The 72,089-nt window shown below is 32.3% G+C and overlaps 3 protein-coding genes and 1 pseudogene across 10 annotated transcripts; 2 read left to right on the top strand and 2 right to left on the bottom strand.

Annotated features, from left to right (window-relative positions):
• Window positions 1-22,425: 22,425 nt before the first annotated feature.
• LOC115969717 lies at window positions 22,426-22,556 on the bottom strand (annotated as a pseudogene).
• A 2,760-nt stretch (window positions 22,557-25,316) lies between these two features.
• On the top strand, window positions 25,317-36,089 carry LOC115967808 (potassium transporter 11-like). 5 transcript variants are annotated; one of them, XM_031086961.1, is made up of 9 exons: window positions 25,317-25,422; window positions 26,224-26,534; window positions 27,340-27,568; window positions 28,593-28,838; window positions 30,020-30,070; window positions 30,185-30,445; window positions 30,564-30,731; window positions 32,959-33,213; window positions 34,876-36,089. In XM_031086961.1, exons 2-9 carry the CDS (start codon window positions 26,406-26,408, stop codon window positions 35,916-35,918), a joined length of 2,382 nt encoding a protein of 793 aa, XP_030942821.1. In that variant the 5' UTR covers window positions 25,317-25,422; window positions 26,224-26,405; the 3' UTR covers window positions 35,919-36,089. The 5 variants fall into 5 exon arrangements, with proteins under 5 accessions (XP_030942821.1, XP_030942823.1, XP_030942820.1 ...); XM_031086963.1 differs by having other exon boundaries at window positions 25,328-25,777; window positions 30,657-30,731; XM_031086960.1 differs by having other exon boundaries at window positions 25,330-25,716.
• Window positions 36,090-36,735: 646 nt separating this feature from the next.
• On the bottom strand, window positions 36,736-44,412 carry LOC115968268 (potassium transporter 10-like). 3 transcript variants are annotated; one of them, XM_031087607.1, is made up of 9 exons: window positions 44,272-44,412; window positions 42,397-42,616; window positions 41,908-42,133; window positions 40,630-40,875; window positions 39,609-39,659; window positions 39,235-39,495; window positions 38,955-39,122; window positions 38,157-38,411; window positions 36,736-37,887 (listed from the first exon to the last, which is right to left on the bottom strand). In XM_031087607.1, the coding sequence occupies exons 2-9, from the start codon at window positions 42,520-42,522 to the stop codon at window positions 36,845-36,847; spliced, it is 2,376 nt and encodes a 791-aa protein (XP_030943467.1). In that variant the 5' UTR covers window positions 42,523-42,616; window positions 44,272-44,412; the 3' UTR covers window positions 36,736-36,844. The 3 variants fall into 3 exon arrangements, with proteins under 3 accessions (XP_030943467.1, XP_030943466.1, XP_030943468.1); XM_031087606.1 differs by having other exon boundaries at window positions 42,397-44,412; XM_031087608.1 differs by lacking the exons at window positions 41,908-42,133; window positions 44,272-44,412 and having other exon boundaries at window positions 42,397-42,482.
• Window positions 44,413-66,126: 21,714 nt separating this feature from the next.
• On the top strand, window positions 66,127-71,269 carry LOC115969205 (50S ribosomal protein L7/L12). 2 transcript variants are annotated; one of them, XM_031088804.1, is made up of 3 exons: window positions 66,127-66,259; window positions 67,609-67,883; window positions 70,222-71,269. In XM_031088804.1, the coding sequence occupies exon 3, from the start codon at window positions 70,295-70,297 to the stop codon at window positions 70,922-70,924; it is 630 nt and encodes a 209-aa protein (XP_030944664.1). In that variant the 5' UTR covers window positions 66,127-66,259; window positions 67,609-67,883; window positions 70,222-70,294; the 3' UTR covers window positions 70,925-71,269. The 2 variants fall into 2 exon arrangements, with proteins under 2 accessions (XP_030944664.1, XP_030944663.1); XM_031088803.1 differs by lacking the exon at window positions 67,609-67,883.
• Window positions 71,270-72,089: the final 820 nt, after the last annotated feature.

The following is a 72,089-nucleotide window of genomic DNA, read 5'->3' as shown; positions in this document are numbered from 1 at the left end:
TATGATTTCATCAATTTAATTTTGATAAACTTATTTCTATTCAAACAATTGTAAGAAGTATTATCAAATAAAATTTTGTAAGCAATACACGTATTTAGAAAATAATTTAGGCGACGTTTTATATAGTTTAGTACATTAGTTAAAGTATTTTCTTCTACAAGTAAAAATTCTTTAAAAACTTATAGTTTTGAAAGTAAATGTTTAAACCATGAGGTTTTCCACTTAGAGACCATTGGAATTTTTTTTTTTTTTTGCCCAACAATATGCTGCCAAGGTCCAATATAAATAAGATCTCACACTAAGATTAAGGAAACAGATTGAATACTCTCAAATTTATCAATTTATTTCCAAAAACGAGATTTTCTAAGTATGAGTTGGAGACACTTAGGCCAGCAACACATCAGTTTCTTTTCATCTACGTTTGCTTATTACATATGTTCATTTGCTCAAGTTACATGTATATAATCGACTTCAATTTCTCTGAAATCTTTTCAAGATGTTGATATCAAATTTTGGCTCTTTGGAAACATTTCGAAGAACGCACTTCAATGCCTTAAATCTAGCCTAAAATTTCTCGTCATGCTTGATCCACCTTGTACCACAAGAATTTTTCCACTTCAAAGAGGTGATGAAATAAGGACGGGTTTTGCTCACTCCATCCTGCCCTACTCAATCATTTGTGTGTGTATATATATATATAAATATATATATATATATATATATATTTGTGTGCACTTTTATTTCATATATATTTTAAATTATAATTTTTCACATAATTTATTATCATTCCTTAAACCATTCGATTTTTCTCTCTTTTGGCACTCTCATGATTGTCTCTCCACTCTTTCTTTCATTTCCACACATTATTAATATGAGAGCCAACTCATTAAGAATGTAAAAATTTCTACAGCCTAACATTGGCCTGAAACTATTTCACTCATGTCCCATGCTGATTTACCCATCTTGAAAAGCAGATGAGACGCACCCCGAATTTGAAACCGTAACATCCACCCCATTGTCATCTCTAATTATATTCCTACTTTGTAAGATGCCAAAGTGCATTATTTTTAACTTATATCGGTGGTCAAATCAACACTTATCAAAAATAAATCAATTACATTTCCTCAATCTGTCCCCTTTCAGTTCAAATTTCATTCAGATATTGAAAGATTTTTTTTTCTTTAAATACGTGGGTCACAGGAATGGGAGACACGTCCAAAGCCGCTGCCATGTCTTACAATAAGGATTTGGATGCTTACAAAATGACATGGTTGTTTGTGTGTGGTCAGCATGGGACATAATTTCTAAAGAAAATATAATGAATTTAATAATACATATAACATTTTCCGAACTTATTAAAAAAGAATGAAAAGACAAAATTTTTCCTGATATTGTTGACCAAATGTTTTAATTAGCAAGCAAGTTGGAATTTATCTAACATCTTTAAGTGTAGTTTAAAAAGAAGCACATATAATTTTATTAAACAAACCTATAAAATATCTCTCTAATCTCATGAACTATTTAGTTCGATTACAGTATCCATTATAAAACATCTACATGTTTTCAACTTTTCTATCTCTCCTGCAAGGCTTTTTTTTAATATATTTTATTAATGTAAGTTACATTATTTAAAGTCGATCATACTTGAGATAATATATAATAAATGAATTAGGAAAGTCCAAACTAAAGAGGTCTATTAATATTATAACTTTATTTAACCATCTATATCCATTCTTCTCAACAAAAAAAAAAAAAAATTTTGACTTACCTCCAATACTTTTTTAACTGAAATCTCTTTTTATTTTAATGAGAAATTGTCACATCATCTACTAACTAAATAAAAGATGGAGATTAAAACTCATTACTACTTAAATTTTTGTTATTTAAAACAAAATGAGGTGTCTAATTAAAAAAAAAAAAAAAAAGTACTGTAAGTAAGTCAAACAAAAAAAAACCATCTATATCCATACAACATCGATGTGGTATGAATATAGATGGTTTCAAATTGGAAACTCAATAAAAATAAATAAATAAATAAATAAATAAATAAAAAAACCAAGTATGATTGTCCATTTTAATTTTTTTTTTTTTTTTAAATCTATATCCATACTTCATCAAATTGGAAACTCAATAAAAACTCAAGTATGATTGTCCATTTTTTTTTTTTTTTATATCCATACTACATCAAATTGGAAACTCAACAAAAACTCAGGTATGTTGTCCATTTTAAGATTTTATTTTTTCAAAAAAAAAATACTAAATAAAGAATTGTATTACTACATGGTTAAGAATTATGGAAAAACATTAATAATATGGATAAGAACATTTAAAAATTAAGAATTATGCTTATCTTGTGGAAACTTATTAATAATTCAGATATAAACTTTATAACCTATTACATTTTAATGACTTATTTAAAAAATTAATTGTATCACAACAATAAAAGAATAATGTTAGAGATACAAATTATTTTACAAAATATTTTACAAACTACTGATGTGGTGAGTAATTATTGGCAAATAAAAAAAAATGATATTAATAGTGGGCCTAAATGAAAACCAATAAGAGGTTGACCACATCAACATTTTGTAAAAATGTTGTAAATAGTTTATTGTTATAGCATTACTCACAACAAAAACACTAGCGTATAACTCTTGCATACACAACAAGAAATTTAAGAATAAAATATTTAGATACATATTAAATGCTTATACTATATTTAATTTTAAAACTATCTAATATCAATGCTCTTCTTGAAAATTTGTCAACTCTTAAAAAAACTTAGTAAAGATATCATTTGATAGAGTGTGTAGATTTTTTTATATTTAATTACTCTATTGTAATTTTTTAAAAATGTTTTTGATTAGATGATTATTTTTCACTTCTTAAAATAATTTTTATTATTGTAAGAAATGAATTTAATTATTGTTTTCCTTTTTCAAATAAAAGATGAAAATTGAGTTATTAAGAAAAAAAGAAAATGAATACCCAATTCTTTAGAATAAATTTTTCATTAAAGCTTAGGCCTATATCAATAATAAGTTTTGGTATGAAATATTTTATAATTTAAAATGGGTTGGAAGTGATTTAAATGGGTTTGAAGTAAAATGAACTTAGAAGTAGTTTGAAATGGTGTAAAATTTGATTTAAATTGGATGGACACTTGTCAAATTAAAATTAGAGAATGTATAATTAGAAGGATAAGACTTAGGTACAATACTTAGGTGCTGTTCTTTAGGTTCTTTTTTTAAGATTCTGTCATGTGGATTTTTTCTCATGAAATGAAAGTGTATTTTTTAATTAAGTACCCACATGTCTGAATCTTAAGAGAGAAACCTAATGAACAGCACATAAGATATTGTACTTAAGTTTTGTCCTAATTAGAATAACACTTTAACATCAAATTAGAATGTAATTAAAATCTAATTTAAATTCTTTATTGAGCTTCAACTTTAATCTATTATAATATATTTCGTTAACTAAGTACATATATAGGTCAAAAACCTATCTTTTTTTTTTCCTTACTAAAATGGAGCAATCAAGGATAAGTATTTTGTTCATTCTCAAAGATAAAAAAAGTATTTTGCATACTCTAGTAAATGATATCCATAAATGGTTTTTTCAAGTGTTAGCAATTCAAAAATAAACATTGAAAGTATTAAACTTAAATAAGAACATTTTTTATGTATTTAATTGTAGTTTTTTTCAAATATCTCCATACATGTGCATAAAAATTTCAAACTAGCATAAACCAAAAAGAGACATGTGACTAATCAGAATTACATCGAAAAATATTATGGTTGAAAAAAAAAATCAAGAATGAGTATGAATTTGCAAGTGTCTATTGCCATCTTGAAAGTTACAATACTCATTTTGAGGTTGACTTAAAATTACACTCATCATAAACTTCATCGTCACCTCAATTTAACTGGAGATTCACCATTTCGTTTAATAATTAATAGACGTTTGTTTAAAATTCTAAAACCACTAAGCTAGATGTTGATGGTGAAAACTCTTTGATTTGAAATTATTAGTGTTTAGTAATACCTAATTATGCCCCACTTAATTGCTAATTAATTATCCTGGGACCAACTCTGTACAGTGTCAAATTTCAAGAGACAACACACAAGACCATTGATAGCCGTGCATCAGTGAATGTATATAGTTTGAGCCTATTTTTTCTTTCGCAAAATAATTATTTTGGATCTAATCAGTTAGACATTTATTACTTTAGGTACCAATTTGCTCTAATTGAAAAGGAATTGGATAATTCACTTTCAATAAATCATGATTTGACATTAGGACGACCAATCATTTTACCGGACAGATAGCTGATTATAAAATTTTAATAGAACAAAAGTAAAAGTTATAAATCTTATGGATATCAGCTTTTTTCTTTCTTTTTCTTTTTTTGAGAAGAGGATATCAGCAATTTAGCATAAATAGTTATATGTTTCAACAACAAAAGGCAAGGAAAAACTCAGCATTTAAAACGGAAAACAGAAATAAAAACATGAAGAGTATGATATGTATATATATGGATAAATTACAAATTCAAGTAGAATTTTGGGTACTAAGAAAAAAATTATTTATAAAAATCATTTTCTTGTATATATCTACATAATATTATATCATAAAAAGTTTTAAATAGTCTAGTTAACGAATTATGCAAAGAGAGGTTTTTTTTTTTTTTTTTGGTTAAATCAATTCTATATTAACATCTATTTCTCTTTTGATAATAATTTAGATTGAGATGTGAACATAAGACTTAGAGAAAAATAAAAATGATTTATAATTTTTGTACAATAAAATCCTCTATTTCACTTTTTATGTTCCATGCCATACTAGTTTTGGTTTATATATAAAAGATAAATGTTGGCAAAGAGGCAATACAGAATATTTTGTGCAAATGTAAGTTTTATATGGATGTTAAAATTTTAAGTTTTAAATATGAATTTTTTTCCTTACATTTGATTTCCTTATGAAGATGAAACTTTTACAACAACAAAAAAGTGTTCGGGTGAAAATAGAAAGGGAAGAACTTTTACAAGAACAAAAAGTATTTAGGTGAAATAGAAAAGGAAAATAAAAACATCAATTCATGTAGCTTATAATATCTAACGTATTAAAATATTATCTTATGAAGTATGCCAACACTATGATTTGTTTGTAAAATTAGCAACAACAATAACTAATTTTTTCACTGTGTGTGTTCAAATAATATTCTTCTTTTTAAAATAAATATATAATTTTTAAAATTTTAATGATAAGTAGTTATAGTTTAAGTATAACACATGCATCCTAGTTTAATGAAATTAAAATTTTAAATATTTTTTATTCAATCTTTTATATTTTAATATGTCTTATCAATGTTACCATTAATAAAAAAAATTATAAAAAAAAAAAAGTTACTTTCAAATGGCTAACAAAAAACTAATAATATCACATGATACCCCAATGATGATAATAAAATAATATGAATAAAAATATGAATAACCGATTCAAATAAAGAAGGTTAAAACTTAAAAGTAAGAATCATTTTTAAGGTAATTTTTCTTTTCTGCCATCACCTAAGACTTTATTAAAGTTATTACTTAATAATAAAAAGCTATTACTTTTTCTTAAGTAATTATGAAACTTTTCCCCTCAAAAAAAAAAAAAAAAGTAATTATGAAACTTATAATTGTTCCAAATTCCTAAGTTTACCTCTGCTCAATATTAAGGTTCCACTAGGCACAGGTTGTATACCACCACGATTGTGTTGATCGAGAGATAGGAAACAAAGAAATTTTCTTTTAAGAAAATTATTAAGATTGAAATTTTACGGATAAAAAAGCATAGGTATTACTTATTAAATCCAAACTAATTAAAACTTGACTTGTATAAGATTTGCATAATTGGTTAATACACTCATGTACTTGAATTCAATTGGAAAACTTAATATACATTTCTAAAACAATTGTAGCAAATTTTGTCTTAAAAAATAAATTTTCACCATGAAACAAATGATAAATTATTTAGTACACCATTATCAAACTAAGACACCAATCCGTTATTGGCATAAATGAGAATTGAATCTCATATCTCTTATTAAGATCATTAGAAAATTTGTCAGTTAATCTAACTAAAATCCACTAGTTCTTCAATTAAATGTAAACATATGATTGCATTAACTAACTAAGAATAAATAGTGTTATCTTTTTAAAGAAAAATTACAACCAATGCACTTGTGTTTGGATTTAATTGAAAACATAATGTATTGCTTTTAAATAACAATGCCTAGTGTGCTTTACCTAAATATGGATATAGTATATGGAACCCACATGTAGGATTTGTAGGTTGGAATTTTGTGGGTATTGGGGTTAGTGGTAAATTAATGGACGGTGGATGTAAGCTCTCTCACTAGATGTTGGTACTTTTGGTTCCAGCACACGAAGAGCACGGCATTATTGTGGAGCAATGGTGAGCACTGAGCACTTTAAAGATTAAGTCAATAGAGTTGTATAAAAATGAACGAGAGAAGAGTTTTTATCTAGGATTCCATACCTTCAGAGGTGTGGTAAGCAGGGGGCGGCTCCAGGATTTTTGTCTAGGGGGTCAATAAGAAACTTGAGTAGAAGATAAATCTTGAGTAAAAGATGAATCTTGCAGTCTACGGAGTTTATTTATTACAAATTTGTCCATAATTTTAGCAAAAGAATAAAAAATAAACTATAAGATCATTTGACATATTTTTTTTCGAATGTAATAAACATATTAATTATTGTTGTTAATTGATTTTTTTGCAATTTTTTAATTTATAAGTTTAGAATTCTTTAAATATTTTATATTTTTATTGTCCTTTAGTGTTAATGTATTAACCCACTTACCCACCCACATAGCTAACAACTACTCACAAGTCACAAATTCAATCAAAGTGCAAAAGACAAACTCAATTATGACTACACATAGATTCATAGAAACTATAGTAATAGTGACTACACAATTAGACATGTATATGGCTCAAAACTCAATTAAAAAATACAAAACACTATAACCCATATACACCATATGGCAAGACATCAAACATGTGAGTAAGAGGTGGAGCTTTGAAGAAGACACATGAATAGAGATAAAGACAAAGCAAAAACACACTCAGAGAGAGAGAGAGATATGGAGGTGGCGATTAAGAACATAGATTGTCAAAACCAGATTCAGGCGGCATATCAAGCAGCAATTAAGTGGCAGTGGCGGCAGATCGTGGGGCTAAGCAATGGCAAATTTTGTGTGTGAAGCATAGGCAGCCTTTTTCCTTTGAGTTTGGAGAGTGAAGAAGGATAGTAAGAATTTTTGAGGCTACGCAGCGGCAACTACTAGGTTTTATTTGGCCATATTTTTATGATTTTTCAAAATTTTATTTATGGGCTTTGTATTTCTGAAATTAAAGACCGAATTTTTTTTTTTTCAGAGTTTAAGCTGGGCTTTAAATGAAAAAGGGCCAGGTTTGAAGGTGAGGGGGGGTGCAAATTTGTATTGTTGGGGGTTCAAAACAATTTTTAATAAAAATATTATATATATATATATATATATATATATATTTTTTTTTTTAAAAAAAAAAATTGGGTCCGGGGGTTCATTTGAACCCTCTGACTACAACGTAGAGCCGCCCCTAGTGATAAGGGAGTATTTATACCCTTCATCGGCATGTGCTAGACTGGAAGAAGCCATCATGACCTCTCTCTATCGCTTTTAGTTGACATAACAAGCTCATGCTTATCTCATTGTTCTAAGGTCCGTTTGGGTAGTGTGGCTGCATCTGCTTTTTGGACGTTTTGGGCGTTTTTTTTTTTTTTTTTAAGTCCAACGCGTTATGCACGGTTCATTAGCCATGAACAGTGATTTTAGGCCAATGAACAGTGCTGAACAGTAACCAAAAAAAATTATTTTTTTATTGTTTTCAAGTTTCAACAAAATAAGCTGTATCTAAATGCACACTTAGTGTCCTTCCCAAAGGGTTGAGACTCCTACTAAAAAGACATGTACATTGTATTAAATGTTGAATGGATAGTTGAGAGTAATACATGTCATACTAACATTTTTGATCTTATGATTCACTTTTTAGGGTTACTCTAAACCAGTTGTGTAGAAGTAGAACGGCATACCAACCTAAGCCCATATTCGATCATTAGTGTCGGTCTCCTAGAGTAAAATTACCATCTTAGGGTTATACGGAATCCACTTTTATATGAAAGTAATGTGTGTAATACACTAATACATCAGATGTATAAAAATATTTTTACCAAAATATATATATATATATATATATTTATATAAATAATAAAAATTAGCTGGAATGTTACAACAACTTATCAAGTTTGGTGGGCTCCATGACCCTCGGAATTTAAAAAAATCTCACGCGCCATCAATGACAGTATGATCTAATACATGGTAATGCACCTGAGCGTGAATAAACGCGCTGTTTATGCATCTGGAATATCATTGTAGAAACATGCTTATATGCAGTCCCTGATGATGAATGTCGTAGAACGGTAGAATTGAAAAAAGAAAAAAGAAAAAAAAAAAAAAATTTCATTTGACACGGCGCCGCTGCAGGTTCTAAAGATTCGTAGAACATTCGTTTGAGAAGTCTCCAAGACATTTAAATTTTGGGAGATAATAATAAAATAAAATAAAATAAAGTGTGAAACACCAATGGATTAGTTCGATATGATTTTGACGGATTATGTCTAAAATAATTGTCATGTGTTTTCAAAATATTCTGTCATTTTCATGAGTACCAGGTTCTGGAAAATTGTATAGAGTCGGTTTAATTTAATATTATTTCACTCTCTTTTCTTTTCTTTTTTACTTTTTTAAATAAGAAAAAACTTAGTTTTAATTTGATTTGGAGTTATCTTTCTTCAACATATTATGTAACAGATGAAAAAATTATTTATGTGTAATTTTAATTATATAACTTTTTTTTTAATAAAAAAATAATTTTATAATGAGATGACTTGTTTTAATAATACATAATAGAGATGAAGCCAGAACTTAGAGTTAGGGGGGCGGCTCTGCTACTAGCGGTGTGCAACGACTCCAGTCTTTGAGTCTACTACTTTACTACTAAGGATTTTTTAAAAAAAAATTTTAAATGGCCAAATTGTTTGTTCGGGGTAACATAGATTGATTGGGCTTAATTTTTTTAGTTTTATTATTGGTAATTTTTGTTGTTGGGCTAATTTTTTTGTTCTTATATATTTTGTTTTAGATTTAATCTATTAATTTTTTATGTCCTTTAAAAGGTGAAAAATGCTAAAACTACAAAAAAATTTACAAATTGGTAATATGGTGAGTAGTTATTGATAAGTAAAAAGTTATGTAAGTATACAAACCAATACAAATTTGCTACCTCAATAGTTTGTATAAACGTTGTAAAAACGTTTGTCGCTATAACATTACTCTCAAAAAAATTGATGGCATTATTAAGGAGGTAAAGTGTAATTTTATTGAACAAAATTGCAAAAATTAGTACCAATTAATATAATAATATTTAAAAAAAAAAATTAGGGGGGGCCATTGTCCCCTAGTCCAATAATAGTTCCGTCCCTGATACATAGTCTAATAAATTACAACATTATAGATTTGAGGAGACTTTTTTAAACTAGATTGTAACTTAACTTTGTCAGAGTCTTTTTTGTGAAATCCAATTTTAAACGGTAGTAATGAAAGTGTGGGTAGTATTATAGTATATATAATATTATTAATTCTACATATTTTTGGTTTTAAGCTTTTAGATTAAGTAGTACGTCAACATCATGTGTGTCCTTGAATAATGTTATGATCTAATATTTGCTGTTGGGATGAAATTAATATGGATGGAATACGAAAGGAGGTTTAAATCTATGGAGTATGGTAATATTAGAAGTTTAACAAACTAAAATTGGATTGTAACTCTGTGCAACATGTTAAACTTCATGCGGGATAGAATTCAATTTAACTCCAATATGGATGGTTCATTTTTTCTATTTTAACTCCAATATGATAAAGTCTCTAATAGTTGAACAAGAGATTCAAGGTTCAATCTTCGTCTACACCAAAAACTGATTGGTGTTTTGGTCTGATGATAAAGAGCTATTATCATGAGCGGACACCATAGGATGAAACTCTTTCAAAAAAAGAAAAAGGTTCAAGCTTCAATTTTTAAACAAAGGTTCCATTTGGATTGAGCTTATTTTTGCTGAAACTGAAAACTGAAACTGAAAACACTATAGCAAAATAATTTTTAAATGTGTGAATAGTGCCGTGGGACCCATTTTTAATGAAAAAGTTGTTGAAAAGTGGAATTTGTGGGTCCGTAAACAGTGCACGGATGCACTGTTCACTGTGCAAAAGTCAACAAATGCAGGCTGAACCAAAAAAAAAAAAAAAGAGAAAACCGCAGAACAAAAACGCAAACGCCACAATAATTTGAATCCAAACGGGCACAAAGTTTAGGTTGAGAACATAAAATAAACAAAAACTTGGGTCGAAAAATATATTAATCTCACCCCACCTATGTTAAGAGCTTTGTTGTTCAATTATAGTGTTTCTAATAGAGATATCTAATATTCAAATCCCCTATTTAATTGTAGCTATCGGATTATAAAAAGATAAATAATAAAATCTCACCCACCTATTTTCAAAAATTGCAAGAGAAGTCAAACCTAATGTCCAAGGAAAGTTCCTTCTTACAAAGTACTTTTCCTTTTGTATCTTATGTTTTGTATCTTATGCATTATTACCTCCCTGTTAGTTTATACATGTGTGAGGAAAGTCCAAGGATCATACGTATGGAAATACGTTAGAGATGACATAGAATAGAGTCACTAGACTTGGAATTTAACCGAAGTCTAGCTCATGACTATAACGTTCATAAAAAAAATTTGTATAAACTTAGATTGGTGCTGTGGGTTTTAGTTATCTCATCTAATTAATTAAGTTTTTTTGTAGTCGAATAAAAAATTTGGAGTTCGAATATAGAGTAGACGTTATACGTTAAAATTCTATCATATTTAGATTGGAGATGTCTAGTAAATTCATGTCAATCTATTTCTAACCATGTAGATATTAGTGTAAACATTTCTTCAATGGCACTGAAAGGCTTTTATGGTGAAGGTTGGACATGATGAATGTTGGCCAAAGATGATTCTATAGATGATGTTATCATTGTCAATGCTAGTTTTAGAACTAGAAGTTAACGGTTCAGAAGAAATGGAGCAGGAGGAAATGACACATTCTTACCAATTAAATCATAATGAGACCTTTCTCCCAAAAAAAAAAAAAAAATCATAATGAGACAAAATTCATTATAAAAACTTTAGGCAATCTCTCAACCTAAATGTCCTTATCTGTTCATTTGATGCTTTCAATTTTCTAGATTTAGAACTCATTTGTGTCCTATCTAAGATATGATTATTGAAATAAATAAGGAGTGTTAGAAACTTAGCATGTGTATCAGAAAGGAAACTTAGTATGTCCACAAAAAAGGAGAATACAGCTGAAGTCATGTCAAAATCTATCTTGGGGCTTTTCTTTAGGGCATTGGTTTATGAACTATTTTTAGAAATATTTTATTGAGAGAATGATAAAACAAGAGTGATGCTACAAGCACAAACATTTTTACAAAATGTTGATATGACCAACCTCTTATTGATTTTTATCTAGACCCACCATTAATATCACATTTTCATTTACTAATAATCACTCATCACATTAGCACTTTGTAAATTTTTTTATAAAATAGTTTGTAGATGTTGGGTTAAGATAGCTTGACCCCGTTTAATTAATTCAATTATTCAAGTTGATTAATTAGGCCAAATTACATACAAATCATGGAAACACCAACAAATCACCAAATAAACTAAATGCAGGGAAAATTAAATTGACACAGTAATTTGTTGACAAATGGAGAAAACCTCTCACAAAACAAAAACCTCACCGGATGAATTTAAGATCACTACTCCCAAGAATCCACTAATCAATAATCAAGCAGTTACAAGTATAAGAAATCTAATTACTACCATGGCCTCTACCAAAATACCAACCTATAGTTGAACTTTTGCTCCAATACCCAATTGGACTTGATCTTATAGTAGCCTTCTTTCTTTTGTTGCACAAATCTCCAATCTGTGGTTAACTCATTTGTACGGATCCTAGTACGTAACTAACTCCAACAATTTGAATGATTGTTATTGGTTGCAAAGTTCTTCACTTCATAAATGATAAAGATCAAGAAGCACTTGGTTACAAAATCCTATGGAGTACAAACGCAGTGGCTTCACACAAAGTATATGAATTCTAAGTTTCTGTATCCATGTATGACAGCTTCTAAAATATGTCTTATAAATGACTAGAGTTATGAGAAAAGAAACTCTAATCAAATAATATAGCATTGGCCGAATTGCAAATCTAGAAATTCTAAAATCGTAATTCTTAATAGATTGAGCTTGTGTCGAGTTTCTTCATTTAACCTCGACAGCAGTATCTGTCGAGACTTAATGAAACAGTTTTTCTTCACTTGTGTTTAGGATCAATCTTCATGACTTTAAAGATACCATTTGATATGTTTGAGCAACATACTTCTTAATACATTAAGCTCAACTTAGATCTACCCAATTACAAGTAAAGTGTGTTTTGTCAAAAGATTAGCCAATTATATAGAAAATATGATCCTAACAGTAGCTCTAGCATTATTCATAAAACAATAAATTTTATTAACAACTTTTAATATTTCCCATGAAAGTGGTGTCAAAATTTTCCTATTATGATTTATTAACAATTGGCTTAAGATATCACCGCGCTCCTTTGGTGCACAAGTATAAGTGTTTTTGGGGTGTGGAGGGCGAGGGTCAAAGTTCAAGATTTCAGAAAGAAGTTTCACACATATATACACTTAGATTAGGCTAAAGTAGAATTTCTATTTTGTATAAAAAAATAATAATAATAATAATAAAAATTGGCCTAAGATTTTCAAATTTTAATATAAAAAATTAAACATTAAAAGCAATGTTGAATATTCTATCTCATTGGACATTCAAACAGTCTTAGACATTTTAAATAGGTTTTCAAATTTGGGAGAAATTTTCTGTATATTTTTTATGTACTAAATTACAAATTGCAATCTGTTATATTTAAGAGCTTTCAAAAAATTTGCAAACTCATATCTCTAACTCAATATATTGCACAAATAGCGTGTTTACCTCACCACCATCCTTAATTAATAAGTATAACAAAAGTAAATAAATTAAGGTGAGAAAAAAAAAAATTGTGGAGAAATGAACACCACCGGAAAAAGTACAAAAGAGAAACCCATTTGAGTGTTTGACACCTTTTGACCAAAAGCTTAAATGTAAACGTTAGGGAAAATAAATGGCTCATTTGATAGAGGAGTTTGAATAATCTTGTTTGTATTTTTTTGAAATATGTATGGGTGAAAAGTGTGTGAAAATACATGTAATATTGTTTAAAAACTGAAAATATGTGTTTAAGATGTTCTACCAAATGAGGCCAAAACCTTTTGGGAAAACAAAAAAGACATTGGACTGGTGGTGAACCGAAGCCAAAGAAGAAGAAAAAAAGAAAAAAAGAAGAGGATTTCATCAATTCAAACGTCAGACCACTCTAGCACAAAAATTAACTTAGAAGAAAAAGAACGGGTCGAGCAAAAAACTGAAAAAAGCACAAACTATTCCACAATTTTTTGCCACGAATTATAAGTAATTGTCCATCATTTATACATAGACCTATAATTTTTTCTTCATCACTCGCATTATACCACATCACAGCTATGATAAAAAAAAAGTTATATAATAGTTTGTGGTACTAGATTTTTTTAACAAAAACTTTGTTAAAGTAATGCTACAACATAATAATTTTAATAATTAAAAAAAAATTTTGAGTTGGCTATTCTTTATTGGTTCTTCTCTAAGGCCAACATTAACATCACAATTTTATTTACCATTAACAACTTGATATTTCAATATTTGTGTTTTTTTTATCACTAAACTTATTGACTTTGTTCAGGTTGGAATTGATTTTTTTGGCTGAAAAAAAAAAATCCAATATTTAAATCAAAATAATTGAACCTTTGCAGATACGTACTTATTTTTGTTCCTCTTATTAAAGGAAAACACGTAGGTTAGATTCCTAATGTCATGTTCATTAGGTAATTATGCTATAAAAAAATCATTAAGTCAACAATAAGGTAGATGATATCATGATAATGCATGGTCTATAATTTCATTTGTCTCCTTGAATATCTGAAGATTTAAGAAAATATAAACTATAATAGGGCAGTTTTTTTTTAATGGGACCCTCCTCTCAATATTGATAAGTCAACGTACCCATTTAGGAATACGATAATATATTTTCATAGCAATTTGGACTTTTCGATTAATTAAGGTGGTAATGTTCAAGAGAGAACAATAGAAAAAGTTAAATTACTTCTTTGTAATAATAATAATAATTTGTGCTTTTGAAACATCTCTCTCTCTCTTTAAAGAGAGAGAGTGGGGAGGGTATTTTGAACCCTAAATTCCTAAGAAATGGGAAGAGTGGAGAAAATCATTTCCCTATTCACCTCACCTAACTTTCTTTGGGCATAAAGTTTTTTTTTTTTTTGTTTTTTTTTTGGATTTGGACATAAAGTTTGAGAGAGTATGAAAATATATATGTTGTTTAGACTTCTATGCATGGCTTAGTATCAATTTTATTAATTCGCAATAAAAAGTCCAAGTAGTTAATTTACCGACTATAGTGCTACATGGATTAAACAATAAATCATCAATGACAAGACCAAGCACACATAAGAGACAAGGAATTGATCTAGGTCGTCAAATCCACTATAAAGAAAATGTGATATAAGGAATTCCAATAGATGTAATAGACATGGTATCTAAGTTGTTCATCCTTGCTGCAACATGATTGACCCGTCTTCACAATAATCTAACACCATAAGCCGATTGCCAACTGTAAAACCAATCTCTTGATTACTCCAAGACTACTTGAAGATTTTTATTGTTAAGAAACCCTTCAAACTCCTTATATATATTTTTATTGGATATGAATTTTGAAAATCTAATTATTAAATTATATGTTCTTTATATTCTTAACATACATGTAAAATTTTGTTCAAATGGAATTTTATTTAACATCTCTCTCTAAAGAGAGAGTGTGGGGATTGGGGACTGGGGAGGGTATTTTGAACCTTAAATTCCTGAGAAATGAAAGGATAGAGAAAATCACTTCCCTACTTCACCCAACTTTCTTACCTAACTTTCTATCTGGGCATAAAGTTGTTTTTTTTTTTCTTTCTTTCTTTGTCTGATGCCTTTGGCCGTAAAGTTGAGAGAGCATGAAAATACGTTGTTTAGACTCCCATGCATGGGCATTCTACAAATTTTATATTTGCAATAAAAAGTCCAAATAGATAATTTACCGATTATAGTACTACATGGATAAAACAACAAATCATCAATCGCACATAAGAGGCGAGGAATTTATCACAAAGTGAAAACCCAATCATGAAAAATACTTTAGGGCCTATAACCTAGGTTGTCAAATCCACTATAAAGAAAATATGATATAATTAAGCTAACTCACAAGAATTCCAATATATATAATAGACATTGTATCTGATTTGTTCGTTCTTGCTGCAACTGTTGATTGAGCCCACGTCTTCACAAAAAAAAAAAAAAAAAAAAAAAAAAAAAAAAAAAAAAACACTGCAAGTCAATTGCCAACTGTAAAATCAATCTCTTGATTACTCGGAAAGACTATTTGAAGATTTTTATCGTAGAGAAACTCTTCAAACTCCTCATATATATTTTTATTGTATATAAATTTTGAAAATCTAACTGTTGAATTGCACGTTCTTTATGTTCTTAATACACATATAAAATTTTTCTCAAATCAGATATTATTTACTATACAATTGATAAATTTATTTTTTATACATATGTTAGATCATAAAAACTTGAAATTTAAACATATGTTTGATGACATAACTATTGAATTTTGATTTTTTTTAAATTTTGCAGGTATGGAGAATATAATAAGAATATGCAATCCGATGGTTAAATTTTCAAAATTTACATTCAATAAAAAGATATAGAGGATGAGTTTGAAGATAAACACTTTCTATAGTTCAATTAGAGAGTGAAGGGTGAAAGAATAGATGGCTCTTGGAAGGTTTTCTCTTGTGAAACGTGTGTAATCTTTCACTTCTTGATTATTAGGGTTTTATTTTCGTTCTTATAGGTGAACAAATCAAGGGATGGGCGGTCATAAAGTTCCGTGAAAAAAAAATTTGGTTACCTCACTTAAAAGTTCACTCGACTGAAAGAGAGGCAAACATCAGGCCAAAGTTTCTATTGCAACTGATTTTTAAACTTGCTGATTTCACTCAACCGAGATGAAGCTGGCTCGATCGAAATTCTCTAGACTTGCATATTGAACAACTTTTTTTATTAGACTTGATCCTTAATTACACCAAACAAATACAAATGACATTGAAAATGAATAAATCGAAACTGTCATTACAAATGAAATCTTGTCATTTAAATTAGCCAACACTAACTCAATCTTGACAGAGTTAACAATAAAACTTAAGGCAAAAGACCTATCCATTAAAAAATCAACATAGATTATGTTGTCTAAAAAAGAAAAAGGACATAGATTATCAAACCATAAAGACACTCTTATCTTTTCTTCCTTGTTGGGTAGCATAAGAAAGAAATAAAAGAGAGGATGACCCGGCTCCCTTTTGGAAAAAGAGAAAAAGATAATGCAATAGATGATATACTATACGATAATAGAATGCAAATTTTTTTTTTTTTTTTTCTGTTTTCTCAATTGAGCAATGAGATTTGAAACCTTTATTCAAAATTTAATATTTTCTGAGTATTGGAAAATAAATTGATTTAAAACATGTTAATTACCTCGATAATAGGCCATTTTGGATCATTTCTCTCTCAAAAAAAAAAAAAAAGGTCATCATTGGATCACAGTATTCTCACCCACTCTTCTCTATTTTAAAATTGTTTTTTTAAAAAGGAAAAAAAAAAAAAAAAAAAAAAAAAAAAAAAAAAAAAAAAAAAAAAAAACCTACATATATTGACAATAATGGTTTGAATGTTGAATAGTTAAATATGAGGGAATTATTTAATCAAGTTGGACCTTGAAAATTAAGTTAATTTTTGAATATGAAGTAGGCATTTCAATATAAGAATAGATGGACCACTTGTTGCTAATAAATTAATTTATGATCAGCTTATTAGTTTTATTTATAGGAAGTGATGTTGGCAATCTAAAATCTGATATGCTTAGGATATCTATGTCAATATTTTAATTTGAAACACAACAGTAGCAATAGTAGGATTTTTGTTTTTTCCCCTTCCATTGAAGATAATCATGTTCCTGCTTCACCAAATCTTCTTTTATGTCATAAATCAGGAAAGGTCATGCTAACTTTTCAATAATACACTCACTTATAAGACTTTCCCTGGCCACTTAAATAAACGTAACTATCTTACAATAAAAAGTAACTCTAGTGCCACATATTTTGGCACAACAAATGCCACAACTCGCCATGTGACGAGTTGTGATTGGTGGAGAAGTAATGATGGGTTCAGGTGGGGACACCCCTCCACCAACCACAATTCACCATGTAGCGAGTTGTGGTATTTGTTGTGCCAAAATGTGTGGCACCAAACTTATTCTACAATAAAAAGACACTCCTACAATCCGCAAATGGGTAGTATAGAAGGCAAATATATAGGAATCAGGGTATGGATTATGGAATAAATGACATAATCATTAATAGGAAAATTTAAAAACAGTACTCTCAAATTCTTAGAGGCCGTTTGGTAACATTGTTCTAATAACGTTGTTTGTATTTTTTAAAAATACGTGTGGATGAAAAAATGTGTGAAAATGTGTATAATGTTATTTAAAAACTAAAAACATGAGTTTAAACTCCTATATCAAACGGCCACTTAAATCTTGAGTCTTTAGAAGGTATATAATAAAGGTGACAAAAAAAAGCAAAGAACCACAATGCCCAACTAATTATTCACTCTTACACGAGGTGTCTAGTCTTTAGTGTCCTCTAGTGTGGGCCCTTGTGTGGGATTCATGTTGGGGCCCACATTCCTATGAGAGGGGTGTAAAAGTGAATAATTTGACAAACCCCAATAGTCATGTTGGCAAAAAAAAAAAAAAAAAAAAAAAAAACCCAAATAACCATGTCAGCAAAAAATAGATGGAGAGAGTATATGAAAGACAAATTCCCTTCTATTTCTTCTTAAACATGAAGCTCTATGAAATTTTAAATGTAAGATGGGAGTTTGAAAAATCAAATATACAAAATATTTTCAAGCCTTGCCTTTACATGGTTTTGGCTGTTTCCTTTATATGAGAGTTTGTTACAAATACAAATTGTGAGTACAGTCAGCTATACAATCTGGATATACCTCTAGCTTATCACTTAGATACAAAATTCAAATATGATTCTATCTTATCCTACTCTTTATCTCATCACAAGCCTAAACCTATCTGATCATATTTTATTCAAATATGATTCAAATATACACAATCACATACGAATTAGTTGCTATCCTTGGCAACTACAGCTGTATCCTTAACACGCCCCCGCAAGCTCAATGGTACCGAAGATACATTGAGCTTGGTCCAAAGAAAAGCAAATCTGGAGGAAGACAAGAGCTTTGTAAAAAAGTCAGCAAGCTGATCTCGGGTAAACAGAAAACGAATGAGAAGTGAACCATCAGCAACCATGTCCCGAACAAAGTGAAAATCAATTTCAACATGTTTAGTGCGGGCATGAAAAACAGGATTTGAGGATAAATAGGTCGCACCAATATTATCACACCACAGAACAGGGGAGCTAGAGATAGGAATCCCAAGTTCAAACAAAAGGGTACAAAACCATTTAACCTCAACAGAAGCATTGTCAAGGGCTTTGTATTTTGCCTCTGTGCTAGATCGAGCCACTGTCTGTTGCTTTTTACAGCCCCATGAGATAAGATTGTTGCCTAGAAAGACACAGAAACCTCTAGTAGACCGCCGATCATCACGACATCCAGCCCAATCTGCATCAGAGAAGGCTTGAAGAGTATGGACTTTAGAGCGGTGTAGTTGTAAACCAAAATGAATGGTTTGCTTAAGATAACGTAGGAGGCGTTTGACGGATTGCCAATGGAGATTAGTAGGGTGATGCATAAACTGAGAGAGCTTGTTGACTGTGAATGAAATGTCAAGACGAGTGATGGAAAGATATTGCAAAGCCCCAACGGCGCTTTGATATAGAGTTGCATCAGAAAGGGATCACCCTCAAAAGCAAATAAACTTGTGGATTGAGCCATGGGAGAGCTAACAGGCTTTGCCTCAAGCATATTTGTCTTTCTTAAAAGATCAACAATGTAATGTTTCTGAGACAAGACAAGACCCAAGGAGTTTGGCAGAACCTCAACACCAAGAAAAAGATTAAGAGTGCCCAGATCCTTAATGGCAAAATTAGTCTTCAGATGACAAAGAAGATCATCAATTGCAGAAGGTTTAGAGGCAGTGATAATAAGATCATCCACATAAATGAGAAAATATATAGTGACTGTGGCACTGTGATAGATAAATAGAGAGGAATCAGACCTCGATCCTCTAAAGCCCAAAGCAAGTAAATAAGAAGAGAGCTGTGAGAACCAAGCTCGAGGGGACTGCTTAAACCCATAAAGTGCTTTCTTCAGCTTGCATATGTGTTTAGGAAATTGAGGATGAACAAACCCAGGAGGCTGAGACATATAGACATCTTCAGATAGGTGTCCATGTAAGAATGCATTCTAAATATCGAATTGTTGAAGAACCCAGCCTCGTGAAACGGCAATAGAGAGAACCGTTCTGACAGTGGTGGGTTTGATTACAGGACTGAAAGTTTCCCGAAAGTCAATACCAGGCAATTGATGAAAGCCCTTTGCCACCAAGCGAGCTTTATAGCGCTCAATAGAACCATCAGTGTTGCGCTTAACCCGAAATACCCATTTGCATCCAATGACATTGCGAGCAGTGTGAGGAGGAACCAGTGCCCACGGCTGATTTTTCAGCAATGCATCAAACTCGGCATTCATGGCAGTACGCCAATTTGAGTCTTTCACAGCAGTGGTGAAACATGTGGGTTCAACAATGGGCTCATTACCATCAGCGAGAAGAGCATGTGGAACTGGATATCGCACGGTACCGTCGATGAAGTTTTTGGGTTTGGTGATAGAGTTTTTGGAGCGGGTTGTCATGGGATGGGTGGGTTGAGGTTCAACAGATGTGGGTTGATGATTGGTGGTTGGGTTTTGAAGGAGAGGTGGGTCGATGTGTGTGGGTTGCTAATCGGTGTTGGAGTTTTGAGGAAGAGGAGGGTCAGGGTGTGTGGGTGAAGGATCGGTGAGTATGGGTTAAAGGAATAGAGGGTCGGTGAGGATTGGTTGAGAGAATGGAGGGTTGGTGAGTGTGGGTTGAACAATAGCAGGGGAATCATTATGGAATGGTGAAGGAGGCGGAGTGATATGAGAGGGAACGGTTACAGGGTGGGTTAAAGGCGATGAAACAGGGGCTTCGGGCTGGGCTTGTAAGGATATGGGTTGGACTGAAGATGATCTTGGAGCAAAATTGAAGGCTGGCGGCCCAACAGAAAGAGAAGTCACTGTATGAAGCCCAGGAGAGGATTGTACCTGACCTGAAGCAGACATGGACCTGAAGGCTGTGGAACACGATCTAGCAAAGGGAAAAATATCCTCGTTGAAGAGAACATCTCTGGAAAAATAGACCCGACCTGAAGGAAGATGTAAACATTTATAACCCTTATGAATTAAACTATAACCAAGGAAGACACACTGAGTTAAGCGTGGTTGAAGTTTGTGAGAATTGTAAGGCCGTAAATTTGGCCAACATTCACAACCAAAGACACGCAAGAAAGTGTAGTCAAGTGCTTGAGTAAACAATTTTTCATAAGGAGATTTATTTTGAATAGTGGGAGTTGGAAGTCTATTTATCAGATAACAAGCTGTTTGAAAAGCATCCTCCCAATATTGGAGAGGAATCTGAGCATGATTTAATAAAGCTAAACCAGTTTCCACAAGATGACGGTGTTTGCGCTCAACTACACCATTTTGTTGAAGGGTATGAGGACAAGATACATGATGAGTGATACCACAAGTTTGAAAAAATTTGTTAAGTGAGCGATATTCACCACCCCAATCAGATTGAACAACTTTTACTTTTCGATTAAAATAACGCTCAACATATTTTTGCCATTTAATAAAAATAGGTAACACATCACTTTTATTTGTCATGGGATAAAGCCAAGTATAGCGACTATACGCATCAACAAAGGAGACATAATATTTGAAACCAGATTTTGAGCAAATAGGGAATGGACCCCATACATCAATGTGAATAAAATCCAAAGGAAAATTTATTTGAGTACAGGATAATGAAAAAGAAAGTTGTTTACTCTTAGAACTGAAACAAGCAGAACAAGGGGTAACAACTTTGCTAGAAAGAACAGGCAGATTAAATTTTGAAAGAACATGATGAACAATACGAAAGGTAGGATGTCCCAAGCGTGAGTGCCATTGAGTTGGAGAGGTACGTTCACCAACAAAGACACATGATGACGAAGGCAATTTATTGAAAGCAGAAGGAAAAAGGTACAATCCATTCCTACTCAGCCCGCGCAGCAAAACTCTCCCCGTTGGTCGATCCTTCACAAGAAAATAAGAAGGGTGAAACTCAATAAAAGTATTGGTGTCAGATGTGAATTTGTGAACAGAAATTAAATTTTTGGTAATGTGAGGAACATGGAGTACATTATGTAAAAGAAAGGAAGAGGAAGGAGTGGATAATTTAGTAGATCCAATGTGTTTAACATTCAAACCAATACCGTTACCAATGCAAATCTGATCAGGACCATGACACTCCTCTGCCTTCACATTCAAATTTGCAAAATCAGAAGTGAGATGATGAGTTGCTCCAGAATTGGGGTACTAGTTAAGATCGGGTGAAGCCTGTGGAGCGGCGAGCAGAGCATGCATGTTGTTGGTAGTGTCAGTGGAGAAGGAATTATCAAACATGTGGTAGCATTTCAAGGCCGTGTGTCCTGGCTTGTGGCAAACTTGGCAAATAGGACAATTTTGGGGGGAAGAAGAATGACCACACCCCCGTCCTCAAAAATTCTTTTGATACTTGGATGATGAGTCACGACCTGCTGAAGGAGAGAAGCCACGGCCTACTGAAGGGGAGGAGCCACCACCACGACCTCCACATAAAGGTCCTCATCTCGCAAAATTGGCCCCTGCAATGGAGAGGTCCACGGTTGGTTGTTGATGCTTAAGCCGTAATTCATGGGCTAACAGGTGCCCATATAGTTCATCAATTGATAGAGGGTCAACCCTTATGGTCACAGATGTGACAAATGAATCATATTCAGATCCTAAACCAGCCAGGAGAAATGAGATAATTTCAAAATCATTTAAGGCATGAGCAATAGCAGCAAGTGTATCAACCAGTGTTGTAAACTGGTGAAAATAATCAGCAATTGAGGAATTGCCTTTCTTCAAAGTGGCGGGTTGATAGTGGATTTGCATTGTTCGAGCCCTTGACTGAGAGGTAAACATTCTCTCTAAGGCTTGCCACACATCCCTTGATGTGTTGAATTTAACGACATGAGCCAAAATACGCTCAGAGGGGGAGGATATTATGGCACTGAGAATCATCTGGTCTTGGAAGTACCAGTGACTGAAATCTGGATTTTGGATGACTTGGATGTCTCCATCGGTTTCAATAGTAAGAGATTGAGGTGGAGCAGGATTGCTTCCATCAAGATAGCCAAACAAATGTTGCCCCTTAAGGTAAGGAACAATCTGAGCTTTCCAGAGTAGGTAGTTGTCACAGGTAAGTTTAATGGTGATGAGATGATGGATGGTAGTAAGGGAAGTGGGAGAAGAAGAAGTGGCAGTGTTGACAACTGAAGTTGATGAAGACGAGGAAGCCGTTGAAAAAAAAAAGGGCGTATGTCACAATGGCTCTGATACCATGAAAAATCAAATATACAAAATATTTTCAAGCCTTGCCTTTACACGGTTTTGGCTGTTTCCTTTATATGAGAGTTTGTTACAAATACAAATTGTGAGTACAGTCAGCTATACAATCCGGATATACCTCTAGCTTATCACTTAGATACAAAATTCAAATATGATTCTATCTTATCCTACTCTTTTTCTCATCACAAGCCTAAACCTATCTGATCATATTTTATTCAAATATACACAATCACATACGGATCAGTTGCTATCCTTGGCAACTACAGCTGTATCCTTAATAGAGTTTATAAAAGAATGGAATTGAAAGAACATAAAATAATTGAATTAAATGAAACGAATTAAATATTCTTTTCTTTTGTGTTGATGTTGAAAGGAAATGAATAAAATGAAAACTAACATCGTTAAGGTGTTGAATGAAAAAGAATGAAGAGAATTTATTTTATAACAATAATAAAATTATACTCTTTCTTTAATTAAAATCAGGGGTGTGGACCTTTAAGAAGAAGAGGGTTTTAGTGAAACTTTAGTAATATTTAATTAAAACATATTTCATTCCCAAATTTGGAAGGGTTGAAAAATGATCTTCTGAGGGTAAGTAATGAAACCCTCCTATTAAACTCCCAAAGAAGGGCATAAAAAGGAGGAAATGGCTGTTTAGCCTTAATTTTTGAACTATGTAGCCAAACAAATCTCTTTTCAAACTAAGTAGTAAAATACCCTCTTTTTAGGAATTCGACATTATGTGTATTTTGTCACTTCAATTTTTTTTGAAAATTTTATGCAAACACTTAAAAATATGCATAAAACTTGACATTAGTCCAATCAAAACTCGACATCAACAATATAGAGTTCCAAAACAATGGTATTTTGCTATACAGTTTGAAAAGGGGGCTGTTTGACTATGTTATTAAAAAATTAAAGCTAAACAACCATTTTCCCCCATAAAAAATTATATTCTTTAAAAATTCTTCTGTTTCCATTCCATTCCATTCCTCTCTATTTCCCTCAACCAAACTAGTGGCTTTTTTGTGATATTATTTAATGGTATAGACCTATTAAACATTCATGAAAATAAATAGTGAATTGCTAATGTGATTGTAAGTGTTTATATTTAGAACTCACATCAAATAAAATACTGCAACATGGTTTTCTTTTACACTAAAAAAACTCCTAGGTGATAATGGGCCTATTTGGATAAGCTGTTTCAAAATGTGTGTTTTAAAAACTAGCGTTTTTAAAACATGCGAATTGAAAACATCATTTTAAAAACTACAGATAAGCGTTTGGTATAAATGTGAAAATATGCATTTTCTATTTTTAAAACCACATTAAGCATTTGAATAAGCTATTTTAAAAATTGTTGTTTTGGGTGTAAACTCCAAAAAATAACTTAACTAAAGTGTTACTCAATTAACGATTTACATATAAAACAATAATACAAGAGTTAAGTGTAAATTTCATAGTGAAATTACATGGAATTTTGTGCATTAAAATAAAAAACCCCTTCAAACTTGGACACACAATAATGCACTTGACCTTATACGATGCATACAAGTGTTTAAAATCTATGACACAATTACATCGTGTCAAGTTCAATGCACTTGAATACTAGACTAAACTCTATCCTTCCAAACTCTACATTAATCTAATGCATTAAATATATGCATCATTCTGTCTTATAGTGTGATCCCCACAAAATATTTACAACTATTGAAGTGATAACTGAAAAATTATTAATGACAGATAAAATAAAATAAAATAACTTGATATTTATAATAAACTCAAATTGGCATGTAGGATTACTGATACTGCATTCCTTCCAGATTACTAGGAAAACCGGAAAAGTAGGAAAAGTACACAAAAACTAAAAGAGAGATATTTCTGAGGGCTACAGAGAGCAAGTTAAGTTCCACTAGATTAGACAATAGACAACCAATCAGTATTAGTAGGGCCCTCCAAGTAAATAGACAAACTTACATTATTAAACTGACAACTAAGCCTTCCCCAGATAATTATTGGGAGTAAATAATTATCTTGTACCTCTAATTTTATTATTTATATCATGATCATGTCAAAAGCAAAATAATTGAAAATAATAATATAAAAAAGTTAAAATGTTTTTTAACTATTTGTTCTCATTTTCTTTCCTCAGCAACAACAGAAAAGATCCGTCACTGTCATAAACGTGTACCTAATAAGAATTACAATCAAAACCAACTTCTTCTTAAACTCTCTTTCTAGCCAGAGATTACTTGAATGTCTTTGTGTTTAACTCTTTGTAAGAGAAACTTCTGCTGTCTTGGTAAGTAAAACACTAAACAAACAGCCAAAAGGAGCAGCCTGCACTTATTGAGTACTCTGTTTTGTTCTGTTCTGTTTACAGAGCATTTGTATTAGCTGAGGAAACCGACTTGGTTTTGTTCATCTCTGTGTTTTGGTAAAAGGGTTGTGTGTGTGAGATTTTTGGTGGCCTTTGTGATCCTGTGGCTGAGACTGAGTCTCTTCTTAAGTTGACCCCACCTGGGAATTCCATTGACAAGAGCAATAAATACTGAGTTCTTTGTCAGTTTTCTCTTTGGTGTAGATTCTTTCTGAGGTGTGCCTGAGCTGTTCTATCCTCATTTGGCTATCTGAGTTTTTTTTTTTTTTTTTTGGGGGTATGTATTAGCTTTCTTCTCTACATTGAATTGAAGTATAAAGTATATTCTTTTTAGTTCTTTTTAAGCTTGTCTTAGTGGGCTTTAGTTAAAGATCCAATCTTTGGTTCTGGTGCTTTAGCTGTTTTTCCTTTTATGTGTTTTGCATGTAAGTTGTGCTTAAGTTGTTCTATTCTCAATTGGATTTCTGGATTTTTCTTGGGTTTGTGTTCATTTCTGGTATATTTCAGCTTTCATGACATTAAAATTGAATTGAAGTATGAAGCTTAGTCTTTTTTGATAATTTTCAGCTTGTCTTTGCTGTCAATTTCTGAGGGTCAATCTGGGCCTTCCAGAGTTGATGTCAATTTTTTATAATAGGTTTTGAATTGTCTTTTGTGGGTTCAGAGTTACATAGTTCTAAATTGGGTAATTAGTTTAATTTTCAGTTTTGGTTTTTTTTGCAGATTATTTTGGTGGGTCCAATTCTTACTTGGATTGAGCATGGATTGTAAGTGAAGATCAAAGTTGAGATTTTGGGTCTCAGTCATTTCCTGCTATTGCTGATTGGTTTGGTTTGAGGATTTTGGGTCTGTTCTGGCTTGAGAATACCTGGAAAGAGCAGCAGAATCATTTGAACTAAGTTTCAATGGATTCAAGAGTGGAGATTGATGAAGATACTGAAAACGACAAAGGTAGTATGTGGGTGTTGGATCAAAAGCTTGATCAGCCTATGGATGAAGAGGCAGGAAGGCTTAAAAATATGTACAGAGAAAAGGTACATGCAACTTTGTCTTGAAGATTTTCCCTCACATAGTTACTTGTTACTTGTTAAAGTAGGATGGCAACTACTACTTGTCAATGGCAGTATATCTTGCTGGTGTGAAATGTTTAAATGTCAATTCATCAATCCAACTTAGATTTTAATTGGAAAGACCTTGGATTTATTGAATATTTATGCTCCAGTTGATTATGATCTTTGTCTTAAGATGCTAGAAAAAAAAAATACATAGAATTAGTGTATAGATATTATTGCTGAATTTAGGCTTGCACGACTAGTGTCTGTTAATTTGGTAAGCTAAATAAATAGAGTGACTGATAATTAGGCTTTCGGTTGTAATGACTCTCATTGTAGTATGCTATAAATAATATTCACTTAAAGTAGGGGTGACCCCTATTGATGAAAAGATGAGAACCAGTTGATTGAGATGGTTTGGTCGTGTTAAGAGGAGAATGATTAATGCACCAAATAGAAAGAGTAAGTTGATTCAAGTTGGCGGAATGTAAAAGGTTAGAGGAAGACCAATAATAACATTAGTAAAAGTAGGGAAAAAAAAGGACATGTCAATTAGGGAAGTAACAAAGTTTTTGATTTCAAATGAATAGAATGGTCGAAAAGAATTCATATGATTGAATGTAACAAATTTATTGAGAATCCATAGCCAACCCCAAAATTAGGACTAAATCAATTATCAAGTATGGTCTGGAGTAAGTTAATTGAATTGGAGGATATTTTAGTTGTCAGTGACTCAGTATTTGATATATTTTTTTTAATTTTCTGATATAGTTTTTGATGCATTCAGAAATTCTCTGCACTATTGCTTCTGCGGCTTGCATTCCAGAGTCTTGGAGTGGTTTATGGAGACTTGGGCACTTCTCCGTTGTATGTTTTCTACAATACATTTCCAAGTGGAGTAGTTGATGATCCTGAAGATGTGGTTGGAGCCCTTTCCTTAATTATATACTCACTTACTCTTATTCCACTCCTCAAGTATGTTTTCGTTGTGTGTAGAGCAAATGACAATGGTCAAGGTAATCTAGTCTCACCATATCTATTTTCTTCATTGAATTTTTTATTCAGGCATTTGTTAATAGGATAAAAGGAATGATTAGAACTACAATTTGACCATATTCTGGATAGTTATCTACCTTTGCGTCTAATCCAATAATAGATATGATGGATAGTGTTATGCCCCTATTTCATTTGTTTTGTAAGCGACACATCAATGGAAAGAATATTTATGACGATGACTGTTTCTTGTTTCCTTTGGGACTGGTGGCAAGTTTTATTTAGTCACTCCATGCCCCATATTGCTTAAATTGGGAAGATATCTATGTTTAAGATGTTATGTTTAACATACATAATGTATGCTGGCATATTTGCAAGAACTATGCACGGCAGGCATCAAAAAAAATTTATTTCATTTCTTAGTTAAGAATTAGCTTTTTATCTTCTTATTCCCACTTCAAAATGTTAAAGAAATCTTCTATCTTTAAGGGCTTCAATAATGTAGACTGAATTTCTGGCTGACAAGAATTTAGTGACATCCTTTGCTGTGCGAAAATAAATAGATTGCAAGTGTTGATATTGGAGAGAAAATATAAAAATATACTTTTATTAAATAGAGTGCTATACCAATGATGCTGCTTTATGTCTAACTTTGTTACTTATTTATTACTTAATTCTCTTTTTTGCGTTTTCTTACTACCTTTACACTAAGTTGAACTAACTGTAGTATGTTTCTTTAAGTTTATTTCTTTCTCTAAAACACCGGATAAATTCCTGTTTTGTGATGGGAACTCTGTAAGAAACTGATTATTTGATGGAACATTTGTAGATGTAATTTGAGTGGAATATGAAATGTGTTTTAACACTTGTATCCTGTTTTGTTTGAAAATATTAAACAGGAATTTTTTTATAAAATCCTTTACTTTGCTTTCATTGATTTTAACTGCATGCTACCTGTAGTTGTCTGTTGCAACATGGTATTGTTCACATTTTTCATGCTGATTAGGTATAAGTTTTCTAAACTTGTCCTTCCTCTTTGTGGTGAAGGTGGAACATTTGCTCTTTATTCATTGCTTTGTCGACATGCAAAAATAAACACTATACCTAACCAACACCGAACTGATGAGGAGCTAACAACATATGTTCGTTCTACTTTCCATGAACGATCATTTGCTGCAAAAACGAAGAGGTGGTTGGAGAGATATGCATTGAGGAAGAATGCACTTCTTATTCTTGTCCTTGTTGGCACTTGCATGGTGATTGGGGATGGGATTCTAACTCCCGCTATTTCAGGTATACCTTCCTTCAGGCTGGAATTATCTACGTATTTGTGTTTTAGTCTGTTTGTCTCCAGGTGAAAGTTTTACAAATTACTAGCACATGCATGTTGAAACAAACCATTGAATGAGATATGCAAGTAGTGACTGAAATAATGCACGTGACTATCTTGATTATCACTTAACTCCTGGAAGAAATCAATGGTCCTCATTGTTTCATGGGAATATCACACTATATCATGACCATAATTAAGAACAGACCTAGGATTTCAAGCTAGGGAGGGCAGGAGTAAAAGCAAAAAAAAAAAAAAACCTCCAAATAAGCATCCATATAGTATTAACAAGCTATCGACCAAGAAAAATACGAAAAATCATTGTTTCTTAATACATTAAGATGCATTTGTCTACCAACAAAGGCAAAAGACAAAACAGCATTGGTCTTTATATTTAACCAAAAAAAAAAACATTGGTCTTTATTTTGTTAATTTTTTTGTTATATTTTTTTAATAAAATTTGTTATGTTTTGGGCTGAGGATTTACATGGGTTTGGGCTGGATTGGGTTGGGTTGGGCTGATGATTTTGGAGGGGGGGTCCAGGCCCCTATGGGCCCCCTCTTGGGTCCATCCTGCAGCATAATGTTTTTTCCAACAATAAAACTCAAACCATGGACTTTGTTTTTACTTTGGTTATTGTGGTAATTATATAGAATAAAAATAATAAATATGGTTGAACGCAGTTGATTAAATTCTAATTTATGCATGATGTAACAAGTGAGGCCGCATATGGATCCCAAATTCACAATAGTTCAACTGTAATAAAATATACAACATTCCTGTTATATATGATTATTTTGACTATTTTGACTTTAGATAATGCTAGAGGTGGCAATTTTATGTATGATGCATTATATCAACTCTGTTCAATTCGGAAGAGCTAGTTTGATACCTCACTGCTGGTCGGAAATTCTCTTTATGGGGTTATTCAAGTGATTTAGCATTTGCTAATCCCTGCTCTTAGTTCTTTCCTTATGTTTTGCTCACATTGAGCACATTTCAATTACTTATACTAGATATCTAAAGGCCATATTTTGGAAAATTTCACTGTAATTATAATGCTAATAGTCTCATTCTTATTTGCTTGAGTATTTTCTTTCTTGAAAGTCATTTAAGATGCTTAACCATAATATATCTTTACAGTTCTATCAGCTGTTGGCGGAATCCAGGTAGAACACCCCCAACTGAGCAATGGTATTATGTCACTCCTGCAACTAAACATTATCCTGCATTTCTCTGAAAATATATTTTATTTTATATATAAAAAATTCTAAGTCTTTAACAGTCACTTTTTTTTATTTGGTACAGAAGTGGTTGTGATCATTGCTGTTATAATATTAGTAGGATTGTTTAGCATGCAACACTATGGTACAGATAGAGTTGGTTGGCTCTTTGCACCTATTGTTCTGCTTTGGTTTCTCTTAATTGGAGGTATCGGCATATACAACATACGGAAATATGAAAGTGGTGTTCTGAAAGCTTTTTCACCTGTGCATATCTTCCGGTATTTTAAAAGGAGAGGAAAAGATGGTTGGACCTCCCTTGGAGGTATTTTGCTTAGTATAACAGGTGAACTTTCTATTATTTAAATTAATTCGCCTTTTGTATTTAATCCATTTAAGGTTTTTCACACACACACACACACACGTTGATTTTGGATGCTGAGGCTGCATAATGATTGTTACAGGTACAGAGGCACTTTTTGCAGACTTATCCCATTTTCCCGTTTCTGCCATCCAACTTGCTTTCACCGTAGTTGTCTTTCCTTGCCTTCTTTTAGCCTATGCAGGACAAGCTGCCTTCATTATGAATAATAAAACGAATGTTGTTGATGCCTTTTATCGTTCTATTCCAGGTTTGTTCTAATCTTTATTCTGTACTGAAAGTATACCTCTGTGATGCAAGAAACAGCACTTGAATTAGTGTTAAAGGGAAAACAATCAAAATTATTTTTTAAACAATTCTTGGAATGGTTAATTTAAAATTTGGCCAGTGGCTCTTCTTTCCTGTGGTGACTAATTCATGATAGTTAGGCTATATGCATGTTAAACTAAATATAACTTTTTATCTGGAGGTAAATAATTTTGCCTACTTTCATTGTGTCAATTTCTTTGAATCTTGAACATAACCTAAGAAAAAGGCTTGATGTTATCACATCATTGAAAGAATCTCTCTCTCCCTCTCTTTCTCTCTTCATTTTATAAAAGAGAGTGGGGAGGGTATTTTGAACCTGAGTCTCTTGAGCCCCTTGTGCAACTTGAGCTTAGTGCCAGTGGCTAACTCTAAGAATGCATATAATTACAGATGCAAAACTTTATTTTTCACAGTTGACCTGTTTCAGTTTCACATTTACAGGCTATTAGTTAAAATTAAATTCATGGAAAATATTGAATTTCAAGTCCCTGATTAATGTCATTTTTCTTTTATTTTATCAAAATTCATTGTGTCAATAAAGCAGTCTTTGTAGGACCAAGCTTATCAAAACCGGTATTCAACACTTTAGTATGTCCATTGGAATGGATGTTAAAGTACCAGAGCAATTTGGTGTGCTGTTTTGGTTTTAACAGCATAAAGAAAGTATACCTACCAAAATATTTATATATCTACATAAAAGAATTATATAGAAGAAAAAAGTTGACTCTCAACTTGAAAGTTATGTAGTGTGTAAAGCAAGCAATGGGGAAACTGTTACTACTTTCAGTTTAGTGAGAAGAGAGAGGAAAATAAAGAAGCTATAGTGGTGTAAACCTACACATTTTTGGTTTGCCCCTAAACCAAAACAGAAAACTAACCCAAAAAATAATTGGCTAGTATGGTCAGACTTAGGAGCAAAATGGAATTAGGGGAATTATCATATTGGTCTCACCCTAAAGTAATATTTACATTGTAATAGGATTTTGATATACATCTAAAATGATGTAAATAACTCCTAAATGTATAAAATAACTGAAATGACAAATCATCTTCTCTCTGAATTTGTAAAAGAAATAATCATGATAAAGTTGTAAGCATATATACATTGTTAGAAGGTAGGAAGCCTATTTGCATGAAAGTTTTTAGGAATTCTTCCAAAAATAAAGGAATGAAATATTGTAGGAGCTCAAAGCTTGTTATGTTCCTTAGATGTCTGAAATTTCAAATTAGAGAAGGAAAAGTTATTGGTCAAGATTTGATTGCATAGCATCTTTTTATACATGTGCATGTGTAGTCCATTGAATTTAACTGTATTCCCCGTTCTTTAGACCATCCTAAGATGATCAGGAAGAGATTTGCCATCAATTTCCTCCAAGGAAATGAGCCATGCACATCAAGAATGTACTTCTTTATACATGATCTAGAATGAAATAAATAAATAAATCCTAGTATTTTTTATCTTGAAATTTGTAAGAAAAAAGGAGTAACTTGGGACTTCAGAGTGAGAAAGTGGTGCATGTTCAAAACAGATTTTGTATTTCTAGAATCAATAGAATAATTTTGGAATTTGAAAAGTAGAATGGGACATTCATTGAGTGAACAAATTGTTAAGGGACAAATTTTGGTCTATGTTATTAACAAACATTTCACTAAATAAATTGCATAAAATGCAAGGGAAAATCACAAGATGATGATGTTTCTAAGTTTGAATTTCAGAAGGTATGTGATTAAACCAAATACTGGATAGGGTTGTACTTCAGAATAAAATCCTCAAAATTTGTCCACCTCATTAGTAGTTTACACTAACTGTTCAGTGTTTTTATCCTCAGCTGTTTTACTGTGTTGAATCTCTTGAAAAATGTCACCCCATCTTTGGCTTAATTAAGTGAATAAAAATTTCTTGGGGCTACATCTTTGTCAGTTAGATCAAATTTAAGCTACTAAAGATGTGGATGTGGTGTGTTCATATTAACTGCAAAAAAGTTTTAAGATCCTAAAGGAGCTTAGGGCAGTGCTCTTCTCATGGTAGCCTTGTCTTCTCAGGTGTTTGAATGACATGGATTAATTGTTTAATGTGACAACTGTTTCTTAAACATTTCTATGATGTGGATTCATTTTTTAGTACAGAAAGGGTTTCTCATAGATACTAATTTAATTTTATTCTGCAGAAAGCATATATTGGCCAGTATTTCTTGTTGCAACTGCAGCAGCTATAGTTGCAAGTCAGGCAACTATATCCGCAACATTTTCAATAATTAAGCAGGCTCTTGCACTTGGCTGTTTTCCAAGAGTCAAGGTTGTACATACATCAAAAAAGTTCCTTGGCCAGATATATGTTCCAGATATTAATTGGATCCTTATGATTCTTTGCATTGCTGTGACTGCTGGCTTCAAAAATCAAAGCCAAATTGGAAATGCTTATGGTAAGCTAATCTTTAGCATGATGTTCTGAATTTATTTGATCCATCTTCTTTCATTCTGCTTTATTGTCTGCGAGGAAATATCACAATGCAGTATTAGCATTAATATATATATACCAAGGTTTTACATAAATAATCCTACCTGAACATAGAAGTTGATTTATATATGCATAGATATACATGTTAAGGACACAATAGGGTATACAAATTTCTTTCTTCCTTCCTATAATATTGTTTATAACCTCCAGAATCAGGGGCTGCTAGGGAACCCTGTCGGACCATGAGCTGTGTCATTCCACATCAAAACCAATTGGTGATGAGAAAAACACACTCAAATATTTTATGGCATTTGACATCACACCCCACGGGCCTGTTTTTAGAGTAGTTGTAGAGAGTCGAAGTGTGGTCTCCCCCAACAATCCCTTCCTCACAATTACTCTTACAACCCGAACCCATGACCTTGGCTCTGATACTATTCGTCGGACCGTTAGCTGTACCATTCCAGCTCAAAACCAATTGATGATGAGGAAGACACTCAAATCTTTTATGACATTCGACATCACGCCCCACGGGCCTATTTTTAGAATGGTTGTAGGGAGTCGAATTGTGATCCCCTAACAAACCCCAAACGAAATAGCTGTGGATAAGCTGCACAATTCCAAGTTTTTAATTATTGGTTCCACTTTAACTTGAAAACTTTCCATCTTTTTCAAGTTGTAAAGATTTATTCAAACTTTTGTTTATAACTTGCGAGAGATTTCTGCAACTGTTGCTTGCCTGATTGACCTTGGGAATATTCCAAGCTGCCATACTGTATATATGTGGAGAAATGGTGCTAACTAAGTCTAACAAGGATAGAAAGCATTTACAAAGAGACGGAAAGACTTAATCAAGAATTATATTTAAACTAAAAAAAAATCAATAATATGATTAAAATTGAATAATAAAATAAATAGTAAAAATAAAAGAACCAAAAATTTTAAGTTTAATGACGAATGCATATTGGATTATTCTTGAAATTCCTTTTAAATTTCTTGAATTTTTTTATAATTGAGTTTATAATATCAAGTCATATTATAATTATGTTAAAATATCCGGTTCTTGTCATCCTTAATGGTATTCAAAGTTTCAAATACTTCACCCAGTCAAGATAAACACATGGGATAATTCTTGACGGTACTCACTTATCCCTACTAATTACTAAGTTGTTTGGAACATTCCATTAATTTTTCAATTTAAACATCTTTTGTTTTTGTACATTGTTTCTATATGTAAATTAGACATGTTTCACTTAGTTATAACTCCCCTTAAATTATTCATATCAAATGATTTTTATGGCTGAACATGCTAGATAGCTGTGCTGCCTGTGCAGACAGTCAGACACATGGTATGTGGGCCATAAGATGTGAAAAAGGTTTTACATTGGCCGTTAACCTATTGCAACCCTCCTTCAATCTCTTGACATAATGGTAATTGGTGGTTATTTTCCGGAGTGCTAGCATGCTATTGTAGGGTCAAATCATTGCTAACTTAGCTCATATTTATGGTGTGCATCGAAGGACATTTTTCCTGTGACTTATAATCACATTTGAAGATTTTTTTTTTTTTCAAAAAATAAATAAAAATGAAGTGTTCACTTAATTGTGTAATATTGCGTTATGACAGGAACAGCAGTTGTAATAGTTATGTTGGTAACCACATTCCTCATGATTCTAATCATGTTACTGGTGTGGCGCTGCCACTGGATCCTTGTCCTGATCTTCACTGCCTTATCACTGCTTGTTGAGTGCACTTACCTTTTCGCTGTACTCTTTAAGGTTGATCAAGGTGGGTGGGTTCCCCTTGTAATTGCAGCAGCCTTTCTTCTAGTCATGTATGTTTGGCATTATGGTACTGTGAAACGATATGAGTTTGAGATGCATAGTAAGGTTTCAATGGCATGGGTTCTTGGGCTTGGCCCCAGTTTAGGACTCGTTCGTGTTCCTGGAATTGGACTTGTTTACACTGAGCTAGCAAGTGGTGTTCCTCACATCTTTTCCCACTTCATTACAAACCTGCCTGCCATCCACTCTGTTGTCATCTTTGTCTGTGTGAAGTACCTTCCTGTCTACACAGTCCCGGAGGATGAGAGATTTCTTGTAAAGCGGATTGGACCCAAGAATTTTCACATGTTCCGTTGTGTAGCAAGATACGGCTATAAAGACCTACATAAGAAAGACGATGATTTTGAGAAGAAGCTCTTTGATAGCCTCTTCTTGTTTGTCCGGCTTGAGTCCATGATGGAAGGGTGTTCAGACTCTGATGAGTATAGTCTTTATGGTCAGTTAACCCAGCAGTCAAGAGATGGCTTCTTAGATAACAATGGCAACTCTATCTCTTCCAACTTGGACCCTACTATATCGTCCGTGGACTCAATTGTTCCGGTTAAATCTCCATTAAATGTAAACAATACTGTAAGTTCATCCGGTCAGGGAAGTGCACAGACCGAGATTGACGAGTTAGAATTTTTGAATAGCTGTAGAGATGCTGGGGTGGTTCACATACTGGGGAATACAGTGGTGAGAGCAAGGAGGGACTCAAAGTTCTACAGGAAGATAGCCATTAATTATATATATGCATTCCTTAGGAAAATATGCAGGGAGAACAGTGTCATTTTCAATGTACCTCATGAGAGTCTTTTGAACGTTGGGCAGGTTTTCTTTGTATAATGCCTTGGTGCGGATATATACAGTAAATAATATTCATTCTTAATCAGTGAAACTGTAAATCCCAGGGTTGATTTTGCTATGTGCGTGGGTTAATCAATACAGCACATTTTTCTGTAAAAGACAATTAAATCAAGGGTCAATGTAATCACATAATTGAATTTTATTGGAGAACATACAGTACAACACCTAAGAAATGTATCAACTTTTGCTCATAACTAAATGTCTAATCATTATTAGTTGCATAATCCTCATTCTTTGTATAAAGATAAGTTTAGTATTGCCAAGAGTTTTATAACTCAATTCGCACTCTGAAATTTCTAATGAAGAACTTGACTAGCACTCTGATATTTTTAATGATTACGTCTAGGGTTAAATCCTTAATTATCAAAAAAGATAGGTTTAGTACCTAATATGAATTTCTATTGCTTTTAGGTAATTTTGTCTTGTTAAGGGTGCACGATTTAAAATTTTCAAGGTTATAATTAAAACTCTAATATTTACAGCTTAATTTTAAACCATCCCAAACTAGGAAATTAAGTAATTCTCAAAAAATCTTTTTTTTTTTTAATTTCAAAAAATCTTTAATAAAGGTCAAGTAGTCCCTTGCCACAAAGAGAGCTATTTGGCACAATCATGATTTATTAAATCCAATTTTTATTAATGGTATATTATATGGACCCCCAAAAAATAAAAATAAAAACAAATGACATTAGAGATGGGCAGTTATTCTTATTAGTTTCATTCAAAACTATAAGATTAAATTTTTTTTTTTTTTTTTTTTTAAGTTTTTTTGCTTAACGCTTTCTTGTCCTCACTGTAAGCTTAAAACCATATCCATTAGTAATATCAAAGTCGACACTGTTGTGAGCAATGTCACTCCTTACTAAAGGTAGTGATGACAGGTGAATATGGTTAGAACCGGCGCATCATACATACATTATCTGCCCAACATTCAATAGACTCTCCTGTGGAACATTGAATATCACACTATTTTCCCTGCATATCTTCCGAAGAAATGCATATATGTAATCAACGGCTATCCTCTTGTACAACCCTGAATCCCTCGCAGCTTTCACTACTGTGTTCCCTAGTATGTGCACAACCCCGACATCTCTACAGGCAGTCAAGAATTCTAACTCATCAGTCTCAATCTGGCTGCTTGCTTGGCTGCATGACCTGATGGTATTGTTTGCAAGCAATGAAGAATTAACGATCACAATTGAGTCCTCTGATGAAACCGTGTTACCTGCATTGGAGTGACATGTATTGCCATTATTGTTAAAGAGGATGTTGTCAGACTGATCAATTTCCTCACCGTCTAAACTAGAATATTCTGAGTCTGAAGACCCTTCCATCAAGGACTCAAACCGAACAAACAGGAGCAGGTTATCAAAGAGCTTTTTTTCAAACTGATGATCTTTCTTATGTAGGTCTTGATAGCCGTATCTTGCAACACAACGGAACATGTGAAAATTCTTGGGTCCAATCCGCTTTACTAGGAATCTCTCTTCTTCTGGGACCATGTGAACAGGAAGGTACTTCACACAGACAAACACAAGAACGGAGTGAATTGCAGGTAAGTTGGTAACGAAGTGGGAAAAGATGTTAGGTACTCCACTTGCTAGCTCAGTGTACACAAGTCCTATCCCAGGGACTCGAACAAGTCCTAAACTGGGGCCAAGCCCAAGAATCCATGCCATTGAAACCTTACTGTGCACCTCAAACTCATAGCGTTTTGCTGTACCATAATGCCAACCATACATGATGATGAAAAAGGCTGCTGCAATCACAAGAGGAACCCAACCACCTTGATTGACCTTCAGTAGTACAGCAGAAAAGTAAGTGCACTCCACAACCAGTGACAAGCCAGTGAAGATCAGCACAATTGTCCAATGGCAGCGCCATACCAATATCATGATTAGAGTTATAAGCAATGTGGTTTCCAGCATGACTATCACAACTGCTGTGCCTGTTGTGAAATAAATGTCACTGAAGCAATCTTTATTTAGACAGAAAAGCTTCAAAGGAGATCATAAGTCATAGACAAGAAATTAAATTCAAGAATAGACAAAAATAGAACAAGAATTTCCAGGTAGAATAAGAATAAATTACTCTCATGAGATTTTCTATAATGGTGTGCAAGTAGATGATCAGATCTGAATAGAAAAAGAGTCTCAACATGAGGTACTATTTTCAATTATTTTCTATAAGCTATTATTCAACAGAGCATAAACTTACCAGAAGCATTTCCAATTTGGGTTTGATTTTTGAATCCAACTGTCACCGCAATGCAGAGAATCATAAGGATCCAATTAATATCAGGAATATATATCTGGTTGCGGAACTTCTTTGAGGTATGTATAACTTTCACTCTTGGGAAGCAGCCAAGTGCAAGGGCCTGCTTAACTAATGAAAAAGTCGCAGAAATGGTGGCCTGACTTGCAACAACAGCAGCTGCAGTTGCAACAAGAAACACTGGCCAATATATTTTATCTGCAGAATAATGAATAATCAGCATTCTGGGACAACCCCTAGCAACATGGATGGACTAGCTTGAAAATTCTAAGAACAAATTTTATGAATTGCCTAAAACTTACTGACTTAACATTATATTAACCCTATACCTGCAATCATTTCCAACTATTAATGGATGTTTCACAATGATTGTGAAGTTCCTACAACATTCTGACTGACTCTAGAACAGCAAAATGAGCTGCCATGTTTTGAACAAGAAACACTTTCTCCAACTATCTCATTCTGGAAACATTAGCAACTGATTTAGTCATCCTGATGATTTTCAAATCAATAAATTATTGTAGAATGTTCTTTACTACTGAAACCCAAGTTCTCTCTTATAATCAACAACTGAAGCATTAAAAAAAGCTGCTTTTTAGAAACCATTCACAAGATATGTGGAAAGGCATCTGCAAAGATTTCAGGAAGACTACTTCCCAATCATTTAATGAGCTTTGCAACATGAACATGAATACCAGCATTCATGTTAAAAATTACAGATGCAAAGATCGAAGAACAAACCTGGAATAGAATGATAAAATGCACCCCCCACACATTTTGGGTTCTTCAAAAGGTATGCTGCCTGTCCAGAATAGGCAAGAAGAAGGCAAGGAAATACAATTACTGTGAAAGCAATCTGTATGGATGCAACTGGAAAATGGGATAGGTCAGCGAAAAGTGCCTCTGTTCCTGTAGTAGTAAAAAACTAGTCAATAGAACACTAGTCACCAGTTTCTTATGCAATATCCATGAAACCTAAAAAAGAAAGGCAGATAGACCAACTAACATAATAAAAATTTACCTGTTATACTAAGCATAATACCTCCAAGAGATGTCCAACTATCTTTCCCTCCCCTTTTAAAATAACGATATATATACACTGGAGAAAAGGCTTTCAAGACACTACTATCATATCTCCAAATATTGAATATGCCAATACCTCCAATTAAGAAAAACCAAATGAGCACAATTGGGGCAAATAGCCAACCAACTCTATCAGTACCATAGTGTTGCATGCTAAATAAACCTACTAGTATAGCAACAGCTACAAGCACAACTACATCTGCATCACAAAAATAGCGAATGTTATACTTCCAATTAAAAGTGAAAAAGTGAAGGAGTTGCAGATATAAGGGAGTATAGAAAAAGTTCACTGATTCAGGACTATAGAGATACCGTTACTTATCATGGAGTGGCCCACATTTATCCCGCCAACAGCAGATAGAACTGCAACAGAACGCATGGTTACGCAACTTTTAAGGAGACCATTGCAATTATAATAACGGTGAATTTTTCAAAATTAGCACATCTAGAATATGTAGATGACATGGACAGAACACAATACCAGCATTATTAGGATTAATAGATACTCAGCGACTGGAAATAACCCATAAAATGACTTGATAATTAGGTTTTGGTTCAAAGGTTTTTGAACTTAGCAATGTAAATATGGACTCCATTAAGATTAAATACGTACTCAGCACTTATTTTACTTTGTATCTCAATCAGTGAATACCTTTTAATGCGTAGGATAAGTTTCATCCTAAGCTAGATATTATTAAAACCAAGCACCATTAGCCTGCAAAGGAAACTATCCTCTTAACCTAATTATGATCTTTTACAGTGGATCAAAAAAACCCATTGATAGAGACCATCTTAATGGAAAAGATTAAGTTATTACAAAGTAGGCTTGCAATGTATATCAAGCTAACTAACAGACTAGCACCAACACATTGGCTCATGTGAAGGCCCACCCATTTTTGGCTTCCAAAAGCAAAATAAGTACTTCTAATATGCTTCTAAATGGCGCCTAGACCATGAACTCTTCTAAAAAAATTGTCCTCTATCAAAATATTTACTAATTCAAATGATATCTGCACAAGTACTAACAATTAAATAAGTTGACTAACAACCAGCCTGACCTGACTCCAACAGTGGCAAATGTAACATTATCTTACTAGACTTTTAAATCCGATTCCTCCCATCCTGTGGACATGGATACAGTATTTTTGAACCATGTGGTTAACATTATCTTAACGACATCATTGACTGTTCTCATGATCTCATTCTGTGTTCGGTTCTAGCAAACACACATTTTGTATCAAAAGGAATCTGTTCATTTGTTGATAGACTACTTAGAAAGATAAATACATAGATTTAATGGTTCAAAGGGCTCAAGTATGAAAGGTATATATACCTGATATAGCTGGAGTCAGAATGCCATCCCCAATCACCATGCAAGAGCCAATGAGTACGAGAACAAGAAGTGCAGTTTTCTTGAATGCATTTTCCTCTAACCATCTCTTGGTTCTAGCAGCAAATGATTTTTCAGGGAATATGGAACGGCTATATGTTGTTAGCTCCTCATCAGTCTGATCTTGGTTTGGAATAATCATTATGTTCGCATGTCGGCAGAGTAGTGAATAAAGAGCAAACGTTCCACCTGTGGCATATAAGCTTGAGGAACTCAGTGGTGACTCAATAGCATGCATGCTGCTAAAACCATTCAACATATATCAAGGGGCACACAATTTATATTTTATTAAAAAAAAAAATCAATAAAAGAGATACCATTTCTTATCTACTTGATCTAAAACACAAATGCACGTATATTATTTAGCAAAAAACTAATCCAGTCTGTAAACATAGATTTTTTTTTCAATTGGCAGTCTGGCAGAGAGCAGCAGTATCAATATAGTACTCTTATGTTTTTTTTTTTTTTTGGTCTATATTTTTTTCTTGTTTGGATAAGTAATATAGTATTCCATATTAATGAAAACATATATTTTTATTTAGATGTTCAATATTTCCAATATATTCATTTTCCCCTTTCTCTAACATTTTGTGAAATTCTTCCCAACCATAAACTCATTATTTACACTCCACGTCCTGAAGGAGGTATATCAAAGAGTAGAGAATTTTGTTGCTTCAAAGTTGTTCATTAGAGACCAAGAGTCAATACTCCATTCCGCAATAGATGAAAGGATGTAGACGGCATGCATTTTAGTGAAGCAAAAGCAACATAATAACTTTCATTAAATTCCCTAATCAAATGACAGATGCAAGCCTGTGGTAATTCTGAACAAATAGTGCCCATTGCCCACCTAAGAGCATTTTGAAGATAGTTAATGCATGCCACTTTGAAACATCTATAGTAGGGCAAAGGGAGTATTTTTTTGTATTCCTCCACATAAGGTAGAACCTAATGCATCTTGGTTTCATTAGTATGGTATATGGACAAAGGGTGAGGTTGCAGGTTCAAAATCCATTGAGTTTCATGCATAAGTTACCAATAAAAAAAAGTTCATAATAGCATCCTTAAATCCAATTGTTTGTATCAATGGATTTAGACAAATTGGTAAAATTTATTGTGTCAAGCAGTTCAAAATAATACCAAATCACGCCTTTTAAGGTTCATATGTGCATGGAATTAAAAAATTGTAAAAAGTAAGTTTATAGATAAAGATAAATTTACCTTGACCATTGTCATTCGCTCTACAAACAATAAAAACGTACTTGAGAAGTGGAACAAGACTGAGGGAGTATATTATCAATGATAAAGCTCCGATTATATCCTCCGGGTCTTCAATTTTATCAGGAAATGTGTTATAGAAAACATACAAGGGAGATGTGCCCAAATCTCCATAAACTACTCCAAGGCTTTGGAATGCAAGTTGCAGAATCATTAATGCTGAAAATTTCTAAAGAAAAAAAAAAGGCAAAGAGAGTGATTCTGTTGTACAAAAGAACTACAGTATGTGACTATATTCAGATTCTCCTTATTTTACTCAGGCCAGGTAATCAATTCAATTATAGAGCATACAAGAGTTTTCATCATATTGATGCATGTTTTATTTAATAAAATTCCTTTCCACAATTTGATTTCCTTTATCCTTTCCACCTTAAGTTTTTACCTCAGTTTGTCCCAGTAAAGTAGAATCTCAAAATATGTAATGCATTATACCTTTTCTTTGTACATATTTCTAAGCCTCTTAGCCTCCTCCTCCATGGGCTGATCAAGCTTCTGATCCAAAATCCACACTTGACCTCTATTATCAGTGTCTTTGTCATTCTGAACGACCGAAGCCATTTGCCTCAGTTCAAAAAAATTTGCCCTCTTCCACCAGATAACCTCTCTGAATATGCTTCCTCAATTCTTACTCATCTTTATAAAAAAAAAAATTCTGCATTGAAGGCCACAAATTCACACATCAATTCATCACAAAATCTAATTATATATCCTTAATTGTAAAACAAAATATGGTAGCTAACTACCTTTTCAATTTTAATCTGTACTTTATAAATGAATTGGAAACAGAAATAGAACTCTTATGCACTCGTCCTATCTTATTCAACATTGTATAAGCCTAGCAGGTTTGATGAGTACAGATCATTCACTAAGAAAAGTTATAATACATAAACCCATTTTCAAAAATCCTAATTGATTCTAAATTCTTGCAAATCCATATAATATACTGATATTTATAATTGCTACATTATAACTAATTTCTTCAACTCTAAATGATTCTGCACATAATTTCTGTACTCAGACTCTAAAATGCAATGGAAACAAAAAACACTGAAATAAAAGAATGACTGGGGATTCCCACTATTTGAACACAACACATTCTAGACAAACAAGGCTCTGATAACATGTTGGAAAACATTGCTGCCAAAAGCTTAAGCTGTTGGGATACATATACATATCAGGCACACATTAACTGATTCCATTATGAGTTTACAAGCCCAGCCCTTGTGAAAAACAGATAAAAACTGAAGCTGAAAGCAGTGATTTATAAAAATTGATGATTATGAAATATTAAAACGAATATCAATGCTTACATTGTGAAAGTTTTTAATTTCCATCAGAATACTTGGAAAATATGCAGGCAGATTCTATTAAACACAAGAAGTTATGCACCAATGCAGACAGTTTTTCAGATTCACATAAACTGATGGAATTTTCAACTCTTAATAAGAGTTGTGTTTTCCAAAACTCAAAATAGAATATAGATTCTGATAGGCATTATCTCCTAATGGTTGAGAGATGGGATCTACAATAGCCTATAGTCCTTAGAAATGAGACAGATAAAATAGACAGGTTATAAAACCCAACTAAACAATGATGAAATTGAACAGATCATCATGGTATAAAGATAAACTCGGATTAATGATGGCAGAAACAGCCAAACTAACCACAGCCTATTCATGTGGTAAGCTGCAGATAATAATGACAAAGAAAAAGAAGACAAATGAGTCAGCACAAGAACCATGCATAATCAAAATCCGAATATACTATTCTCAACCAAATTTAACAAGAAGAACAAGTCTTCACTTAAAATCCATACTTATATTGAAATCAAATATGAAGCTCACAAGAAAAGATGTTTGATGAAGGACTAAAACTACAAATCAAAGTACCAAACTTATTTCCCAGTCCAAGAGTCTATAAATTTGATGCTCATTTCAAATCCATTCCCACAATGAGCTGATTCATTAAACCCACCAACACCAAGAGAAGTGGAAGTAAGTTTAAAATGAAACCAAAATTAAAGCTTGGAACTTTAACTCATTTCAATGCAAAACAAGCTGATATACTGATGATGAACAAAAACCCAGAAAAAAAAAAGAACAAACCCAATTGCATATCAAACAGTTCCATTGCACCATTATATATTTGAAAGCATCATATCATATAATTGCTTGTCAGTATTCCCAGATGGGTTTAGTCCCAAATGATCAGAAATGAAAGAAAAAGACCCAGAAACCGATTTGAAGAGAACCACACGCATTTAACTGAAAGCAAAAAAGGAAAAGAGAGAGTTTGATAGGCATTTACTTGTGTATTTTTTTTTTTTTGGTGAAAATTTCGAAAGTGAGTTTAGTTTTTTGCTTGTGACCTTTCAGTCTTGGCCTTGAAGTGCCATATGACTAGTAGACAGAAGACAGAGAAAACAGAAAAAAGAGCTTAGTTGTAAGAGTCGAAAGACTTTTTTTTTTGCTAAACAAGAGTCGAAAGACTTAAGTCATTGTCTTTGTACGGAAATAATATTATAGAAATGATTTCTTTTGTTTGTTTTGTTTTGTTGTTTTTTTTTTCCTGAGATGAGGTCCAGATTCCAGAATGTGAACGTGCTTGATAACTACTCCAAGTTATCACAGCCGTTTGATTTTTCAAATGAGACTATTTCTCCCTCTCTCTCTCTCTCTCTCTCTCTCATTATCAAGCATGGTTGGTGGGTTAATTTATAGAGCAAAACTTAGTTATAAACTTATTGTATTTAGGTGTTGTTTTTTAGGTTCTTCTTTTAAGATTTTGCAATGTGGATTTTTTCTCATGGGAATAAAGTGTATTTTTTAGTTAAGTAGCTATATGACTAAATCTTAAAAAGGAAACCTAAAGAATAGCACCTAAAGTACTATAACTAAATTTTGTCCTAATTTATATATTGTAAGGGGTGAATGTATGTAGCAAAAACAAAAACAAAAAAAAAAATCACCCAAAAGCTTATCCACCTTAGATAGGAATTTACTAGAGTTGCTCTCTATCTTTAGGAAGGAAGATTATAAAATATTTCAAAAGTACCATAAATGCTTATTTATTTAATTAGCAGAACTCATTAATATATGACAGAAAAAATATACTTTTTATGGTAGGCCTGAAATATTATATAATTACTCATTAAAGAACACTTTTGATTTCCCAAATTAGTACTCCTGGAATATTTTATAATTACCTTTAGGAATTAAGATTCTCCACCGTTCACATGCTAATTAACATAAAGTTCTTAAAATCACAACCATCGAATAAGTTATATAGTTGTAAGCTTCACCGTTTTTAGGTTCTAAAGCTTATGACCTTACCATAGCAAATCCCCATTTTAATTTATGAAGTTATTATAGCAAACCATAAAGATACTACAATAAAGGTAACTTCGTTGTGTTGTATATTTACACTATGTTTGGATGGGTGGATTTTAGGGAGGATGGAAAAATTTGGAGAGAAAATAAGAGAGAAAATAAGAAAGGGTGTTGTTTGGTAAAGAGGGAGGAAGAGGAAAATTTTTGGTGGGGCCCAAGCATTTTCCACCTAGGCTCACCTAAAACTTGTCTCTCCAAAATGGAGAGAAAATAGTGTGGGAGGAGTTTTATGGATAAATGACAAAATTGCCCACTGTACTAATTTCGTCCCATTGTCTTTTTATTATTATTTTTTTTTTCCTGCTTTCCTGGGCATTTGCTCCTTTTAAGACATTATTTTTTATTATTATTATTATTATTATTATTATTATTATTATTATTTTCACTTTCTGAGAACGATGACTACTCTTTTTTTTAAAAAAAAAATTCATTTTTCTTTTGATTTTCTGGGCTGTACATAGTGTTATGTTTTTTTTTTTTTTAATTAGACATGATTTTTTTCCTGGACATAATTTTTATTGTTTAATAAATTTGGGTGATTTTTTTTTTCAATTGCTTGTCTTTTTTTTTTTTAATTGTGCATCATTTTTTAACAAGGGTATATGAGTAAATTTATACAAACTCACTTTTTTTCATCCCTCCACTTTTTCACTCCCAACCAAACAAAAATGAGATAAATTAAAATCTTTTCTATTCTCCCACTTTTCTATCCTCTCACTTTTCCATCCCTCCAACCAAACACACCCTTAAGGTGACTGTTGTAGTTACTACAATAAAGGTAACTTTGTTGTGTTATATATTTAAGGTAACTTTGTTGTAGCTGAACCCATTGGGTATGGTTTTATAATTTTTCACTCACTTACCTAAAATCCAATAAATTAAATTTTCCTATAAAAATTAACAAATTTTCAATATAATAGAATTTCAATCTATGGTGTATGCTTGAAATTCAACATCTAATTATTCCTCCTAAGTTTTTTTTTTATATTATTATTATTATTTTTATATCAAGATTCTTGTAACTCATCTAATGTCTTATAGGATTTACAATTGAGACGTCTATAGTTTAAATCCACTTACTTCATTGTAACTATCGAATTATAAAAAACAAAAAATAAATTTTTTTTTATTTATTATAAAGTTTATATTGTTCTCTCTTTTTCTTTCTTTGATTGGAGATCTTTGAGTAGAGGTGTCCGTGAGTTAAGTTACATCTTTGGTGAATTTTTCAAACTAGCTTAGCTTCCTTGAATTTAGAAATCACCAATCCAATCCAAAGGTCCCAAACAGTTACAGCTCTAAAAACCAACCCAACTCAATCAAGTTGAATTATCAAGTTGGGGGCTCTTTTTATTCCTAATAAAAATATTGGACTTTCATTTAGCTATTTATGCCAATTTTTCAATAAACTAACGCAATTTACATAATTAGGTTTGATATTCTAGTTTTATCAAAATAGTCTTAAAATATCATAACAAATCAAATTAACAAATTTAAACTAAGTCTCAAAAATTCAAAAAATACATATATATTTTTTCAAAATTTTAATAATATGGGTTGGTTCAAGTTACTTAAGTTGAAAATTCAACCCAAACCTAACCCAACTCAAGCTTTAAAAAAAAAAAAAAAATTATGACCCAATCCAACTCATTAACCCATGAAAAAACAATCAAAGATGTCGAGTTGATGGTTTGAATGTAAATACATATCTTTAAGCATGTAAAATACTACACACCTTTATAACGACGACTATGATGTTAATGAATAATTATACAATATTTTGAAAGTACAATAATGTTGTACGACCTCTATTCACATAATAGTGGGTCCTAATTTTTTATTTTTTTAAAACTAGTCCCGCTAATTAAATTCATGGTGAAATCCATCATTCATGTGAGATTAAAAAAAAAATTATGACTTTATTGTTCTCTTGGAATATTGTATAATTTTTTAGATTAATGAAGTTGTTACTTACTTTTAAGCTCAATAAAACCATGCCAACACAAAATTATTATGAATGAAACTAATAAATAGTTGTTTTCAAATGGAAGAATCTATGTACAGGAAAAAATAATATTAACTATGTGGAACTTACTTTTAAAATGAAGTGAAAGGAGAGAGAAGTTTAAGAAAATAATGATGAGGAAAAATAACCTGCAACTACTTCACCCCTAAGTTGATGTTGTAGTTTGTTAGTTATCAAATTGACAACAAACATTTCATTATCAACAAAAATAATAATAATTTAATACTCAAAGAAGAATATATCTCCTCCTCTCACAATTCAATACAGTGGATCTCATAAATAAAATTAATTATAGAATATATCCATTATTTACATTAAAAGAGGGACTATTGCTTTCAAAATAATGAAAAACTAGTGGTTAATCCATGTAATACTTATACATGTGAAAGACTTCAAAAAAAAAAATATATATATATATATATTTATATATGATACATATTTAATACTTATACATATGATGCTAAAAAAATATATCATTAAGTAAAAAGTCAATTAGAGAATTTGTATTGAAAAAAAATTATTTTAATAGCTAAGTCAATTAGAACCCGTCATTTTTTATAATTTAATAGTGTAGGTATCTGCATATTTAATTTTAAACAATTTCTCTGTACAATAGCCAAACATGCAGATTCCAATTTTTTGTGCGGAATTATGTTTTCCATTTATTTTAGTGAACATGAGTTCTCTATAACATATGTTTTTTTTTTAATTAATGTTATGACTGACTATAAATACTTGAATTACATCAAGAGTTTTGTAGTTCAATTAGTTTCCTAATATTTCCAATAAAAATATTCACCAAGATTTAAGTCATTCTCCACCACTTAATTTTTCAATAATAATAATACTTAAATTTTATATCTATATATATATATAGATGTGTGTGTGTGTGAGAGAGAGAGAGAGACTATAAATGTGTACCCTTATGCATGCCACAACAGTTGTCAGTTGGAATGACTTTTTTGTGTGTAAAATGGAAATGGGTGTGAAGTGTTTTCTAAACTTTTGTGTGGGGGTGGCTTTATTTGCATTATTGCATTGACAACGACTCTTCGTTGCATTCGCACGCAAAATTTTCATTTATTTGATGTAGACCGTGATCTCTATGCTGTGCAATCTCACTTTTTTTCATATTGTAGTGAACGTGTGTCCATAGCACACGAGTTAGTATATATATAGCACCGTTTAGCAAAAAACAATAGTATATATATATACTAACTCGTGAGCTAAGGACACACGTTCACTACAATATGAAAAAAAGTGAGATTGCACAGCATAGAGATCACGGTCTGCATCGAATAAAAAAAAATAGTATATATATAGCACCTTTTACATCTTTTTTTGTTTTTGCTGAATGGAATCTTTTAGATCTGATTGTCCAAATTATTGAGATTTACTTTATACATTTTTATATGGGGGAAGTTTGGGAGTCTTGCAACGTAACTGTTCCATCACATATATATATATAGTATTGCTGCACAGTTGTGTGCATTAAAATTTAAAAGATGACCTTGTATTAGCCCCACAGCTGGGGAATCTCATCTCTAGTTGCATGATTAATAGTTCTTACAGTATTGCAGGAATATCTCTCGAGAACATTCCCTAATGCTTGTGCAAACTGTGAAGTGTATCTACCCCGAAACAAGTCAATGTGCGGATGGAGTTGGGTTGTAACCAAAGTTTACATTTTGTATCCGTGTAATTGATGTAAAGTGAAACACATGTTATAGTTTAAGATAGTAATAATGTATTCTGAAAGCTCATAGTGGTAAGGGTAATTTTTTTTTTTTTTTTTCACCATAATTGGTTTGTTATAATTTGCAGTACTAATGTAAAAATAAATAAATAAAAGTCCAATTTTCCTTCAAATTTGGCACTTCATAAGATCATTAACATGCATTCATAGAATTTATTAAATTATCTAAACAAGTTACATAATTATTTACTAGATCATGCTAAGAGTCTTGTATCTCAATTCATTAACACCTCATGGTGATTTCAACATACACATCTAGTATTCAAATCCCCCCCCCCCCTTCCCCTAATTATTGAATTATCAACAAAGAAAAAAAAAAAGTAGATCATGTGACTTAAAATACAAGTAAATATTCATTTGTCATTATGTATTGAGGTAGAGGAAATTTTATCCCACTGTTTGGAAGAAAATTATGCCCAACACAAAAGGTTTAGGATTGTTTTTAGAGAGAGAGAGAGAGAGAGAGAGAGCTTTGCATGCTCTTTATTTATGGGAAAAATACGATTTACCCCTATGATCTAGTACGGTAAACAATTTAGTTTACAACTCTTCAAATGTTACATTTGACTCCTTAAAATTTGGATTAAAATAAAATTTTAGAAATGGATAGTAGGCGACTACATGGAATAACATGCTGAAGAAAATTAGTGTCAACTGCCAAGAGGTTATAGTACAATAGGAAAACTCTCTTTTTGTATTAGGAAAATCAAGATTTAAATTCCTCCTTCTCTAATATTAAAGAAAAATAAAAGATACCCTTTATCTTCTTTCTATTTATCAATAAACAAAAACAGTATAAGAACATCTCCAATGGTATATGCAAAGGCAAAATATTCTCTATAATAGAGAATAGCACCATAAAAAGAGTCTCTAATGAATTCTCTATAGCTGGAAGTTTTTTTGACTCATGAACAGTAGCTCATCAAGTCTGATGGGCTACTATTCATTTTTCAAATTTTTTTCTATTATAATTGTGGGGACCATTCGATCAATAGGCCCATAAAGTTCAGGATTGATTCAGGAATGTTGGGCCCGCGGCCCATCCGAGGATGCATATCCGTCCGAGGAGGCCAAGTCAGGTCATAATGTAGTTACTGAAGGGGATGGTAGTCAACATCACAAGGGTAGGGTTCTGTATTCGTCCGAGGACACCATACTCCTCGGCAGTGTGCGTCCGAGGACGATTAGGACGTGGTCTTATTGCAACCAGACCTCAGAATTAGGTCACCGTAAAAGATAGAATGACCGACCAAGGATGAAAGAGATAAGACAAACAAATATCTATCACTACAGCTGCCTCCGCATTAATGACCTCTCAACCAACTCTCTGACCGCATTAATGTAGAGGTAATACCTGAACAGTAAGGAAGCAGTCTTACAGCTGCCCATAGGAAGTTCTAGGAGGTGCTAGATGGGACAGAAAGAAATCCTCCAGGCCCAACCTACACGTGTGCGGTGAGGATGGAACACAAAGGAGGGTATATAAACTAAAAGAAGAGCATGAGGAAGGGGGAATCGAAACAAAAAGAAAGAAGAGAGAAAAAGTAGAGAAAAAGAGTTGCCATGATCACTAAAGAAAAGGATTGTTGTACCAACTTTAGACTTTTAGTATGCATAGGAACGAATCTTTTTAAGGAAGACCACAGTTAACCTAGCTCTTTACACCCACGCTCTACAAATCATATTGTCTGGGCCTTTTTACGTGCGAACCCAACACTGTTAAGGTTTGTTGCAAATTGCGTCCTTACAATAATAATCAGGTGTTGAATAAAAAAATGTTGGAAGATGTGTAGTTGTTAAAAAAAATAATGAATGAAGAAATAATATTTAAATGAGATAAAAAATGAGATAGAGAATCTATTGGAAAGTGTATTTGAAAAAATGGATAGATAAAAAATAAAAGTCATTATTTATTCTCCAAATAGTACAAAATTTTGATAAATTTGCTAGAGATACTCTAATAGAAATACTATGAAAAAATAAAAATAAAAATAAAAAACACCCTTTCTCTTCTTTCTTTTAAACAAAAACAATATTATAATAATAATAATAATAATAATAATAATAATAAAAACAGTTAAAATTATATAAAATATGGTGCATAAAAAAGCGTGTACAATATAAGATCTGCATTTAAAATTTGATTTCACAAATCTACGTCAAGCCCAACATTCTGACAGCCTTAGCCCACAATGGCACCATCATATTGGTCCCCCTCCCATTTTTTTTTAATTTTTTATTACGAGTAACTTAGTCAGGGTTTGGATACACATTTACGCTTAAAGTTTATGTTCTTTTTACTCTTTTTTTTTTTTAATGCGTGAACAGTAACATCATATGGATTTACTGTATAGGAGACAAAATGCACTGTTCACATATTAAAAAATTATTTTACTACAATATTTTTAGTTTTCAATTTTCAGTTTCAATAAAAATAAGTTATATCTAAACGGTCTCTTATTAGATTCCTTTATGAAAGATCAGAAAATTAAATCTAAAGTTGCCATGTTTAATAAGAGATTTTTAGTAATGTTGTTATGTGTAAGTGAAAATACGTATTGTGATGTTTAAATAATGAAAACTGTTGTTTAAACAACAATACCAAACCAACTATCAATCTCTCTCTTTTCCACTTTCTCAAAAAGTATCTCTCTCTTTTCCTATTAAAAAAAAAAAAAAAATCTCTCTCTTATTATATAGGTTCTCACTATAAAAAAATTCAAGTAAGACAAATTCTTTTTTATCTCTATTTTTAACCAAATCATATATATATATATATATATATATAAAATTGTTTTTTCACCTTTTCAATCTATTGATTAATCTTAATTATTCATAAATATTAATAGCCTTAATGTCATATTTTAATGGAAAAAGTATACAAACCTCCCCCCCCCCCACGTGGCTTCCCTATAAATATGGAACCTCCTTGAATTTTTACTTTTTATTTTTTATTTTTAGAAGAACCTCCTTGAGATATATATTGATTGCAATACTTAACTTTTGTATTATAATTGATTCCGGCTTCAAAAAAAAAAACTTTTGTATTATAATTTTATATGTAAACCGAGAGACATCTGTGAAAATAAATTATGAACTACTCATGTGATTAATATGTGTCCATTTTTTTTTAGATGACATGCATGTATCTATATTTAAAATAGCGCTTTCACATAAAGTAATATCACTTGGGGGTTTTTGCGTCATATCGTTAAAACTTGAAAGGGTTTTTTTTAAAAAGAAAATTTGGCAATTTTATTGAAGTAAAAAAAAAAAAAAAAATCTAAATATCAAGGAAATTTTTTATAAATGGATATCAAGGAGTTAAGTGTTACACCATTTATACATGTATAAAACAATATCACATTAAGGATTAAGTGTTGTACTGAAAAGTTTAAGAAGATTTCATGTTTTACGAGAAAACTATACTGGAATTTTATATATCTTCCTTATTTTAAAATAGATGAAATGTCATCAACCTTTATTAATTTTTTTTTTTATATTATTTTTTGAGAAGAGAATTGTCATCAACCTTGATAGACTCTATCTTACCATTATTGTTGACGTGGGCCGTGTAGCTTGTATTGCCAAGCCCAAGTCAACACAAGTTTACCAAATACTTGTTATATTAGGAGTCCAAGGTAGCCGACCTAACATATCTCTCTCTCTCTCTCTCTCTCTCTCTCTCTCTCTCTCTCTCTCTCTCTCTCTCTCTCTCTCTCTCTCTCTCTCTCTCTCTCTCTCTCTCTATATATATATATATGTTATTAGTTACGGCAATAGAAGAACCTGAATAACCTGGTAGGTTACAGCCGCATAAGAAAATAGAGAATTAAAGAGGCATTCAGCTTTTATTTTTATTGTTTTTGTAAGAGAGTGTTAGGGTGTAATTGAGATTTGGAGTTCTTGAGAGTGTTATTATGCACTATTATATTTTCCTATTTTTATAGTGAAAATTTTCCGTTGTAGCAATGGAGAATAGGCAGTTTGCCGGATCACGTAAATTATTGTATTCTTTGTATGCTTGTTATTTAATTTCTGCTTATTTATTATTATTAATTTGAGTCTGGGGTGCTATCTGCACCACAATTATTTATGTCTTACTATATTATTCATCCCACAAAAGAAATAATTGTTATGTGATTATTTTATTCCATTTTTCCTTCGGAACGAAGTAAGTTAATTGATAAAGTAAAATGAGCTTATCGAAGGGGTTCGTCTTTATTAGTTAAAGAAATCAATTAAATGTACAGAATAATTGATGAAAATGAAACCTACTAAAATTTATTGGCACATTGTTTCTTTCCACGTTGAACCTAAAGGGCCTGTTTCCTTTGGATATCTCCAAGCTGTGGGGTTTTTTTTATTGGATAATCAAATATTCTGTTTGATTATGATTAGTTTGTAATCTTATCTTATACTTGGCTTAACCAAACACTATTTTGAAATTTAAAAAAAAAAAATCAAATTTCAACAATTCTAAACATTTAACCCACTTAAAAATCCCAATACAAGTAGTATGATTCATAATAAAATTTAAGTGACTAAACTTTACCTCTAATCTTATCTCATTTCTTATTAAATTTGTCATCTAAGAAAAAACCAACTTGCCTTTTTCCAAGTGAAAGGTTGCTTTTCAAGTAAAAGGAGCAAGTTGTTTATTAATTAGGATAAGCAAATTGCCCCCTTGGCTAGGTAGAAAGATAATGTTAAAGATATATTACCCCATTAGTATAGGCCCAAGCCTAATTCTACTTTGTGTGTAAGCCAAATCTCTTACTTGTACTAGAAGTCTATTAGTCTAGGGTCAAGTCTACCATATATACACATGTGTAGGCCGTTAGGCTGAACCACGTAACTTTCGTGTGTTATTATGTTTTATACTTTCTACTTTCGCTTCCGCATCCATACTAGCATATTCAACATAGTGTATCAATGCTAATATTTAACATGGTATTAGAGCCACCTTCCTGCGGCCATGGTTTTCTGTCCTTACGGTATATTTAAGAGCAATTTTTGTCTTCCTCGGTGTTTTTTTTCTTTGCTGCGTTCATCTTCTTTGGCTTCCTACTACTGCCATCAAAACTCTCTGGTATAGTCAAGTTACTGTTAGAAGTCGCATCAACACTGCAAGACCATTGCCTTCCTCAAACTACCGTCACAGAGCCAAACTTTATTTAAGGGATCTTCTCAACCTTATCAAATCTCAAGGTTTCATCAAACTTCCATCTTGAGTTTGAGAGGGGGTGTTAAAGATATATTACCCCATTAGTATAGGCCCAAGCCTAATTCTACTTTATGTGCAAGCCAAGTCTCATACTTGTACTAGGAGTCTATTAGTCTAGGGTTTAGTCTGCTATATATACACATGTTATGATTCATTGTAACACAGGATTTGTACTACACTATAACATATTATTGATGTAGCCCTTTAGGGTTTTCTCCGTGGATGTAGGTCGTTAGGCTGAACCACGTAACTCCCGTGTGTTACTGTATTCTATACTTTATGCTTTCGCTTCCGCATCTATATTAGCATATTCAACATGGTGTATCAATGCTAATATTTTAACAAATAATATTTAACAGATAATATAGAATTTTTTTATTCTATTGTTTTTTTAGTTGTATTGATCTCTTTGTTCACTCCTACGTACCGATCGACCTGCGCTTGTCAAGTCAACTTTGCTTTCCAAGGAAATGAAACGGCAGCTGATGGACATGGTTTATCGTTTAAGACTTGTCTAATCTTAAAATCTGATTGATAAAAATGGAAATGTATGATAGAATAATACACCCAACAATACCATTTGAAAAAAATAAAAAGAAAATTCCATAGACGTATAGGTGTGTTTTATATAAGTTGATGAAGAGAGTTGTCAAATAATTGGTCTAAGATTTTGTAGTACGTACAGAACATATCCAAAGCATTGATCAATAATGAAACGATATCTTCGAACTGTTAACTACTGTGTTATGAAGACCAAAGTACAATACAAATTGGAAGAAGATATATATAATAAGCATACAGTAGCAGACATTTTTCATCCAAAAACAAAAAAACAAAAACAAAAACAATACCAGACCTATTTGCATGTGGGATATGAGTTATGACATCAACTTTGCATGTACTCTCTTCTCCAGAAAAAAAACCTTTGCATGTTCTTTCTCTAAAGCACATCTAATTGGGCTTTAGCTATAGCCTTTAATCAAGAGTTAACAAGCAAGGCCCAAGCATTGGCCTAACCATTAAGAAGATAATTACATTTAGACCCAGCCCTGCTATTAAAATGTTGTTAGCTTGTGATTTTGTCCTCTTTTTTTTTTTTGGTAAACCAACGCTGAAATAGATTAAGTACTAATAATTCTGTTACAATATAGCTCGGCTTTGTCAAAAGCCAGCAAATCCTCCACCACAGGCGATGGGTTAACAAAATTAACAAAATCCGACAAAAGGGTGGCTCCAAACTTAGCCAATGCATCAGCACATTTGTTTGCCTCCCTGAAAATGTGCTGGACATTTGTACTATGGAATTTCTTCAATAGGGTCCTGCAATCACCAAGCAAAGGCTCTAGCATGAGATTATTTATCTAGTAATTATTGAGAAGTAAGACAATAAGCTCAGCATCAAGCTCAACACAAATGTCAGCAATTCTAAGTTGAGAAGCTAGTGTGAGACTATCCTTTAAAGCCCATAATTCTGCCATGACTCCAGAAGTAATTCCCAATAATCTAGCAAATCCCATAATCCAATCACCATTCTCATTACGAATCAGCCCTCCACCACCTGCTATCCTAGGATTACCAATAACAAATCCATCTGTATTAAGTTTCAGCCACCCCACAGGAGGTTTGGTCCACTTCACCTGAATATTAGTTCTCGGATTCTTGTTGGGTTTAGCACCGACAATTGCAAAGAATTCAGCACTCTTTTTAATGCAAAGGTCATGGATGTTTCTAGTCACCGTACCAAAAGAGAAAAGAAAAGAATTCCTTTGATTCCATAATTGCCAAATACCAAACGGAAAGACTATCTTCCAAGGCAGCTGATGGTGCCTCGATATACTCTTTGAGTAGCAGTTCACTTTCATCCATTCCTCAAGATCGAGTAGGAAGAAATCATGGTGCTTATTAGGGATGCCAAGCAACTTCCAAAAAATTTTTGCGACAATACAATCCCTTAGGACATGGGATATGGATTCCGTGGCCAGGCCACACAGTTCACATGCCGTGTCAAGATTTATGCCCCCTAAAACTTCACGAGTTGGAATACTTTTATGGTAACACAGCCAAAGAAAGAACTTAATTCTAGGTGTGGTAGTTGCTTTCCAAACCCATTTTCCATTGGAAGTATTAAGGTTCAAAAGATTTAAATCTTTTGCCAAAAGGTATGCCGATTTGAGAGTCCTTACTATACAGAAAAATAGAGATTAGAAATGGAGAACATATCTAAAAGCTGGTTGCATATTGAGTTTAATTTAGATAAAGTCGCTCTCTGATAGCGTCTCCCTGCTCCATGGTGTGAAGATTTGTATTCACTTTATAATCGAGATTTAGCACAAAACACACAATTTAATACACACCAAACTAATATGAGATTTAGACACGCTCGCACAACACACACTTATCTAATCCAATTAATATAATTCGGTATATCACAATTCACAACACACTTTTGTTTAGCTCTTCACGGAAGAAATGATATATAAGATGGGGGATTTGGTGTTAAAGACGAGATATCTATCGTGACTTGAGAGGCTGTTGCTGCTGTTGGCACTTGGCACTAGCATCAAGTGTCACCATTTATGAGAAGGTACAAAAGACAAACCTAGTTGGATAAATCATCGTTGGCTGCCAAGTTTCTAAACCAAATCAAACAGTAGCTATAACCCAAAGGGCTTGGACACTAAAACGGTATTAGTTTTTTTTTTTTTTTTTTTTTTTTTGAGGAAATAGTAATACTTATTAGAACACACAAATATGAAAGTAGTATATAGAGTTTTTAAATAGACTTATAATATATATTACATAACCAGAATACCATTACAAAATAGTCTAACCTTTGTAGTAGTAGCCTAAGATTATAAGGAAACGGTATTAATTATTGTGAAGGGTACAAATCTATTTCCATTTAATTTAAATATAGGTCCAACACTGATAAATGTAGAGTTATTGCTGCAAGTCCATGAAACACAGATGGATGTCATTTACTCTTATTATTATTTGTTTTTGATAATTCATCGTTAACAATGAGAAAGGGTGATTTGAAGCTTGACTCTCTTTATAAAAGAGTGTAAATAATGTCTTGGAACTATAAGTTTCTTAGCAATATGATCTAATATTATTATAAAAGGAAATGAATTATAAGTTCGGTGGTATGGTCTTCCATTAGCATCTTTCTAAATGTTTCTTTATCTATCTTTTTTTTTTTTCTTTTTTCTTTTTTTTTTTTTCTAAAAAAACACATTCTTTTGGGTCTAAACTCATAATTTACCCTTAGAATTTAATAGGGTTGTAAATGAACTATTTGTAATTTATTGATAATATGAATAGTCCATCTAATAGTAATTAGTAACAATACAAGGATAGTAAATCTAATTTTTTATGAGTTCATAAAAAAATTTATATCTAAGTAACTTAAATTATATAATTTTAACTATAATTTATTTATTAATTATTAAAAAGATTTGTGAAGGGATTAAATTTTTTATTCATGGTGTTTAATATATATGGAAAAATAATAAGTTAATCAAACAATTCATGAACAAGCTGAAATTTGTTGGACAATAAAATGAACCAAGCTTGAACATGCAATCTAATTTGATGATAAGCTCAAGCTCGATTCATGTTTGAAATAAAATTAAATGAACAATTTGAATTTTTAATATTTGGCTTGGTTCAGCTCGTTAATTTACAGCCTTAGAGGAAATAAGATTTTTTTTTTTCCAAATGTGAATTATTTTATTTATTCAAATGCTGACATGAGATTTTTTTTTTTTTTTTTTTTATATCAATTAAAATTTTTTTATTTTTTTTTATATTTATGTAAGCAATTTCCATCAATCATTGATATGACGATAATGACTAAAATGAAATTTGTTATAAACTCAATGTCCAAATTGAATGTTTTCAAAACATGAGGACAAAAATGAGAACCCAAAATACAAAATCGATTCATGTTTGAAATAAAATTAAATGAACAATTTGAATTTTTAATATTTGGCTTGGTTCAGCTCGTTAATTTACAGCCTTAGAGGAAATAAGATTTTTTTTTTTTTTTCCAAATGTGAATTATTTTATTTATTCAAATGCTGACATGAGATTTTTTTTTTTTATATCAATTAAAATTTTTTTTATTTTTTTTATATTTTTTTATATTTATGTAAGCAATTTCCATCAATCATTGATATGACGATAATGACTAAAATGAAATTTGTTATAAACTCAATGTCCAAATTGAATGTTTTCAAAACATGAGGACAAAAATGAGAACCCAAAATACAAAATTGAAAAAGGAGTTTTGGAAAAAAGAAAAGAAGAAGTAGAAAATGTCTAAGCTTTATACTTTGTGGGCGTGATGATATATTTTGAAAGCCCTAGGTTGGGTTAAACGCCTTTAGGCTCAGCTATATATCTGGGAAGAACATTTATACGCCTTGTGAGATTACATTTTAGTTGAATTAAACTTATATGTTCTCAATTTATGCGAGAGCAAGATTCATATTTCTCAAGCATGTCAAGATTGATTTGATTATATGAATATATTTTGTGCACTTTGTAACTTTTGTTCTTGAGTTGTAGTGCTCCTTGATGTCCAACTATGTGCCTCGTTTTTTACCATTGCTTTGCTAAGTAACACATTTCAGCAGTCATCTTTAGGAAGCTACTTCTTTTTTTGGGATAAGTGTCATCTTTAGAAATTAAGCTATTCCTTAGAGATTCCCTTTTATTAATGAAAATCTTTATTACTTATAAAAATATGGAGGTACCAATAGAATAAAGGTCCTGTTGGAGGTCCTTACATATTTATGAGGAAAATCTGTTTTGAACTTGCTTCAACCAATTTTTGGTTTGTTTGAGTATTTATAATTTCAAAGTAGTTAATCAATATTGTAGAAGCTCTAAAGTTGTTGATCAAACAATACATATTTCAAAATATTTTATCCATGGTACTTTTATATATATATATATATATATATATATAATCTATGGTTCCGGAAATACTATTTGGCTCTAGTGACTTAAGACCATGGTTGTTGTATAGAAAGGGTCTTTTGACTACATTTCCTCTTCATTTTGTAGATTTATATACACGACTGCACTTGATGTACTTGGAAAGGCGAATAGACCTGTGGAGGCACTCAATGTTCATTCAATGCAGGTATTATACATTTATTTTTATTGCATATAGCATGCTTTTTGCTTGTGCACTACACCTTGCTAAGAGGAAAGAGAGAGCTTTGAAAGAAAATACAATTCTTTTATTTATTTTTGTTTAATTTATCTCCAGCAACAAGTGTCTACATATCCTGAGTAATTGGGAAGTGGGACCCAGAGTTGGAACCAGATATTATGGTTTACAATGCGGTGAGTAATACTTGATTGAATTCGATCTGCAAAAGATAATGGTCTATATTTGCTTCACTGGTTGTATACCTGCAAGATTGGATAGTTTCTATACTTTTTACATGACATACTTTTGAAGATAGAAATTAAAAATTATAATTATATTAGAAATGGTTAAATCTGTGAGCTGCAACTAAAGTATGACAGAATTCTTGAAATTATCAGATGGTAATTTTATTTCATTGATTCTACACTTTCTAATGTGTAAGTGATTCTTCTTTTTTTTTTTTTTTTTTTAATTTTAGAGATAGAGTAAATGATAATATATTGAGGCATAGCCCAAGTTTATAGGGAGTATTGTAAAGTTATACCCACAATTAAATTCTAAAAGTGCAATGATCCATCTGATCTAAGAGAGTAGAAAAAGACAACCAGTTGTATGCAACCATCCATTTAAATAAAGTTTGAAGAAACATCAACTTCAGATCCAATAGATTCCATTCACAGCCCTCAAAACATTTGGAATTCGTCTCCCGCCAAAGACACCACATCAAATAATGAAGAATCGCCTTCCAAATTTCTATGCACTGATACTACCACAACCCCTAAGAAATTCCATTGAAGTAAGTGGGTAGATTTGAAAAAGTGCTTTTTATTAAAGTATCTCTACCCCTTTCAAGAGATACAATCGCTTCCATCCTGTCTGTCTTCGTTGCAGCTTTGACTTGCCTAGATTAACCTTCAAACTGGAAACAGCTTCAAACCAAGTGATTTTAGGTTTTGTAATAAAGCCAGGGCTTCTTTATTTGTTATTATTATTTTTGTAATTTTTAATCTATGGTTTAGTTAGATCTCAAGCTAGTACATGTAGCTTGTAATAGGCATTAGGGTTTTGACGGTTGGTTTTATGAGTTTGGAGTTCGGTACTCTTAGCATCCTTTGGGTATTGTTGTAGGAAGTATAGATGAGGTAGAGTTTTGAGATAAAGAGCTTTATCTGAAAAGACTTTTGGTATTGTTTGATTTGCTCTTCTTATGTTAGGGAGGAAAAGCTTTTATTTGAATCGGTGGGGATATCCTTGGTCAAGGTTAAGATGACGTACTTGCATTCTTTTTATTGCATGGATGATTAAATTTGCCTATATTTATCTTTTCTCTTTTCTTGAGTTTAACAATTCCTTGATTTTTGAAATTTCCACAGTCTAAGGTGGTCCTCTCTTCATACTCATGGATCAACCCCTTAGCATTGCCTAAACGAATTTCTTTAGTAATAAAATAGTTATACCAAAATATCTCACTTATATGATGTATATGTCTCTTCATTACAAGTCCTAAACGCTTGTGTCCAGCAGAAAAAAAGGGAAGGAGCATTCTGGCTTTTGCAGCAATTAAAGCAACAAGGCCAAAAGCACTCTTCTGCAACATATGGACTTGTCATGGAGGTAATAGCTGCCATTAGTTGCTTTCTTGTGGTCCATTCTTTAACTATTAAAGAAACACTTTAATGGCATGGTACTCAGTTTACTTCTTTCTTGTGAAAATTGTTTTATTAAAAATTTAAAATACGAAGATGATTGTGGTTTTTCAATTGATTTCCTGATATGCATGAATATGTATCCTTCCAGCATGCAATTTCTGAAGTTGCCATGTGGGATATTTTTTTTCTTCTAGCGTTTAGTTATTATACAAAAGAAATGTGTGGAATTGCTTGCTATTGGCCCAAAACTATATAAATATTGTTGAACTAGCTTTTCCATCCAAATGAAAGTGACCATTTTCACATCCTATACAATCTTAATTTACTTATATAGTTATGTGTTCCATTTGTAGACAGGCATTTGCCATTTGCCCAGGAAAAAAAAAAACTATAGCCGCGTTTTAAAAATGCGACTAAAGTATGTCCTATAGCCGCGTTTCTAAAAACGCGGCCATTGGTTGTAGCCTATAAAAACGCAGCTATAGACCCGTCAGACCTATAGTTCTGGGTTTTAGGAATTCATTTTCACTAAATTTTCAATGAAACGAGTGTGAAAAAGCATAGAAACACATACATATGTAATCGAAGACAAATATCATTCAATTATAACTTGTATCAGCTACTAATTTGTGTCAATGAGTTTTTGGCTCAAATTTTTTTTTTTTGGAAACAAGTTTTTGGCTCAATTTGAACTTTGTCCAATAAGAATAAGTGGAGGGTGAGGGGGAGGTATGTGACAATGTCATGGAGCACCCATCCAAAATTGATGAGCTCCACACGCCTATGGGACTTATGTTGTGAGATGGATGCTTTATAAGACGATATGATAAGATAAGTTATTTAAGTAAAACACAATAAATGTCTCATTAGGGGGAAACACACATACATACTATGAATGCTATATCACCTACTTTTTGTTCACAAAAACTTTTTTTTTTATAATATGTCTAAATCGAAGTCATCAACCATGCCATCAAAATGATTTGGCACACATAAGAAAAATGAACTTTTAACTTTTAAATAATTGTCCAACCATTATGATTCTAAAATTATTATGATTCAATGTTTTTATCATAAACTTATTGAGAGATATTGGAGAAAACTAATCTTTAAAAATTATGTGCTACATTACTGTTCTTTTTAGCTACTTTTTTGTTTTCAAAAATAATATTATATTTTCTATGTCAGAAAATTTGTTTTGCAACTAAAATAAAATAAAATACAATCATTATCAAATTTATATTTTTTGACAAAGATAATTTATTCAAAGAGTGATACTGTCCTTGCTTTTTATTTGTTTTCTTATTTTAAATATTTTAAATTTGTATCCATGAAATTTTTAAAATTTATATTAAAATATTTTATATGACATAAAATTCCTAGATAATGTTCACCTAATGACCTGAAATTTTTCCGGTTCTGTAAGATAAATGTCATATTATAAGATCAAGATATACGGGAAATAGGTTCTTTAGTTTCATATGATGAATTCCAAACTATTTGTTCAAGAATTGGATAGGTGGGTTGTTATTGCATGGGCTATTTGGAATATCAAGAACAAGTGTTGTTTTGAAAATGCCCAACTTCATTCGACCATTATTTTTACCAAATCCATCGGTTGGAAGAGTATTAAAATAATAAAATATATTGGAGAGCCAAGAGCACACTTGAAATTGCTTTTGTATTTGTTTTCATGTGCTTTGTTTGTATTTATTTGAGATACAATTATGAACTATTATGTTTTTACCAGACCAGTTGTATATGTTTTATTTTATCATTAATACAATTTTCTATCATTTAAGTAAAAGAAAAAAAAAAGTAAAAGTAAAAAAAATGAAAAAAAGTAGATTTAAAGTTTAGAGTAATTATGATTTTTCACTCTAAAGTTTTAATTTTTAATTTTGTTCTCTAACATTTTCCATCGTTCTAATCGTGGGCCCTTCCATCCCTACACTTAAGGGACACCTAAAACAATCTTGTATGTTAGTTGGAGCTTTTAAATTTTGACACGTCAGTTAAACATGTCAAGTCAATTAAATAAAATCAAAATTTAAAAAGAAAAATTAAAATCTAAAATTGAATTAAAAAAAAAAAATTTTCTACAATATTTTATGGGCATCCAATCCAACTTTCTGTATATTCTCTTTTCAGGGCATTGAAACTTTTCTTTTTTTCTTTTTTTTTTCAAATGGTCCATATTTTTCATTTAGTTTCTTTTTTTTAACAAATTTTTGGGAACCAAACAGAATCCAGATAATGACTAAAACTATATCAATATTGTTGTAAGATGTTATAAATTTTATATTTATGAAGATACTAATTTAGAAAAAAAATTATATTAATTATATAATTATTTTTAATGGCATTTAGGAATTTTAATCAAAATGCCATTCCACCACCTTCACATAGTGGAACCAAAAAAAAAAAGGAATAGTTATTTCATTTCACCTTTTTATATTAATTGTAATAATGTTTTCTATATTAGAGCATTCACAGCAGTAGAGCTAAAAATTTAGCTTTTTAGCTCCACCAAAAGTTATTTTATCTATTTTAGCTACATACATGCTACAACAGTAGATCTATTTTAGCTTTTAACATAATAAAATAATATATCCACTACAATAAAATAATATATCCTATACAATAAACAACAATCACAACCACCTTCAACTGCCACCGTTACCGCCACCACCGCCGCCGCGTGACTCCATAAAATTAGAAAAAAAATATATAAATTTCCCTGCACACAGAAAATTCCCAAACTAACATTTATGTCAAAACTTGACATGTAGCTTAATCTCATTAAAATGACCACAAGAAATCCTTTGTGTGCTTCTCTTTGTGGTTTTGTGCAACACAACAAATTACAAAGACAACAAAAAATGTAAACTTTGCTACACAAATTACAGAGACTACAAGCACTTCTATTATAAGAAAACTACACAACAAATTCCTGCAAATAGAAAATTCCTAATACATTCCAATACAAATACATTCCGTCCATTCCAATACAAATACAATCTGTCCATTCAGATGTTATACCCAGCAAAAACAGCAAAAAAATCCCATAGTGCCAAATCAAAAATCACATTCCTCACACAGTTCAACATCCTCACAAACAATCCAAAATAGTGCCAACTGCCAACACGCCATATCACATAGCTATATTTTTCACATAACACCAAGTTTAGCCGACAACACACCATTTTTCATCACAAAATAACACCATGACACAAAACCAGAAAAATTAAGCCAAAACAACGAACACCCGAATGAAAAAATTCACCGATTCATCAAAAAAAAAAAAAAATCACTGACCCGACAACAAACCATTTTTCACCACAAAATAACACCATAAATGATGATACAAACCCAGAAAAATTAAGCCAAAACAACAAACACCCAAATGAAAAAATTCACTAATTCATCAAAAAAAAAAAAAAAATCACTAACCCGACAACACAACATTTTTCACCACAAAATAACACCAAAAATGATGACACAAAGCCAGAAAAATTAAGCCAAAACAACGAACACCCAAATGAAAAAATTCACTAATTCATCAAAAAAAAAAAAAAAAAAGATGAAAAAATTCACTAACCTGAAGTGGATCGGCTGGGACGGCAAGGTCTGAGGCGGTCTGAGAGAGATGGGCGGCTGGGACGGCGAGGTCTGAGGCGATCGGCGGCTGGGACGGCGGTGGGTAGAGCCTCGGCTGGGACGGCGTTAGTCAACTTGAGAGATGGTGAGAGTGAACCGGATCCGGCACCGGTCAGCTTGAGAGATGGTGAGATGGTGAGACGGTAAGAGTGAACCGGGTAGTTTCAGAGAGGTGAGATGGAGAGATGGGAGCTTGAGAGTGATGAGAGAGAGGGCGCTGAGATGAATAAAAGAATGAGAAAAAATAAACAACCAAACATTATTTTAATCGGGGTGCTGAATAAAGAATGATTATTATTTTTAGATGATTGCTACAGTGCACATCTATAAATAGATGTGCACGGTAGCGATTCATCTAAAAATTATTGCTTTACCTCCTTTGCTACGTGGCCCTTTTTGGTATTTTTGTGGAGCTAAAATAGCATTATAGCTATTTAGCTCCACTGCTACATTGTAAATATGTAATAGGCCAATAGCTACTAGCCTACCACAGTGTACCAAAATGTGCCCTAAAATTTGAACCCTAACCACCATTTACAATTCATGAGTCCTTAGTGAACCGCTTTTCAAACCCAACAAATACAAAAATCGTTCCCACAATCTTTATTGCTTTAAACCTCTACACCAGAGCATATACAAATCACCTATAATAAAACTATATTATTTTGGTCATTTAACAGTAAATCACCTAACGGACATTAACGGGCAAACTGAAATGAATAAAGTTAAAACTTAGAGGCCTAAATTGAATTTAAGCAACATTAAATGATACAATTTGTAATTTAGCCTAAAAAATATAAAACAATATGTATAGAAAAACAAAATGATGTAGTTTTTATTTAGCTTAAGTCTCAGCACAAAAATAGACTGAAGGGCCTTCAATAAAAAAGATAAGGATAAAATACAGTTTACATCCCTAAGGTTTGGACTAATGCCAACTAGGTCTATAAATTTTTAAAACTGAACAACTTGGTCTTTAAACCGTTACTCATTTTTCTCTTCTTTCTAAACCCAACTTGATCCCCTAAACTGTTACTTATTATTCTCCCCTTTCTCACAGTAATTAGAGATCAAGTTTGTTAATTTTGAAAAATTTTGAACTTAACTAACATTTATTCAAACCTCAGGAATGTTAACTGTATTTGACCCGAATCAAAATTATCTAAATCTTTAATTTTACAATTTTGTAAGAATTGGATACGAGGGATCTGCATAGGCCCGTTAAGCCATATACCATGAGTCTCCAAAATATGAGCCCAGCCCAAAAGGTCAAAATTGCTGTGAGCGAAAGCTACTGTACTGTGTAGGCTGTAGCTCAGCAAATTTTTCTTGTTTTGTTTTTCTTTTCATTTTCCGTTCCTAACAGGCTAATTCCAACGTGTCTCTCTCACTCTCTCAACCCAGACTCCACTGATTTTGTTGAGGTTATTCTTTTCACTCTCACTGTTTCTTGTACTTTGTTTTGTTATATATCTGTTGAATGTATGCATGTATGTATGTGTGTTTTGGATTATTGATAATGGGGTATTGGTGTTGGTATTGAAGGCGTGGCTTAAAGTTCTCGATTTTGTGTCATGGGTTTTACGTTTTACTTTACTGGTTTCTTCTTGGGGTTTAGTAATTTCTGCCTATTGCTTAGTTTGGACTAATACCCATGATTTTTTTTTACTGTATAAGTTTGTGAATCAACTTCATAGAATCTGTTTAATTTGTTCACCCTTATTATTTCTTGCTCTTTGTTTGTTTATGTGATGAATGCATTTGTGTTTTGGGTGATTGATAGTTAGGGTATTGGTATTGTTGTGTGAATTAAATTTCTCTGATTTACTGTCATGGGTTTTGCGGGTTCTTCTTGGGGTTTACTAATTACTACCTTTAGCCTAATTTGGACCAATACCCAAGATTTATTTTTTCTGCATATAAGCTTGTGAATCAAACATCATGGTATATGGCTCTTGTAAATAGAAAGTTAAGTAAAAGTTTGGAACTTTGAATTTTCAACCACTAAGATTTGTTTTGTTTATATGAATAATAAAAAAAAGTTAAATTCTTTTTTGACATTTGAGTGTCAGGAAATCCTTTTTACCTTTTGGGTGCTTTTTTCTTCTTTGCTTATTATTCTTATGGTTTTTGAGTTATTGCAGAGTAGCATAGAACCCAGCTAGAAATTTTTAGGATTGTCATAAAATGTTTTCAGCATTAACTTTTATAGTTTTTGTCTTATTGCAAAAGTATCATTGAACCCAATTAGAAATGTTAAGGATTGCAATTAAATTTTTTTTCAGCATTAGCTTGGTAATGATTCTTCTTTTTCTTTGGGTGATGATGAGAGGTGTTGATTCTTATTTGTATTTCCATGAGAATTTTCTTTTTGCGTGATAATGCAGTGTTGATGTGTTATTCTGGGTGATGTTGATTCTTCTTTGATAGTTAGAAAAATTAAAAAAGAAATAGTATTTAAATGGAATAGAGAAATAATAGAGAGTTGAATGCATGTGTATGTGAAAAGTGAGTTATAGCTAGAAGTTTGTTAAAATTTTATTGAGTATGATGTGAATGCTCTCATAGAAAAGGAAAAAGTTAAGTAGTTATTAAACAAGGCTGAACTACTTGTATCTTCTGGCCTTTTTTACCCAAAGAGAAAAAAAAATGACAAGAGAGAATATTTTAGTTGTTTAGGATGCAAATGACCATAGATCAAACAAAAAAGAGTTCTTTTTAAAGCTTTTTGTATATAAGTTGATAGAAAAATTTTTTGGGGTTCCTTGTGTAGGACATGAGAATTCTTTTGATAAGAGATTTCCAAGTTGGGTAGCTCACATGTAGTTCCTAACCCAGCCCAAACAACATTATTCAGCCATTTATACAAATAACAACCCAGCCCAATTTAAGAAAAATTTTAGCCAAAGGAAAATCAGATTTTGAGAGAGAGAGAAACGCATACATCAGCTACAGCCACCGCAACGCCTCCCTACCATCTGGCCAATCTGCCCAGTGGCCAACCACCTCGACACCGGTCGGCCACCGGCCTCAATCTGCGACTACTACGTACTTCTTCTTCTCTCTTAAAAATCTAACTTTTAACTGCTATGCCCCATAAGTGATAACTGATACTGTTGTTCTTTTCATTTTTTCTTTGTGATTGTGAGTCTTTTTCTCAGAGACTGCATGTCAGAGTTTTAAATTTATTAATAGTGTTTGATTGTTTGTCAATATGTTTGCGGATATTTGTCTTGGTTGATAGTTTGCTTATACTATAAAGATGCTTATTTGAAGTTTTTATATATATTTTTCGCTTATACTTCAGCCCCCTAGCTTGAAATCCTGGGTCTGTCCTGAGTTGCTAATTTGCTGTGTGGGACTTGAAATCTGTATTTGCATTAAGAAAGAGTATCAGCAAAGTTTGTTATTTTGATTGCTAAGATATATACCAATCATGATAATAGCTTTAGGGCAAAGGGGCATGGCACCTTCTTGAATGAATTTAAGCTGTTGAGTAGTGGAACATTACTTTATATGCACCCTAGAAAATTTTTCTTAAGGAAAGTTGATGGGGCAGTATGTAGATGAGAGCCAATTGAAAATATTCGTTCTGCTTGACAAGCTAGATTATTTTTTTATTGATTTCATTTTGAAGGGTAGAATTCTGGGAGAAAAACTAAAGTAAAGGTGGTTGATCTGGTTTTTTTTTTTTTTGGAGAGGTTCCTTTGGAAGACATAGGAGTAGTCCCTGCTTGAATGCAACCTTTGTGTTACATTAAATAATTTTGCTGGAGAGAGATATTCGCACTTTTAATGGTGTGGGTTGGTGTTCTCCGATCTAAAATCATATTTTCTTGTAATTTTTTTGTTTGAAGGTCTCTTGTTTTGACTTTTTATGTTTCATATAACATGGTTTCTCCTATTTCTAATATAATTTTGTTACTAATAAAAAAAATTGTTATTCTAGTATTAAAAGTAAATTTCAGTTTCTTGAGATTGAGGATTGCTTTTCATATGTAAAAATGGCTTATTCACTTGTCATTCTGCTTGGGAAGGCATTAGAGCAAGGAATGGTGGCGTGGATTGGTGGAAATTGGTGTAGGATAGTGCTTTCATATTTAAGTAAGCTTTAATTCTGTGGTTAGCTATTAATTATAGGCTATCCACCTGTGATAGGATGGCTTCTTGGGAGAAGCAAGGGAGTGTTGTGTTTTTTAAACAGGACTGAATGCAGGGACCATTTGTTCTTTGATTGTTCTTGTTCGCATAGAGTGTGGAAGCATGTGGGGTGGTGCTGCTGTGGCTGGGATGTCACATGTAACTACCCTGCAGGAAGCTGGTGCAGTGGGGTTGCTTCCAGGTGGTAGGAAAGAAGTTTGAAGTTGGAGTAGGAAGAATTTCTGTGGTAGCTATAGTTATCATCTTTGGAGATAGAGGAACCAGTTTTTGCACCAGGGTTCATTGGCTCCAGAGGAGCAAGTAGTAAAAGGTATTTTAAATGATGTGAGATGGAGAGCTAGTGATATTTTTCCTGCTTAGCCTTCGGTCAGTGAGCAAGATCTTTGGTCCAAGTTAAGAATTCAGCTATGAATGGGTTCTGGGCAGTGCTGACAGTTGTACTGATCTGTTTGGACTAGCTTTTTGTTGTTACCTGCTGGGTGGGTAGGGGTGCAGGTGTTTTGTGTTGGATTGGAGGTCCATTTGATGACCTGTTTGTCTGTAGTTATGCTACTGCAGTAGCTGTGTTTTTTCTAGAGTGGTGTTTTGGCCTCAGGAGTCTAAATCGGTGTTGGCTGCCCTGATTGGGCTAGTTGATTGTTGCTGCTTGCTGGATTTTGGGCAGGGGTTTAGGTGTAATTGGGAGGTTCTTTGAAGACCTGATTGTATGCAGCCATGCTGTTTGTGTTTTTGTGTTGTTGAGCTGTAAATGAAGGATTTTTATTTTTTTTGGATAGGTAAATAATGGTTTTTGGTTAATAAGATTTCTTATTCATCAAAAAATAAAATTTACTTTTCATAGGAAAAGGAGATAAAACTATTTCTTTCAAATCTAAGATGAAATGATATGATGTAGTACATGCAATCCTATATTATTATGTTTCTTTTAATTCATTGAGATTATAAATAGCCAAAATTCAAGGATTCTAACATGGGACACACTTTTGATGTATTGCTGTATTTGTCTTCTCCTCCTTTCTCAATCCTTTAGTCAAATAACCTTTTTTATGTTTGACCTCCTCCTGTATTTTTTCTTGTTATTTTTCTACTGAAGGTTACTGTCGTGTCTTGTTTGTCTTTGTAAATGTCTTATTTCCTGTTGAACTAACCTTGCTTGAAGGAAATGTATATGAATGAACAATCTTCCATTCCATATTTATTTATTTGTTGATTTTGTGGATTTCAGGCCATATTGTTGCTCTAGTGAGAACTCAAAAGCTTATATGTTGATTTTCCATTAATAGACTATAAGCCTGAAAATGAGCTTCGTTTTGAGATTTAGACATCATTTACCTAATGGGTTATCTAGAAATCCTGTGGTAGCACTAAATGCCATTAACTTCAGTGGGTTCACTCGAAGTTTTGGTCAACCTGCAAGGGTGGAAGAGGAGGAAGAAGAGGAGATTGATCAAAGAAGGCTCCCAACTGATTATGATCCAGCTACTTTTGATCCTACAGAGCATCGCAGTCCACCAAGTGAGCGGGTCTTTAGGCTCGTAGATGAAGTTTCAGGACTCACATTGGCTGAAGCTGCTGAGCTGGGAGCCATTATGATGAGAAAAATGGGAATGAAGGAGCCACCAACAGTGGGGGTCTTGAAACCAGGAGCGGCTGGATTGGCTGGAATGGCTGTTAAATCATCAGCAGCAGCCAAGGAGGAGAAGAAACCAGAAAAGACTGTTTTTGAAATAAAACTGGAGTCGTATGAAGCTTCTGCAAAGATCAAGATAATCAAGGAGGTCAGAGGGTTTACCGATTTGGGTCTCAAGGAAGCCAAAGATTTGGTGGAGAAGACCCCTTCAGTTTTGAAAAGGGGACTTTCAAAAGAAGAAGGTGAACAAATAATTGAGAAGTTGAAAGCTCTTGGGGCCAAGGTTGTTTTGGAATAAATAAAAACCAATTTGACTTGTACGCCTCCCTATTTGAATTCTCTAAATTTGTTCTTTTGCTTTAGCTTTAGACACTATAATTACAAGTTTTGCATGCATGTATCAAAGTAGAAGTGGGATGAATCCTGTTTTATGGATTAAGGGTTTGGGATATTTTGGATACCTCAGGATTGATCCAGTCCTGTCCCGTGCTATTCAATTATCTGCCCCATTTGTAGTCATTTCTTTGCAAGTTAAAACCCATCTTGGAAACCCAAATATGATATCCTTTTCATGTTTGATGTTTTCATTTGCTATGATTGTGGTACATTTTAGGCTAAACATGCCATGAATTGTTTCAAGTTGTTTACAGGAGCTTCTTCATTTCTATAAGAGAAACATACTTAAAATTTCTGTTGCTGGGCTGACTTAATTGGGATGGTACTACCCTTGCATCTAGGGGGCATTAGTGCCATGACAAAGTGTCCAATACTCGGTGTACCACTTAGAGAACTCATAGAAGCCGAACATTAGTGTACTGTAGTAAGAAATTTGTTAGGATGATTAGTTCTATTGGCTGAATATATGTGCACGTAATCTGGCCCTTTATTGAAACAACCATATTAGGTTGTCTACATGTCATTTCAGTTGAACCGAATCCATCTTGGTATTTTATCTAACCATACTGCATGCCATTTCATTTTAGATTAGAGTGGGATATATGGAACGGATTATTTTATATCATCTCAAAAATGACCTCCTTGGCCTGTGATGTGTGTGTATATATATATTGGACAATTCAATTGTTATAATGGGGAATGAGTGATTCGAACCATGGATGTTTTTGACTTTTTGTTGGGAACACTTAGAAGTGCCAATTGAGTAAGATCTACTCAACGGCTTTTGGCATACACGAGGTAATTGAAAAATACCACATTCATATACTAGATTAGGATTAAGAAAGAAAACATATCATGTTGATCAATATACTATACTACCTCCAACATTAATTAAAATTAATTTTAAGTTCTATAAATTTATATAAGAGTGCAAGACCTCAGCTATTGTCCATCCTAGGAACTTTAGTAAGAAACTCATACATGTGGACATTCATGTGTAAGAGCTGGAAGGATTCGAATGATTGAATTAATAAGTACTTACACAGACTGAAGTATTAGAATTAGTT

Source organism: Quercus lobata, chromosome 11 (genome assembly GCF_001633185.2).
Source record: "Quercus lobata isolate SW786 chromosome 11, ValleyOak3.0 Primary Assembly, whole genome shotgun sequence".
NCBI lineage: Eukaryota > Viridiplantae > Streptophyta > Magnoliopsida > Fagales > Fagaceae > Quercus > Quercus lobata.
Note: the sequence above shows the minus strand (reverse complement) of the source record. Positions and strands in the feature narration are given on the sequence as shown.

Excerpts from the sequence above, each read along its gene's own strand:
- LOC115967808 (XM_031086961.1), top strand. The coding sequence starts at position 26,406 with ATGGATTCAAGAGTGGAGATTGATGAAGATACTGAAAACGACAAAGGT. Across the intron at positions 30,071-30,184 it reads ACACCCCCAACTGAGCAATG|AAGTGGTTGTGATCATTGCT; the intron begins GTATTATGTCAC and ends TATTTGGTACAG. Across the intron at positions 30,732-32,958 it reads CTTTTATCGTTCTATTCCAG|AAAGCATATATTGGCCAGTA; the intron begins GTTTGTTCTAAT and ends TTTATTCTGCAG.
- LOC115968268 (XM_031087606.1), bottom strand. The coding sequence starts at position 42,522 with ATGGCTTCGGTCGTTCAGAATGACAAAGACACTGATAATAGAGGTCAA. Across the intron at positions 42,134-42,396 it reads GAAATATGTACAAAGAAAAG|AAATTTTCAGCATTAATGAT; the intron begins GTATAATGCATT and ends TTTTTTCTTTAG. Across the intron at positions 37,888-38,156 it reads CCAAATTGGAAATGCTTCTG|GCACAGCAGTTGTGATAGTC; the intron begins GTAAGTTTATGC and ends ATTTCACAACAG.
- LOC115969205 (XM_031088803.1), top strand. The coding sequence starts at position 70,295 with ATGAGCTTCGTTTTGAGATTTAGACATCATTTACCTAATGGGTTATCT.